This window comes from Polyergus mexicanus, unplaced genomic scaffold (assembly GCF_030449975.1).
Source record: "Polyergus mexicanus isolate NDT 795.1 unplaced genomic scaffold, iyPolMexi1.0 SCAF_27, whole genome shotgun sequence".
Taxonomy (NCBI): Eukaryota; Metazoa; Arthropoda; class Insecta; order Hymenoptera; family Formicidae; genus Polyergus; species Polyergus mexicanus.
The window spans coordinates 733,889-805,977 of NW_027223347.1; the positions used below are offsets into that span (position 1 = coordinate 733,889).

General features: G+C 32.9%; 1 protein-coding gene across 3 annotated transcripts; it reads right to left on the reverse strand.

The window, feature by feature from the left end:
- Positions 1–8,377: 8,377 nt before the first annotated feature.
- LOC138943583 (uncharacterized) lies at positions 8,378–52,912 on the reverse strand. Of its 3 annotated transcripts, XR_011448500.1 has the most exons (8): positions 52,444–52,912; positions 36,748–36,785; positions 22,831–24,497; positions 16,898–17,205; positions 11,247–11,378; positions 10,914–11,051; positions 9,902–10,219; positions 8,378–9,223 (listed from the first exon to the last, which is right to left on the reverse strand). XR_011448500.1 is itself a non-coding variant. In XM_070314540.1 (7 exons), exons 3-7 carry the CDS (start codon positions 23,120–23,122, stop codon positions 9,998–10,000), a joined length of 1,092 nt encoding a protein of 363 aa, XP_070170641.1. In that variant the 5' UTR covers positions 23,123–24,497; positions 36,748–36,785; positions 52,444–52,912; the 3' UTR covers positions 8,378–9,997. The 3 variants fall into 3 exon arrangements, 2 of the variants coding, with proteins under 2 accessions (XP_070170641.1, XP_070170642.1); XM_070314540.1 differs by having other exon boundaries at positions 8,378–10,219; XM_070314541.1 differs by lacking the exon at positions 52,444–52,912 and adding an exon at positions 50,692–50,906 and having other exon boundaries at positions 8,378–10,219.
- Between the last annotated feature and the right edge of the window lie 19,177 nt (positions 52,913–72,089).

The window sequence follows — 72,089 nt, forward strand, 5'->3', positions numbered from 1 at the left end:
ATATATTTGACGTGAGTGTCGAGAAAATTAAAGTAATCTTTTTCTGCCGGTATCGCCGGTGGTCCAAGATCGCGAACCGAAAGCAGACCTCGTTCATGGTAATCGGAGATGTTTGGATATAAATATGTGCGCATTAATAGAGAGCAGCTTCCCCATAACCACTGCTTCATAAGGAATACGTCTCAGGTCAATGTAGGAAAAAAAAGTATCAATTTGCACGAATTTATTCTGTTTCACACATCTGGTATACATAACGTGAATTAAAATTTTGTTCAAATCATATTTTGACTAAATTAATTCTATAAAAATCATTAGATTAGCATTTTACGGATTTAAATATAATCACTCAATTTTTCTTTCGATATAAATTGTATATTAATGTATATTAAAGATTTAATTTATTTATTATAAATAATGCTGTCAATCGAGTGATTAAAATAAAAACAAAATGTATAACAAATATAGTGTCTCAAGATTACTTAAATTATAATATGGCCAATTGGGCGTATCATATCCTATATATTCATGAAGGTTCTCTTTCCCTATTGTCCGGCATTATACGTTATTGTAAAAGAAATAAATACACACACACACACACACACACACACAATTCCGTATTGCAGGTATAGCTAGGTTTTGTAACGAATAGAAGAAACAAAAAAGAGAAAATAGGATAAGACCGACCTCCCGCATCGGGTCAAATCGCACTTTCCTATAATTCCGTTTTATGCTGCAGACACGAGTTTTTCTCATCTCGGTTATATAGAGGGTGTCCAGTAATAATTGCATCACCTCTCGTGTGCAGGTAGAGTGGGTTGAACCGAGTATCTCTACCATTTTGCGGTTTCCGCAATAATTAATTAAATAAAATTAAAAGAGAAATTAAATTAAAAATTAATTTCTGCACAAGAGACGATGATACTAGTAATGAGGAGAGATGATATTACCGGACACTGTATATTTTGCCATGCTACCTAGCAAAAAAAAAAAATAAGATGGCCAATATAATGCAAAAACTGAGCTTTTGACGAATATAAAGTTTTTACTATCCAACCATATATATATATATATATTTAAGGGTACGAATAATATATTCTATTTATATGTCGGCTTGTACCGGAAGGATTTTAGAATAGAGAAAAAAAGTGAAATTTTTTTTTATAAAACAGAATTTTTTATTACAGAATCTTTTGTCTACTTTCTCAATTTAAACCGAAATTTATTGTACTTTTTGTTAGTTCGACGCATATTTGAGCCTTTATAGAGCCTGTTATTATTTTACAATTTCTCTTTTTTATTATTGTTTTATTTCTTCTATATTTATGTCATAAATAAAAAATAAATGAAGGATCTGTTCACGCAGAAGAAGAAAACTGAAATCAAAATTATCAACAGCCTGGAAATGTTTAATTCACGATATAATATTAAACGCTCGATGATTTGTATATCTATGCAAAGGTGGTCTAGAGCAGTTTAGAATCTCAATCGAATTTCACAGACATGCGTGCTTGGCCGAAACAGCTTTCTCCTTTCGGCTGGATCTAATGTGACAGGCTCTCTTTGGAATTCCCGACGGTCGTTTCGCGGATGTTAACAAGGCATCAACATGAGTCTCGTGCCTGACTGCGGTCGACAAGTGAAACGATCGAGAGGGGTGCGGCAACCAGCCCGACCACGAATCAATGAAATAACACCGATACCGAAATACTGAATTCGCGGCACATGTTCATCTAGTTCTTCCTTCGTATACTTTCTGTGAAGTGTGCTTTATCTGCTACTAGTCGCTATTTTTGACACGTAACGCATTTTATGATACATCAATCGAATATCCGTATTTGTTTTTTTTTTCTGAGAAGTATCATTTGAAAATCATTTTTTTACGGGCCACCACAACAAAATATATTCGAGTTATGAGAGACATTTCTGTCGCAAACATGCCCAAAGAGATCGAGTGGATGGCCTCTTCTTTCAGAACTTAATTGGATATATAATTATATATCCATGTATATAACACGTGATAAATTATTACTGATGAAACACATACATACACAGCAGCTTATACATTGACACAGCTATTGTTTATACATAACAAGATACAATTTGCTGCTTATATTATATGAAAATAGGAAAATATGTAACATTTTCTATTGTGACAAAAAGCCGGAAACATTTTAAATAAATGAATTTTATGACTTATTGTTAAAATTGTGAAGTGTCAAACGGAAGTAAGTTGTTAATGCGTGTATCTACCTGCTTTTATTCAAAATAATTGTGCGCTTTTGTCCCGATGACCTACACACAATTGTCATTTTATTATCTTTCAGCATTATAATTTTCCCTTGAAAGTCGTATATCAAGATATAAAAATAGTGAAAATTGGAAAATGGTCCCAAATTAATTTTAACGAAAAGAAAACAAGAATTTTCTATATTTGATTTAAAATTTTGATATTTGCTACAATTTCATAGAATCGTATAGAAAGAAATTTATTTAATAATGTATCCGTTTTAATTGTGTAATATCATTTTTCTATATATTATAATAATATAATATAAAAAAAAAGAATTATTTAATTTTTTTATTAGTAATAAATACAAATAATATTATAATTGATTATATTAAACTCGAAATATTATTTTTATCGTAATAAGAGATGCTGTAAAGAAATTATTACATTATAGTGATCATATTATTTTGAAAATATAATTCTTTTATATTACGAAAAACGATACTCAGTATGAATGTGTCATCAAATAAATCTCTTTATATACAATTTTACGAAATTATGGCAAAGATCGAAATCAAGATTTTAAAATAAATTTCTGAAAATCGTTGCTTCCTTTTCTCTTTTTATTTGGCTTTTATTACGTTCGTATCATTTTTCGTGCGCTTTCTACAATATAATTTTTCTAAAGCTGCTATCGCAGAAAATCAGTCGCTCGTGTCAAGAGAAACGTTCTAATCAGCGAAGAATCGTGGTTGCACGTACGTTGCATGTACGAGAGAACATGCAGTAAGGGTGTCGCTGTTCGAAAAATGAGAATGCATTACCCCGACGCCTTCTCTCGGAGTTCTCAGCGAGATCGACGTTGGTGGTTCGGCGGATAGCACTGGCGTCTGGATCTGGACGCTATTACTAACGTAGAAGCGAGCAAGAGAGCTCCTACCGGAGGGCGACGGAGAAAGAGAGCTCCTCTCCTCGCTTCCAGCATAGGCATTCCAAAACAAAGAGCCCGCGATGCTGTTTCAGCGGTGGACAATATGTAAATCAGTGGCTGGCGGTGGTCACGATGTCGCGACCTCGTCGTTCCGCTTCGGGCTACCTTCTCAAACCTTCGCCATCCCCGCCACCGAAAGCCCGTTACTAAACCGACTACTTCCCATAGAGACTACCTCCCATATAAAAGATATGTAACTATACGTTATAGTCACCGACGCGAGAAATTTTACAGAAATAATTGAGAAAATCGAATGGAAGAAAAGAGAATGAAAAATTATTTTACTACTTTGAGAATTATTTCATCGAGTCTGCAGTTTTACTAACATCTCAATTATATACTAACTTGAACAATAATTTTATGTAACATAAATATATTTGATATATTTTGATTGTTTTTAATAAGTTTTTATATATACCAGCACTGAGTTAAAAAAAAAATCTTTATTAAAATAAAGATTTCTCAGTGCAAACTATAGTTCCGCAAACAATTTTTTTTTTTCATTGGAAATGAATGACATGCATTAAACAAAGCTATAGTTATAACGTAATGTTACACGAAAAATCACTCTTTCGTAATGTATTTTACATTGGTGACTTTCGAAAATGACCACGTTCAATCAATCTTGATACATCGACTGTAAATTCGAGACCGTCTCGTACATTCATACGGATACCAACGATGACGCATGCGTCGGTCAGGATGGCTTTGGTTCCCATGCATTTCGCGAGAACGGTTCACGATATAACAGCTCCACGGTCAACTTCTCGGCCGTCCCTATCTATGGCAATTAGCTGTTAAAAGTGTTCGTGTGTTTCACCAGTTATCGCCGACCCACCCACGTGCCCGAATCGGCCCTCCGCGCGTTATCTCGCGACAAAATGCATCTCGTTGGACTGGAACAGCTGGTCGAAAACGAGCTCGTCGACAGAATTGCTGCAGTAGAGACGTGTCCGCGTACAAGGACAACGCCAATATTGCGAAAGAATGGCGTTTCCATAATGCCGATCGTTCCCTCTTCATTCGATCCTTTTGTCTTTCTTCTTTTTTCCGACCGATATCACGCTTCTAGGAAGTGATCTCAGGGTTCCCACGAACGGCACCTCTTTTCTTTGAAGCCATCTCACCGCTAACCAGAAGAAACCGCGTCGTAATCGCTAACACGAGATGCGGCTCTAGACACACGTGTCTTAATGCGAGAGGATATTCATACGATTTATTTTTAACAAAATGTTGCTTTATTTTTTCAGTATTTCTTTTCTCGTTTTATTTAAATTTTTATAAACAAATTTATCTAGTTTTTAATATTATTTGCATATTGTTAGTGTCGTATACAGAATTTTATTGTAATTTATTTTTAATGAGGAATCTTGAAATAATTATATATGCATAAATTTTATTTATTGAATTGATTGTGCATATATGACGAAGCGCACTGTACGTTACATATATAATGCCATATGATTTCAGGTGTGTTATAATCATAATTATAGACAAAGATGCGAAATACATATATCTTGAAAATTAACGCAAGAGATTACTCTTAATATTTATTAGGTTCTGATGAAGGACATGCACGCATTTCGCATTAACGCACGAATAGAGAACCACTTATACTAGTCTGTCGGCTAACAAGGCAAAATTAAGTTGTGAAATAAATCTAGACTATTTTAGAACTGTGCGGTACCATGACAGGATGGCGAGGAATGGAATCTATTAGCACGGTACCGCCTCTCAATTAGCAGCAGTTAAAGATAACCGTGTGCCATTCTCATTTTTCTCAGATTGTTCAAATTAACGATTACTATAAGGTTTTACTCCCTAGACATTTTATCTCTCGTCGTCAAAAAAGAAAAGATCAAAATTCAATATAATTACTTTACAAAAAAGATATTTTTATGTGTCAAAAATTATTGTTAATTAAATATTTTTGTTTATAACAAAGTTTTAGAAATTTTCGTAATAAAAGAACACACATACAATATAGTTTTTGTGTAATAATTTTATAAGACGCTGCTGGAGATTTATATAACATATAATGACACGTAAATTAAATTTTTGCTCAAGCAAAACTTTATCAATATAGTGAACTAACAATATATCTTTCAAGGATACCGCGCGATGTCTTGGGAGAATTTTGCTCAATTTTGGAAGCCTTTTGTCTCGACATTATTGAAAGTTGTTTTAAGAATCACTAGGAATGTAGCGGTAGGACGCCTTCGGGTATTCGAGAATAGCGATGAGGCGAGGACGAAGAAGAATGAAAATAGTGAGTGGCGATTCCCTCTAGCAATCCATGCGGGCGCACTGTCCTAATTACAACGGGGCCTTTTATTTTGTCCGTTTTTTTTGGTTTTTTTTGGTTTTTTTGTTTTTAACTGAAAGAGACCGAAATATTTGCCTGCGGCAGTGGCGGGAGCTAAACGATATTTCGGAGCGCTGGACTTATTTAAAGCGAAGCGCAAAAGAATTGTCGTCAATGATAGAACAAACTTGAAGAGACGCCGAAGAATGGGTAGAGAGGGAAAGAACAAAAGCGTATCCCGCGGGAAAAAAAACGTCGCAGTTTTCCAAGCCATTCATAACGCCGACCGATCGTCTTAGCCTCTTCTCACGATTCATTCATGCCTCCCATGAGATTTGATCGTCGATCCTTACCTGCGCCACCGATGACTATGTGCCCTGCGCATCCTTAATACTTTAATAGAGTGTCTGAAGGTCCTCTTCATGGACAGTCCTACAATTGTCTGGCAATAAGCGTTGGACTTTCGGATTCCATCGAAGAAAATTCATCAATCATTACTTGTTAATCATTTAGTTTAGCTAATATTTTTAGAAATGTTGAAGTAAGTATTATTAAATACATTTATATCACACACACACACAGACACACACACACACACACACAACACAATTATGTTTGCAAAAAAATTACTGTATAATATAAATTTAATTTTTATTATTTCAATGATTTATACGGCATAGTACTGTGTAAAAAACAAAACGCATCCACAAACGAATTACAAGCAGTAAAGAATATTTTGATAAAACAGTTTTTTAAAAATAATCTTACAGCGAACATTTTTCTTTGATATTATGTACTATTAGACTTTAAAGGAGCTATTTTTACTTGAAGCAATTATCCCATCTTCTTATAAGAATTCGAGAATCGTATCGCTCTTGAACGGTCAAACGCAGCGTAGGAAGATGGGCTAACGATCTTAATGGCTAGGCAAAACATTGACACCTCGGCGGCGCTCAGGAGACCACCTGGAGGAGGATACCGAAGAGAAGGCGGGCAGGGTTCGTTAAACACGGGGTCAGCACGAGAGAAGTGGAAATCCTTATGAGAAAGTAAGTTGGGCGAACGATGACAACGAGCTAACAGCGTGTGCAAACACGGCGGCTTGGGACAGAGCCGTACCCGGTCCGATGATCATGTACTTACGCGTTTCTTCTCAAACACCGACTACGTCGACAGCTCCGGAGAGACACGGCATCGGACACTGATCATGGGAAAAGATAGATTCTCCGCTTGTTCAGGTTGGAATGTTCGAGCTGAATGCTCGAGCAACATGTACCGATGATCGGAGAATTCGTCTCGTTAATATCGAAAAGTAAATAGTGAAATGTGCACAATACATTTATTAATTGTATCTATGGAGCAAGTGAGATTTATTAAGTTCATGGATATATTGATCGATCGTTTTTTTTTTTTTAACACGTTCATTTAAAAAGCTAATCTATTTATGTCTATTTTTTAAACGTATACAAATATTTTAGATACATTTTTTTTTTTTTAGAGGAAATTGCATTGAGGAGAATGGAAAGAGTTTGGTATTGAAGAAACAACGATAAAATGTTGAACGGTCTTTGGTTTATGATATAATATGATACAACATAGTGGGCATTCTGAGCCTATAATCCATATTGCATATCCATAATTATAATTCGTAGTTTATTATTATTATAGAATATTATTACAACTATTTATATACAATATACATATGTATATGAAGCGACCGCGACCATTCAATTTTACAGTAAATCAAAATATTTACGATCGTATATGGTTTTTTATTTATGCGTTCTATACATTTTTTTTACAATTGTTCAACTTGTAATTAAAAAAGACAGAGAGACCGATTAAAGACGCATGAAAGACACATTTATATTAATCGACGCTAAAATTTACCGCGCTGTTGCATTATTTGAAAAAGAAAATGTGTTTAAAAAAATCTATACAACAAATTTTGTGATTTTAAATTTATCAAAAATAATATTTCTCTAAAATACAAATCGTGATCTATCGTGATATGAAAAATATCAATACTTTATAGTAGAAATATATTTAAAAAAATATTATTTTAAAATAACAATTAGCTATTTTAAATTACAAATAATAAAATCAGGTTACAAATATAGAATTAAAACTCGAGACAATATGCCATGTTTTCTCATCTGTTCTTCTTTTCTCTCTCTTTTTTTTTCATTCTTTTTTCTCTCTGTCTCTTTTTTTTTTTATTGAAACGGAAGCAAAGTGGATTCGGTGATGAAAAATTCGGTAATGAATAATTAATCGCCTGAGGGATATTCTAGGATGCATATATCACAGACGCAAATGGAAATAAAAATACACTTTATACGATGCGTGTGTGCGTATAAATAATGATTTAATGACGAACGCATTAAAATTGTGTCGATGACAAGAATGACTTTCGTACGCACATATACATGAAATTTATAATAAACTTACGAGTTTCTACTAATGCGAAAATTAAGTATGATTAAGGGCGTATGATAATATATGCGTTTTTTTTTTCGTAGGTAATCGCACAGTAACTTTTTCCATTGTGACCGCTCTTTTGCGAAACGTAGCCACGTGACTTTGAGTCGTAAGTACCAAAAAATTCTTCTGACATTAATTTTGAAGATTACTAGCATAGGACGTATCATATGATTTTTTTTTTATTTGAGATTATGTAAACGAGAATGTATTAGACAATAGAAAAATATATATTGTATGGATTTATAAATTAAAATATTGATAATTATACAGGTAAAATATACATAAAACGGCCAAATATTGATCCGTGTATAAGATCGTAAACTCATATTGACGACAAATCATACTATATTGACAACAATTTTTCCTCTGATACGTCTGTTGCTAATAATCCTCAATAATCCTAACAGCCTCACGTTTTATTAAAATAAAAACAAAACAAAAAAAAAATCGATGTCAGTATAAAAAAAAAATCGTGTAAAAGGATACTTTTTAAACAGGATAGTATAAAATAAAATGTAATACTAGAAGGATCTTATTGCGAGTGAAATAATTGCAAAATGCAATCCAGAGTGCAAAATGAACAAGCCTCGTTTCTTTGATAGAGAATCCTTAGAATCTGTGAAGATATATATCAACAAAAGGAAGCAATAGCAACAGCGCGACAAACGGTATAGAATGGTTTTCGAGTTGATTGCATTTTTCTCCTTTTGCACTATGATGGTGATATTATGATAACAAAACTCCGTACACACGAAATGTAAAATACGTGCGCACAGAATCTTAATTGTGATATATCCTTCTTTCTTTCATACACTAGGCACTTTTAAGCTCAACTAGATACTTTAAATACAATTAATCGAAGTGTGTAAAATCTTTATAAAAATAAAATAAATAATCTGAATAAATATAGATATAATACTAATATTATAGTTAGTCAATAAATTATTGTATAAGATTATGAGGCATGAATTGCTGCAAAAGAAATCTTTCTAATAATGTAAAATTATTGTCGCGTGCACAGTGTAATTTATACACGCAATTTTCTCTGTTCGTTGATGACGAGAGATCGAAAATACTGTGTTTGATTATAACCTACAGCGCCTACAGAATAAATGAATTTCTTCCTACTAAACTAATTTTCTCTGCTCATTTCACTTGTTGCTTTAAGCATTGAGCATAGATAGTGTATCCACATCTTCCAACTGACATGGATTCTCTAAACAAAACATTACACAAATAATCATATTAGACAAATCGACTTGAAATTGTTTTATAATATTTTTCGTGATAGTTTTTGATTTTTTCGAGTACTTTAATCTTGCGTATATTGTAATAGCAGATAATTTTTTCAATATTGTTCGTATAGAGAAGTATGATGAAGAGTCTCAAATCTTTAAGTATTTAAAAACTAAAGTTAAATTGTGATCGTGTTCAACATTATTAAAATATCATAAGAAGAATGTATCGAGAATAATAGAGGGATATCACGCTAGAATATTAAATAATCATGATATGTTGTTGTCTCAAGATACATTTGTGTTGAACGTTGGACGATGGAATTATTGGATTTATCATATCTATTTTCTTTTTCGCGCGCGAAATCAAATACACGAATGCATTATGGTGCATTTTCGCGCAAAACGATACATGTGTAATTTTGTGTACGTATGCATGTGACGGTGAAAACCAATTGACCAGTAATGACGCGATTTTTTGATTTTTATTTCTCTTTCTCCTTTATGCTATTCTACTTGACGCATATTGTGTCATATCATTAGAGAGAAAATGGACGGTGAACATATCGAATATGTCAATCGTATGGGATATCCTACGATTCGACAATGTCGTCCGATTCCGCCATTCACTTTCTCTCTATCTTACAATAGTAGAATACCGAGTCAGCGTTGAGTCGATTTTCCGAGATAGGAGATGGGGAATCGTCGTCTGGTAACCCTCTTCCAACTTTCGTCTCGTCATCTTCAGAGTTGCGTTACATTTGCTTAGATCGCGACTGCAGGTGATGGAACACTTGATATATATATTCGAGACCGTTCATATATTCACGATAGCATATCCAGTCCCGTACGTTACGTTGCGTCGCGTTTTTTCTCACACATTCTCCTCGAAACTCCGAAGGCATGACTGATCGCTTGATATTTTCTCGTTGCGTTAATCCGCGCTCCAATATAGCAACATGTATCTCGCAAAGAATCTGTAAAAGAAGCATCAAAATATTAGAAATACCGAGACAATATATGCAGCATAAGGAAATATATTATGAGTTTTTTTGATAAAAAAAACAAGATCTCGTATTAGCAAGAAGATTGCATTTCAAAAATATTTCTAAGAAGTTGTTAATTTTTTTAAGTTTATAAATTACTAATTTAAAATTAATCATTATACAAATATTGACGAATACATGTATGGTATATCGTAAATATAAGGATCAAGGCAAATATTGCTTATAATTTTCAATAGGTGATGATTGTTTTTTGCAACGATCTCTTAAATTTTACGTTTTTCAAAGTCGACGATGCATATCGAGAATAAATACAAAAACAAAGAAAATTTCAATATAGCATAGAAAAATGAGCCTCGAAAGTCATTCATGATAGATAAAACGGTAAATAGTTTGACTTTTCAGCGACAATTTTTAACGATTCAACTTTTACGTAAAATGCTGACAAAATTTGACAATACGTTTTTTATCACACTTGTAACAATAGGAAGCGGAATAATTCATTTCATTAATTGCATTAGTGTTATCGTGACAGTCGCGCGCGCAAAGTGATTCTCTCTTTATTATCGCCAGCTGCGAAAAGGCGGCAAATCAAGAACTTATGGTTATGGAGCTTAATTACTTATGAAAACAATAGATTTGTGTACGATTTCCAAAATAAACTCACACTTCGGCAATCGAATTCGCTTTTCCTGAATTGCTCGTAAAAGCCGAGTTTATAGTGTTCCTGGTCCCAAACCGTCTGTTCCAGAGCCATCGCATATTTTTGTATATATTCAAACGCATCAACGAGAGCCGTATCAATCTGAAAATGTACCAATTATGCTATCAATCAGCGTTTATTTATTTGTATTTGTATATCGCGCACATTACACGCTTCGTAAAAATATGCATTTTCCAGAGATTATTATTGTACATTATTATCAAATATAGTGCATTATTGTGCATTGCTAGCAACAAAAAGAAAGCGACATAAAATAATGTTAGTGATAACACATACGTCTATACTGCTCAGATACTCCTCGCTTAATTGTTCTCCCAATTTCTTAGGTATATTAGGCAGCCAAGGGTAATTCCAGTTTGCAGACGGTAAATTAGTGGAATCGTACTTTATCCTGAAAGTCTCCTCGATCTGCAAAATTAAAGAAGAAAACCGTGGGCGCGATTAGATGTATTGTTTTATACAAAAATGGAGCCGCAACATTAAAGAAAGATATGCCAAACTATCAAGTTTCCTTCATCGTTATGCTTTAAGCGCGTATATAATCCCGCGGAAATTTGAGAAAAATTATTTTGCGTAGGCGCAGCGCGCTACATCGTTCTGCATTTCTTTCATATTCATCATGCACACGGAAGTTGATTAAGATGTATATAAAGTAATATAAAATGCGCATATCGTGATAAGATGATATAGTTGTTATTTTTTTATTGTTTTTCAGAGGCCATTTGCATTTACAATATTATATGTGTATAAGAACGAGTTGTTTATTCAATTATTTAATTTTCTTACTTTTATATCGCGCTTAATTTGATGAAATCTCAATTTTATTCTCTTGATAAAAATTTGAAAAAAAAAAAAAGAAACAGAAAGACACGATTTTATAAAAACGCAAGGTCCTGGCGCTACTTTATCTCGAATATAGCGGTGTATCTCATCGCTTAATATCGTCACTTTATAAGAGGAGCATAAATTGAGTAGTGCATCGCGCTACTCTTATTGTATTTCCAGGTATCCGTCAATTATGTCAGCACTGATGCGAGCACCGGATTCGCGCGCTCCATCTAATTTCTCTGCGTTAGCTTAGCGTAATTCGACGCCACTGAATGTCAGTGCGTCGTTTAGTCACCGATTACACGTCGTGTAACACCTCTTACACGATCAGTCTCCCGATATCCCTCGTTCCTGGTACAATGAAAACAGGCAACAGACCGTGCGAAACGAACGCTTCCGAGTGAATAACACTCACAGCGGTTTGCGCCGGTTCTCGATGTGGGAGCGCGCGCGTGCCAGAAGCGGCGGCGAACTGACTATTCGGGAATACCGGGATGGGTCAGCTAACAAAAGCCAGCTTAGTCCTTTACTCTGAGAAATTACTTGGAAATCCAGGCGCCGGCCGAGACACGCTAATTATCCCATCAGGGATCGGTTACGTCGAACGAGTCATTATGAATCACACCCACTGAGCTGGGAAGTGCCGGTAGGAAAACTTGAGAGAAACATGCTACCGTTTGCGTAGTTTGCTGTAGTTTGCCAAGTCGTTTCTCGTACTCGTATTTCGATATCGCGATGTGATTTTGCGTAGAAGATCGTTTCAGTATATCTGCTTCAACTACGAAGCTTCAGAGAATTAATAAATGCTATTGCAATAATTATTATGTCAAATAAAATTTCGTATAATTATTATATGCATATAATAATTATGTAATATGTAGCGTTTCGCAATTACGTTTCGCGTTTGATGCGTTCTGTCCTGCAAGCCTTTAAATTGCGAGATGGGTCATTCGTCTCTTATTATGATAAACAGTTGCGATATGGTTTGAAGAATCAAACAACCGCCTTAAAAGAATCACGACATTATTATTCCGGCTTAACGAACGGTATTTAATGGAGTAGTGTTTATATGCGAAGAAAGATGATTTAGCATCATCATTGATCTCGTATCTTGAAATAATTATTCTCCGGGCAGATAACGCATCGCGCGTGCATATTATCTCGGACAGGAATGGAAATAATGATCGTACGATACTACTCTCATGACCCGCGATGCGATAATACCTTCGATCGCAAACAACATTCCTGAGAATCAACACTGTCAAAGAACCACGTGTTGCGTAGCCTGATAATTCATATGTCTTCAATGTCTGCGCTCCTATCTAATGCATGTATTGCCACAACGGCGAAACAGGTTTATGACCTCGCATGTAGGTTGATGAACGAAAATAGTGGAAAATAAATATATGTGACATACGGATTTTTTGAAGATATCATAGCGGCGCGCGAGGGTGGCTCATAGAAAGGCGGCATCGCGGTAGTCATTCATTAAATTCATTCCCTCGTTATAGCATATTCGATCTCGTGTACCTGCGGGCACTCGTGCGCCGATCGATGATCGGTCCTTCTCACGCCCCGGTCGTTACGAAAGCATCCAGAAGGATACAAAGATATCTTTTCAGCCCATCACTTTGTATCAAAAAAATATTAAATACGCACGGTGGTCGGCCATCGATTGCGTCATCAGCCGTTATCGCTAATAATACCAATAACCATATCTCGACCGCCAAGTTTTCTAGGCGTATAAACATATACATAGGTAATGAGGGATTTGATGGGTAATTAAATGAAATTTTACGCATAATTTTGTGCAAGCAGTCCTCTAATAAATACATTAGCGAGACCTACGCGTCTACCTACTGGAACTCTCTGCTAAGCCTGCGTCTGCCTTTCCTTCTTTCAGGTGCCGAAAAGAACTCGTTTTCATCGTCGCGTTTTATGATGTGTTGGTCACATTCACACGTGATGACTCTCATTCCGCTCGAGTATCGATACTTTGATAATTCTCATTTTGATACAACATCAAGATTGATGCGTCAAGTTGCAAAGACGAATGATCTTTGTTTCACGCTCCGAAGCGTTTGAATTTCCTTTCCTCGCACTTTTTCTGCCGCGGGACATATAAACGCGAAGAAATTGCGAGAGTAGGAACGAGCGAGGAGAGAAGTGATAAAAGCAAGACAAAAAGGAAAGGAATGAGAAAAATTGTCGCTAACAACCACTGGCGGCGAGCAAATCTGTGGCGCGGGGTCTTTTGTGCCTCGTAAAAGTCTCGTCGGCCACACTGGGGCACGAATAATCGTAAAACCGAGCTGGAAGCTGGCAGGAAGTAGGCTGGCAAGAATAGGTACGGTCTCCGCGCGCGGCTCTGCCGAGGACCCGTCAAAATCAATTAGCCTTTCAGTCTTTCTTCTAGCGCGGCTTCACCGCTGCACCGCTTATTAGAAGTTATAAAATTTCGGTGTGACGATGATTTCAAGAGCCGATCGAATGGCTCGCAAGTTCGACGCATTCTACGAGTAAGATGTAAAGAGAGAGAGAGAGAGAAACAGCTAAAAATGGAAATAGACTTTTTGCGCGATCTATATAAGATGCTCACAATTTCGAAATTTTATCGCTAATCTTCCAGTAACATCGCGTCAATTGTATAAATCGTTAGATTTTTTTTTCCGATATTTAAAAATCATATTTTATTAATCTCCGTAACATTTAATTAAATTTTTTTTTTTTTTTTTTTTTAAGATTTTGTAGAATTGAGATAAAAAATCCGCAATCGGGTGAATGTCACGTGAGTTTGAAAAATATGTTATTGCGCAAAGCAGCGACGCGAGCAGAGATCGAAACGCTGTAATATACGCCATGGTAGAAGAAATGTGTCGTATCAAGACGAGTACATGCACTGGCAGGTTGTATATCCGGTCTGGGTTTTAGTATGCAGGCGATGTGCCGATGTGGCGTGCCCGTCAGAGGAACAGGAGAGGGGCAGCTTCCGATTCTGATTTATTGGAATCCTCCGCTTCCGATATTTTATCCGATTCCTTCACGTACGAAGATGCAGACACTGTCCCCGTCGCGATCACGATGGATCGCAGACAGCCAAATTTGACTTATAAGTTGTTTACAGACTGTATGCAAGGACGTACGATGAACCGTCACGACGACGGAACAATGAAATTTTCACGATATAGCGAATAAATGTACAGAGGAAGAATAAAATATATTACCAGATCCACAACCGAATGGATTTTGTCCGTGTAGTAGATCGATTACAAATGTGATTCTAAAGATTCTCGATCATCCCGGAAGCTTTACGAAAAATTCTTTCTTCGATTGCGAGAGACCGCGACATATTTTTGCAAATTTTCTTCGCGTTCGCGCAATGAGATACATCGATCTTTTCCGTCCTTTTCTCGGTATCCTTGACTAATCTAATTCTTCCTCGGTCTATAGACTGTTTATGCTGAACCGATAACGAGTGTCGGAAGATGAAGTCATGGACCACTAGACGGTGCGTCGCCGTGAGTCGATATCAAGTGAGGAAGGCGTCCCTGAAGCTTTTCAGCCTCGACGCTGACGACACGGAGATGAACCTGACTCTCGTCTCCTCAACTATGACTTCACTCTTTTTCCACGCCATTCTTTCTATGTCGCAAGTAGCGAAGTATTTACACGTGCACAATTTATTGTCTTTCCTGCCAAGGGTAAGAGCGAGTCGCGGATCCATGCGATATCGTATTATGCGCTGACTTGGAAAACATCGGTATCCGGTATCACCGTGCGATGATGTAACGGGAACGTTTTCTAACAGCCTTCGGCCGGGCCTTTAGGGCGAGACGGACCCCATAATACGAAGAGGCATAAATATCCTTTCCCGATGCACGCGACGAATGTTAATTTACTCGGTCATATACTTGCTTAACTAAGTAAATACCGTTCGCGCGAGTGGAGGAAGATTTTTGTGCGGTCGTAATTGATGTTCAACGATCAGTCATAGATATTTATTTCTGGGTACCATTATTTGGAAAAATGTAGCCGTTTAAGAATTAATGATCGTTTACTTTTTCGCGTTTCCTTTTTCTCGTTTGAATTTTCCTATGTTTTTATACATATAACTAAAAGATGCTCAGTGAAGAAACGGTATTGCGGCACAATTAGACAGCATGTAAAGATAATTTTGAATGATCTTTCTTTAAAAAAAAAAATCGCATGCGAAACATCGTCTTTGCTTTTGCGGTTTTTAAGTCGATCTCTTTTCTTAAATCGCCTCTAGAGAGAAACCTTGAGGAACCGCTTGGGTCTGGTGCGTGATTTATTGCCCTTGGCCAGAAATAATAAGGTACGATTGGTTGGGAAGATTCTTTCGAAACTAAAATTTCTCGTGATCATATGTATCCATCTATCTGTCTCATAAAATCGATTACATATTACTTTTGAAATCTAAATCGTAGTCGCAATTTTTCCTTTGAAAATAATAACTGTAATATAGAGTTAAGTCTCGCAATTTAATAGATAGAATATAATAAATGAAGAAGCAGACTTATATTTTTTTTATATTTAATATATTTTATCTAAATATCAATTTTTATATTGTAATTTTTGAAGCGTGCTTTGTATTAAAAGAACACTATTATATATCCATGAATATGTCACACAAATTTTGCATAATCTACTATATTAATTATTTTTATATATATATATATATATTTTTTTTTTTTTATAAGAAGAAAAAGCAGGACTAAGTTAATGACGCGCTTTCGATCAATATAAAGACGTGACAAAATTCACAAGATCGAGATCTTTTTCGAAGGTCTATGTGACTCGGGGAACTACGATCAATGTCCGAACGACCGGAAGTACTACCATAACCATCTTCCGTTTGAAATTCTCTCACTCTATCTATTCTTCTCCCCTCTTTCTAGAAGGCACATTAGTGATTATCTAAGCATTGATGAATTCAATATTAAAACCTCTGATATATATTTTGCGATTCTAATCCGCATTAAAATGAATGACAATGATAATTCACAAATAGCTAAAATTCTCTAAGAGAATATGTGTGATAATGAAAAACGGCGCAAAATATAAATTCTATTACTTACATAACGCTCCCGAAACATGGTTGCATGGGTCAATGCATTGCGCGTTAGGATGATCACGTTTCCTATCATATGTGCGTCACTTACAACCTCTGTCTGGCTATCGGTATTTTGGATATCAGGACTGGCAGAGAAATCAGTATAAGTGCCACAAGGGTTCCACCATTTCATATGTTGAGTGTCCATTTTCTCTTGAATACATTCATCTATTGTTACGTTCTTCTTATCGTCACAGGAATCGTTCATTGTTGTTTTATGGTGCATCGGTGACGCTAGTACAATCGCGAATATACTTAACCACAAGAAGAACTCTGAAAACAGAAATAATCGTATTAGATTTGTTAACCGAACAATTTTTAAGCATACTGTATATTTTAAGTTACCGATCACAATATGGCTTTCAAATTATGCTATTAAATATTATGTTAATAAAAAATTAAAATACCTCTTCAATTTCTTTTAAGTAAGATTATGATTTAATATTATATAACATATAAAGAGAATACTCTCTCTTTTTTATTTGTGCATGTATGCAATAATTGCAATAAAGTGAGATCGACAAGGAATATTTCCTTCTTCGTTCTTTAAGGAAGCATACCCTTTTTTGAACTCTCAAAAAATCAATACATTTTCAAGATTTTTTTGCAGCGCGACGATTTGATAAAAACTTTTTATTTTTTTGTACAATATTAATACAATATTATTAAGTATCTAAATAAAAATCTTCAGCTTAAAAAAATTATTTTAATAATATATATTGTAAAAATCAGTTTCTTTTTAAATCATTGCGTTGGAAAAAATCTAGAAAATGTATTCATTTTTCAAAGGTTCAAACAGGTATGCCCCCTTAATCTTCATACTGTCGTCACAGCATTTTAATGTATGTCGTATGGAAGATGTACAAATGTAGAAAAGCCTGTAGAGATTACCAAAACGGTTACATTAATGCAGGCGATGGTGAATGAACTTTGCAAGATCGAAGCCATTTTGCAACGAAAACTTAACGTGCGGGCATTAACGGAATTGTCTGCGTATTGAAAAATAAAAGACGGAGATATAGTTCAATATTCGACGGTAATGAACGATTTGACGAGAGAGTCGCGAGATGCCTGCGTGAAATTATCATTGAGCTTCCGGCTCATTGGGCCCTCTACTCTCCTCTGTTTCCACCCTCGGGGATTCACTCGTCGATAGTAAGCGCCTAAATGGTAGATTTCGATCGAGACCGTCTTATGATCATCGGGCAGTTTCAGAATCACCGCTCATCGAATTATGTGCCCGTGAATTCGTCGTCGCATTATTACGCGAGTTACGACCGTTGATGAGGGGCCTGAGATCACGTGCAGCGATATGACGACAAACCATCAACAGTTGCGTACGCATTTGGACGAGAAGCTACCGCATACGTGTCTTGTCTGTATTTAATTCGTGCCTCCCTCTCGACTACCATCTCGAAGAGATGTCAAAAATCAAGCGATGCATAAGTCGATCAGATATTATTGCGGAATATAACTTTAATTTAAGATTAAATCGTTTATAAATCGATGTGACACATTTTATGTTTATCAATATTCTCTCTAAATTGTATAATATTTTATATAATTGCCGAATTTTTCACATTAAAATCTGTCTTTTAAGTCAAACATAATCTTAAAGTGTTATATACGTATACGATATCACCACATACGATCATCATAAATTTATATCATAAAAAAATATTTTCTTTTGTTAATTAATTTCACCATTATTATTTAATAAAATTTGTCAAAATATTTAACAAAATATCACATCTCGCAAAAAGTTACGATTAGTATATGAATAATGATATTCCTCAAACAAGCGAGAAACATCGTACCAAAGTAGAGATATCGAAGAGTCGAAGATTCGAGTGTCAGATTGACTTATCGCTCTCGACGAGATGAATAGTCGCGCGACCAAAAACCGGAGAGAGTGCGCCGTGCCACCCGTAGACGCTAACGAATTTAATTTTAATGTGCGTGAACGTGCGTATGATGCAGCGTGGCCAGCGGACGCGACGTACGAACAGAGGGAGACAGAAATTCAGACGGAGTGCGAGCAAGATGAGGAGAAAACGAAGAGCGGGGCGGGGCGTAGGGAGACGCCTCGGACACTTAACGCATATTAATGAGCGGCTCTTAAGTGCGTTCTACGTTGCGATGAGAGAGCAATTTGCCATAGGGAAGTTTGCCCCCTAAAGTGACAATGCAAAACCGTGTCGGCCAACGGCGGCGAATACGTTGCCATAACTTTGGAACGTAAACATGTCGCAACGAAACTTCCGATACGTTTGCGAATGCGGCTCGATGAGGCGCTATTAGTTTACAAAAATAATCGTAAGTATGTGATAAGCGTTAATTGCGCGTTAATTTAATCGTTTTATTCGTTCTGAAATTTATACGAGAAGATAGATTACGCAATCAGCTATGATATGCAAAATAAAAAATACACACAGTAGACGAAGTTACGTGATCTACATCTATATGTATGACACGAAGAATTTAAAAAAAGTGTTGTTGCGTTGCAATGTATGAATACTGTTGCTTCTACTAATTGCTAGAAACAAAAACAAATATTTATTACTTGTTTCTGTTTCTGCAGTTGTGTACAACACACGATAGTGTATCGATAAAAGTATCTATCTTTATATTTTATTTTTATCGTGAAAGGGGGAGGGAGGGGTGGAGGGGTAGGGGGGGAGGTATCTTCGAAGGGACGACAATTCTAACGGAAAGCATCCAACTAATGATGTCCGTTCAATGTTAAGAGAAATATGTACTTATGTATACAGGGGAATTTTTTAGCCCATATTTAGCCCGAAAAGGCCCGTATCTCGAGAAACGGGCATTCGCATGGCAAATATTTTTATCGCGATCCACGTAAATGATCTTAGCGTCCACGACTTTATCTCCTTAATTGTCGCTCAAAAACATCGTTTACTTTCTCTTATTTCTTTAATTACCTCTTCTTTTTTCTCTTAGACATTTAATTGCTATGCAATTAATCTTCCATGATTGGTTAAATCTATCGATCAGAGAAAGGGATACAAAGTGAAATAGATATACATTCGGATAAGTTCTCATTCTTGAGAAAAAAGAAATTCAAACGGCAGCAAGCTGCTTAGAATTTACTCTCACCTAATCCAGATAAACGTCGTAGATTTAATCATACTTCGCAAAACCATGTCGATACGCGGTATGGCAGAAAACATTTTGCTGCGTACTAATGTTGCGCTTCCTTGCATTACAATATAATACAAATGATAATTTATATCGAATATTTTTGAATGAATTTTTATGCGTAGAATTGAATATTTTTTTTTTTTTTTACATATCTGTAAGATAAAATATACAACACGCAGTTTATAAACAATTATTAAAAATTCTTTTACTCCATTTATTGTCATTCGTGTCATTCTTTCTTACGAGTTTGACGTCATTTTCGAGTAAGCCGATGAAGCAGATTAGTCATCCGTCTTGTAACGGTCCTCCTTATCGATTCTTCAGTTTACAGGTTTGCGAATCTTAAATCTACACACGCCTTATTCATCATCTTTGTCTGTTTTTTTTTTCTTTTCAAATTCTCGATTCAATTTAAGATATCTAATCGGAGCTCTAGAATTTTCTAAAATAAATTTAAATCACGTGCCACGAGTAAACAGTTCTATTTGCTTTTGTCAGTCCACCTGTTGAACTCAGTGGGATTCCTCTACAGGTGGTTTAACCCCAGCTTCCGTAAAGTATTATAGATTTATCTTTTAGCCACCTGCCAAACCATTTTTCTATTGTAAGGTAAGAGATATTCGACCTCCCGTAGCTCATTACGAGGTGCGAAAGGTAGCCAAATTTTTTGCAATAAATTTGCAATAGATATGTTAGTGAGAACTTAGCGTGCCATCATCTTATAATGATGAGAAATTGACAAAGAATAATCTATAATAAATTGGTGTGCAAAGACATACGCGCGTATCGCGACCTACCGCAACGCGCTTCGATCCTTGGATGCGAACGGAAGAAAAAGGAGTAGCGGGTCGGGTGTAATGGGGTATAATTGTCACGAGCAATATGTGTGTGTGTGCGCGAGGATAGTGCGTCATTACCGCATTTTTCACCGTCTTTCTTGCTGGCCGACAGCAGAGATGCGCTTTGCACCGGTGTTCACCGGCTTTGCGAGCCATACTTTTTTCAACGCGGCCGCGAGTTCGTAGGAATTTTCGATGGAACGCCATCGTTTAGCGTCGTCGTTGAGGTAGGCCCTTGTAATATCGGCGATGCACGGACGGTATCCGAGCATAAGTATAAAAGACGATTAATATGATATAATACACGAGTCTACCACTTGCTGAATATTTCACTCAACATTTGTTGATTGATAAGATGAACGGAAATTACGACGAGAAAAGACTTTATATTTAATACTTATTAAAAGAACGATTACAAAGATTACAAAGAACGTGTAAGTTGAGAAAATATTCCATACAAACTATTATATAAGAAGAAATTTTCTGTCATAACACACATTGGGATAATTTTGTGAAATGTAATAAACTTCGCGATGTTCCTGAATTAGATGCATGTGAGAGTAAGCAAAGATGGCTATCGTTTAAATATCTTTCTTTTCAAGAATGACAACTTGTCTGAAAAAGTATGCCTACTTTATCTTTCGAATCTCTTTCTCCGCCAAATTTAACCGATCATGGAAAACTCATTCATTTTGAAATATTATCTGCTTAAAATTCAGAAACAGCTATAAATAAAAATATTAATTTATGCAATGCATTACATATAAAATAATTTTAATTAGAAACATTCTTCACAATGTTATAAAATTAATTTTATTACTATTGACAAATGCAACAATAGATGAACGTCAAGAAATACATACAAAGAATGGCATGATATTATATAAGAAAGTTGTAAAAATTATGATTTTCATGAACTAACGTAAAAAAAAAGTATCAGATCAGCCATTGAAGAAAATGGAATCAAATATATATTTGTAGATCATAGTGAGTATATTCTTGAAGCCCGGCATATTTTCCAAGGATAGTCGTCACGGGACGTTCAATAATTAAGATTTCGAGACACACGTGGGTTTTACCCTATCGTCAAGTCATAAGTTGTTTTGGGTATAGATTTACGAGTCATTATCAAACTTTTAGCTTAGCGATATCAACCGAGTAATAAAAATTTTCAATTTTATTTTCATTTATTAATCGATAATTCTAGTCGGATTATTACTTGTGTAAAAGAATTACTGAAAAGTTTAGTTGAGTTCTACAATATATAGAATAGTATATAGTTCTATTATATATTAGAAATCTCAAAGAATATATATATATTTTTTTTTCGCATCTTTCTTTCTCTCTCTCTCTCTCTTTTTTTCGCTTGATGTTACAAAAGATTAATAGTAAGTAAGGGGTATAAATGGCTTGATGCAAATAAAGCAAATTCTGATATGATTTCTAAATCAATTCGTAGAAAGCCTTGCAACCGGAAAGAGGATGCAACTTTTATATTGACAACGACCACGCTGCGCGCGAAGATAGAATATTACATTATAACAGCCGAAATATTATTAAAATAATTATATAACGCTATCATGTTGCATTATTACTCAAATTAATGAATGCGTTGTATGAAAATATATTAAAATTATTTATTTCATTTGCCTCAATTATATCATTGCTCGAGTTATATCTTGTCTTACATTATTGTAATGTTTCGATACATGACGTTTCTATGTAAAATCATTATTTTTGAAATGTAAATCTCAAATCAATTATTGTTCATTAATTCATGTGTGGAAGAGATGAAATTTTAATTAATATCGCAGCAACGATATTTTTTTGTACAAGTATCATAAGCGTCGAACGTTTGCTTGGTGATCAATATATAGTTGATATAAGTTTGACTTACTTAGCCACGTGGGTATGAATCGGTGAATCGGTATAGGTGCGGTACGAATCAGCCGTATGCTTCGATTGTCGTAAGACGTCGTCGTCGTATGATACAAATCGCATGGCAAGCATTTTTCGGCACAATTAATCATTATTGTAATCGTTGCTTCGATGGAACGATTACTCGCAGCAACGTCGTCCTGGCATTTAGGCGGCAATGTCGATGTTGAGTTCAGTGCGTAGCTCTGCGCGGCACGGTCAAGGACCCGATGGGACGTGGTCCTCTGATCGCGGCTGAGTATGTTTTCCATTATCGTCGACCAATTGATAATCACGTTTTCCACAGTTATCGCGATCGCATAAACACTATCACTCTAGACAACCGCCTCTCTCGCGTGTATCGACGATATATGTATACGAGTAATAGATATACACGTGCGTTATATATATGTATGTATATGTACAGATGCTACGAATGGTGCGTGTGTATGCATGTGGATGGATGTGTTTGTGCTCTAATGTCCTGTCGTCACCGATTCCGATCACTTTGCCGAAGGGTTGTCACACTTGAAAAACTGTGCGCACAGAATCACAATCCGTTTGGCACTGGTCCCAGACACGCGATGCACTCATTCTTATACGACAGGGGGGAAGGGGGGTTGTGGGATCCCGAGAGAGAGAAAGAGGAGGGGGGTGGGTGCTTGACAAGGTGGCGGGGATACTCAAGAAGAAGAGGAAGAATCAAAAGGGTACACCGTTAAGGGTGGTCCGCGTGGATTCTCCTCTCTTTTTCTTTCCCGCTTTTGATTATCCTCCTATACCGTTACTTGTTCCCTCTCGGTTCCTTTTACGTTTCGTTTTGTTATCACGCCCTTGCGGCACTATTGGCTGATCGGGATAATAGTCTTGTTTCCAAAATAGGTCGAAAGATCGCTAAGTTTTCTCATCGTTATCCGAGAGAGGATAAGGCGCAATCCATCAGACGAATAAATCGACAGGATAATAGGCAAGTAGGTGTGCGAGCGAGTAGACGCAAGTTATTCATTCGTCGTTGGTGTAGTAGAAGTGAGCCTGCGGATGGAAGTGGAGGACTTCTTCCTTGGTCGTCCCGCGTTGCGCTTTTCTATTCTCTTTTCTTTTCCTCGTTTCCTCCTTTTTCTTTTTCTTTTTGTTCACGAACGCAGCTTTCTTCCACTCTTTCTATCACCTTGTGCACCAATGTACTGTTAGTGTATGGTACTGGCCACACTCAGCCGACCGGTGCCTATATACGATTGTAAAGCCGCCGAAGCACGTGGCCCGCACCCCGCTTTCGGCCAATCCCCCCCACCATTCTCGCCCTTCCTCGATCACCCGCACTTGGATACTTTTTCCCATCTTCTATTCTTCCTCCTTCTCTTCATCATCAGTCACCGCCACCGCCACCTCCTTCGCGTTCATTATCTCTTTTCCCTCCTCCTGCCTGCTGTTTCTCCAGCGCGGTTCCTTGCCCCCCACCGCTCGAATCTACGGTGGTTCAGGACTTCGCGACTCATTCATAACTCCCCGCGACCGACTCGCTATCCCCACTCAATCAGCTCCCACCACGCGTTCGTAGTAGGCACTAGTCACCCAACCAAGAGATGCTAACGTCGACTCGCAGTCGACTTGCCGCTACATTGTCGTCTCATCTCTCCAACTGGTAATCTTGGATATTATGAATAGATATCGGAGTTTTCTTCTACTTACCAATCGATATTCACTAGAGCAGCTCGTAGCCCCTCGATCTTTCAGTTTAAATATCGCCAATAATTGCGATTTTATCCTTTATAATTGTTTAACAATAAGCTAATTTCTTGTTTTATATAATATATTTCCTTGACCTTATATAATTATATTTTCTTTTATGGCATTGCATTCAAGATATGTAAAAGTAAAAATTTAACTTTTAAAAAAGAAATTTAAATCGCAATTTGAGAAACAAAATTTAAACGAAAGATCTAATCGAAGATTTTTAATTTCTCCATTTTTTATTTATTACATATTTTGATCATTTTTATGATATGCATACAGTAGATAATATATAATAATTTGTTCTCGGGAAGATAAAATCTCTCTCTCTCTCTCTCTCTCTCTCTCTCTCTCTCTCTCTCTCTCTCTACAATACCGCTAATTTAATCAATGCATTCTTCGCAACAAAAAATATCTTTAACAGCATGCTTAAATGCTAATATCGGTATCATTTTGAGTCAAATATACAGTATTCAAACTTTTTATATTGAAATCATAATTATGCAAAGTATCGTTGCTGGTATGCGAGAATTTTTTATCACAAAAATGTAGTTGGTCGATTCATATTCTTCATAAAAATCATAATATATTAATATTGTAGATAAAATTAATCTGTCGATGGAACTAATTATGGCATAAGACACTCCACTTATAAAGATGTACGTCAATAGCTCAGTCGTACGCGTGATTCCACTAATTGTTGTCGTCGACGAAAGCGTGACACCATTCGTTATCCACGGTATGTTGTCGAGAATCTCGTAGCGTCTTCGTAATATCGAGTTTCATGATCATTGCGAAGAGTTCATAGCATTAATAAACGGTGCTAACGACGATAAGCTGCGATTCTTCACGGTAACTACGTCAGAATGTGTATATATACATTTCCGTAAATATGTATAATAACGATGCTGGCATTACGATGATGATGTTGATAGTAATTATTACGTTGTTTCGTCGTTCTTACGTAATCGGTTGGTGTTAGAAAACAGAATCTATTGTTCACGTTTGCAGATGTTACTTTTTTTGAATTTATTAAGGACATATATTGTATATCTCTTTTTATTTTGCATAAAGTGATATTTTATATTGAAAATATTTATATATATATATATAATCTTTCTCGATATCTAAAATCTTTTTCGGTATATAATTGTCTCGTAAGTTACATATATTGAATTTTTTCCTCATTCATATTTGTATTGTTAATTTATCATAATTGATATTATCGAGTACATCCGATGCCGGATGGAACTTTCTTGCGGGGGGAGATTTGTGTAGTGGTCCAGGTTTCTCCTCTTGCGCTTTGAAATTTCCCACTATGGCGCCTGTACTCCCCACTTAAAACAGCGTCCATATCCTCTTTTACCTCCCACTTGAAATCAGTGATGACGTTTCCTTTCACTAGTTCCCAATTGCTTACGCACATCGCCGTATATTGAATTGAAGTTGGAAGCATCCGCATATGTGACAAATCCATTTGTACTTCAAAAAGGATTTTCTTAGAATGACCGAGCTCAAGAAAAGATAGGACTCAAACTGACAAATATTTTCGGGGAATCTACGATCCGGATGCGATCAATTGAAGTTAGACAAAAAGATTTTAGAGAGATTTTTAATTAATTATTGTAATATAATTAATTCAATTTAATGCTTATACACGATATAGAGTAAATTTTAAATATATATCAATTATTATACACACACACACACACACGCACAATTATATAATCACTTTTAATGTCAAATGACAATATAGAATATTATGTTTGTATTAATATTTCAGTAATTATTATTAATTATTATTTAAATGTAAAATGAAAATACTAAAAATGTTAAAATCAATCGGTAAATGTTTAAAAAACATATTTCGCTGACATAATAGAATTTCAAAAATTTTTTAAATATTAATTAATTATTAAATAATATTAAATAATTATTAAATATTAAATAATATATATGAATAAGTAATACAACATATATAATTTGTGGAGTTACATCAATATTCGAAAATCAGGCAGCGAGTGGATCACATACGAAGCAGCTATTTGTAGTTTTTACTGTCATTGATTGCACCAGATGATGTAATCAATGAACAGTGAAATAGAGCTTTTAGAAATCGAAACACCTAGTCTCTCTTATATTCTATTAATTTTCGATTGATTAGTTTTATTAGTCAAATTTTATCTGTGATACGTGTTTTTTCATCGTTTTATTCAAAAATCGTTAAAATGATGACGTCGTGATTTTCGCCATAGTTATGTGAATCATGACGAGAGTTACGAAGAGAGAGATTTCAAGACTATTAAGAAGTATTCAACAGGTCATGTTCAATTCTCGGGGTTAAGTGTGTCGGATATCATGTCAAGTGTATCAGGAAGTTTCACACATAAGAATCGAATATAGATTAATACAAATGAGAAGCCATTACCAATTATATTAAAGATTATATAAATCTTTTGTTTTATTCAAATTAGATATGGGATATTTCCTATATATCAGCGGAAAAGTATAAAAAAATGTACACGTATTAGATATATATAGAGGGATCATCAGTCCGCTCTGACTATGAGTAGGGACTAAAAGTATGGACTAAAGGGAGGAGGAGGAGGTATGGGATAATCTTTCTATAACGGATTACATTTATTTACTGGAAAAGAGAAGAAGCCTGAGGAGGAATCTCGAAACTTATATTTCGATAATTCTTGAATCTCGGTCTTTTTTTTAAAAAAAAGATTAGTTTCTTCGAAAATCAAATTTTAGAATAACATTTGCGTGCCTAAAAATTTTTATTATCTTGACGATTTTGAATATGTTATTCAAGAAACAAGAAAGCATTTCGATAATCTTTTGTTTATGGAAATATTGATACGCAACTGCTTATATGCTATTATCCTACAGAATGTAATTTCGCTACGTGACTATCGGTAAGAAACGATCGTGTCGATATAACTTATTTAATATTTGCGGATATAATCAGTAAAAATCACATGACGTTATTGATAAAGCACGCGGCATGGAGGCGTGCCCACCGGAAGAGTTCATCAATAAATGACCTAGGTTAACAAGACTATGGTATCATTAAATGCCAAACAATGAATGGAATTTATTGATACAAATTTGCTATGCGCGATGAATATTACTTACTATTTAAATATTTGTTTTACATAAAAAAAAAATAAGATTGTAATATTTTTTTAAAAATCTTTTACTTGCGTTTATAATATACAAACTATATCAAGACTATATAAAGTTAACAATTCTAATAATAATAAAAGTAATATATATAATGCATTTTATTACATTTTTTATCAGATATTTTATTGCGAATTTAATTAAAAATACTTATATATATATATATATATTTTTTTTTTTTAAGAAAATAAGCAAATAATGTAATATATAAATACTACCTATATTTAAAACGCGGTTATATTTACCTATAATTTTTATTAATATTTGCGTTATATATTGATATTACTGATATAGAACCGGTTTACAAATACTTCAATTGCTTTGCACATTAGGTTAATAAAGAAACATGAGCGAATGATATATTATATTAAGAGATGCATTTTAATTTGTGAAGAATGTGACCGCTTTCTCAGGATTTGTCCGTCGACTTTTGGCGTAAGATATTTTGCTCATGTAGGATTTCTTTCAGTACCTTGCTTTGCCATTTTTATTTATCACGCCTTATACGACAGCGACGCATTTTTTTCTCCGAACGTACGTGATTTTCTAATGAGAATGCAAAGATAACAGCGTATATCAAAAATATGTAGAATATTTAAGAAATTTTCAGATAAAAATATCTTTCCCAATAGATGATATCGTTTGAATTTTGATACATTATTATCCTGAGAAACATTCAAACGATAACATTTTTTTCTATATTTTTTTTCTCAGTAATTATTTTTCTCATAAATTCAATTTCTAGAAATGATGACGGCAAATATTTTCGCTATCTGCTATGGCAACATATTATACCGAGATTTATTGGAAGTAAATAATATATATAAGAATGATAAATAATTAGAGAAATTTTATTATTCATATATCTTTCTTTACAACATTCATCCCAGATTGAATTTTTAAAAGTAACACTAATCACACGTAAAATGGATGGGCCTATATTTGAAGAAATCGACTATGTAATTCATTGCATCAATACTATACTCCCTATCATTAATATGCATGCGTTTTCTTCCATTTACAGTACTCCGGACAGCGGAGTTAAGTGATGACTAGACCAAGTTTACGCAGAAAACATACACGGTCGCGTGGTCCAGAAAAAAAATTCGACCGAGAGCCAAGTGGAATGTTTTGCTTAATTAATGAGTCAATGCTATCGTCGCTTCGCTGAAAACGCACGTGTTTTCCATCGAAAATGGAGTGCGTGATGCGTACGCAGGTTGCGTTGACAAATTTATCCTTGCCAACTTCTACAAGATTGACACATAGGACTCGTTACTTATGGAAATTAGTCTAATTTCGTATCGCGGTTGACCATTATGCTCATAGTCACGCATCAACGCGTAATGCCCATCATCATAACCGATAATCACTTCGATGGAAATACAAGAGGAGAATCGCGGGAATTGCGCGCAACGTACGTGTATGCAGCGCCGTAGAAAACGAGATATTGTTTCTCAAGGCAAGAGATTCAAAATAGTATAATGCGAATATGTATTGAATATATCTATCTATCTATCCACGCTATCTATCATACACTTTGTTATATGTGTTTTCAATATTTGGAAAAAAAATTTACCATGATTAAAGCCTGCTTGATTAACCATGTGATTATTAATACTGCAATTAAATGTCATGTATATACTTATACACGACATTAGTTGATACTGCATATGCTCTTATATATGTATATGTACGTAAAATATCCATTAAACTTTACATACAAGTAAACAGATACTTAATATAATAGTATTTAATTTAATATAATGTAATAATGATTTAATAGATTTGAAAAATTTTACGATCTATTAAATTCTATTAGTTTTTTGGATATACAATATTTTATCGCTTTGATTGAAACCGCTTGTTTAGAAAGAATTCACATTTTTACCGATGTTTGTATAATCTGTGGGATTACTATAATACAGCAATATATAAATTAAATGTACGGGACTAGAATTAACTTTTCTCGCGGCGCCATACCGACCGAATATAATTCTCACAATGAGTGTTAGTCCTGCAAAAGATTAAGAAACAATATTAAGCGAAGTCTTGTTAAGAAAATGTGCTTTCAAAAATGTTACGGTAAATTTTTTTTTTTTTATTGTTGTTTTTGTTTCGTTATTATATGAAATAGACATCTCTTACTGTATCGAATTGTTTAGAAAAATTTCAGTCATATACAGCACAGCATGAGATCTTCCCATTTTCAATCTCTTGGATTATTTTTGTCACCTTTTAACGACCGGAACCGAGGAACCGAGAAAACGATGACAATGAAAGAAAAGGAATAAAAATGGGTGAAATGGGCTTTTAAATTTTGTTTCTGTCATTTGAATTTCTTGAAGATGGTTGAAAGAGAAAACCGAAACATTCGATATAATTAAAGAAGGTTTCTATATATAATAGATAATTTATTAGCTTACTTTCTCTATTTGAATTTTTTATATTTAACATATTAGAGCTTTTTAATTTCGTTAATAGATAAATTAGTAATAGATTAGATCGGTCCGGACATTCGCAATACGGAGTTTATTGTACCCAATCGAGTACGATAATCTCATTGAGAATCTCAAGTCGCAACCGGTTAGGATTTTGCGCGCGACATTATTGCGAGGAAGCGCATTCGAGGCGCGTACAAATGCGCACGCTAAAAAGCGGCGTTTAACCATCCGAAGTGGAAAAGGCGGTGGGTAATTTTTCGAAAGAGGCAATTATCGATTCGTGTGGTCTTCGCGATGGCGGCGGTTGCAAGAAGCGGATAGAGACATCGACCACATTCCACCGGTACAAAAGGCACGTCGGAACACCGATAGTAGGGACCGCGGCCTTCTGTCTTGCTCTTTTATCTTGCTCTTTCTGCTTAATATTTCGGCCGCACGAGGGGACCACCCATGGACGCTCCCCTCACGCTGAGCGCAATATTCAATGCGGTTATACCCGTAAAACAAAAATCAAAAAAATATATCGGGTCAACCTTTGAATATCGCGGCGATCTACAACTTTTCGCAAGTCCGTTCAACAATCAAATATATATATATATATATATATATGCGCGGTCCTCGGAACGCACTGTGAAACTTGATAGGCACCGAAAGAGAAAGTTATGGTGGAAGAATGTAAAGTAAAAGATTTAAGATGGCGGCACATAAAGAAAAATCCACATAAATCTAACGTTCACTTTACAAAAAAAAAACAATACGAACAGTCAAACGATATATTTATTTAAACGCGTCACTAACACACCAATACAGACGCATTTTTTTTTCTCTATAGTATTAGTAATACTACAGAGAAAGGGGGAAAGAGCATATCGTAAAAAAAACCGCGTTACTAATATTACTAGTACTACTAATTTATAATATTTATAATGTATGATGCGAGATTTTATATGCAGTCGGCAATTTTGAAATATGACGTTAGGAATAAAAAATAAGGTAATGAAAAACTATATTTATCTATGACATTTGTCACTGAATCAAAAGAAAAGCTTGCTTACCATTCTGAAGAAAGCAAGAAAATTTGAAAATTTCTCGACACGTGATATCAGCAGTCATTTACCTCGATGTTCATGGCAATGTATTCTCTCATCTCAGAAGAAGTACTAATTGATGAAAGAAGCTGTCGATGTGTCTCGATAAAATATAATAGGCTAAAAGATAAATGACACGCAACTTCATCGTGAATTTTGTGGCAATATAGCAGCGTTGTTGGAAAATCCGAAGTGTGAAGGTTGGTAAGATTCGTTCGCTTTCACGAGAGTCATCGATATTATGATATACGATGAAAAAAACAAAAGGGTCGCGCGACCATACATCGGGGAATACAAACTCTTATCGATCTTTTGTATCAATATATTGTAATTGCCGGGAAAACCGAATTTATTTTATGATTAGAGCAAGCGAATAAATTGCTCATTACCGTGCAATTATTTTCTGTAATCTTTAGAGAGATATCTGATGTGACGAAGCAAATTTGTGCATATTATACAATATTATCATAATTTGGAATATATGCATTATTCGATATAAACTAACGTAACTCATATTTTGCGATCGAGATTATTTAATAGATTTTACAAGTACGCCCAATTAGGGCGTATGATATAGCTGGTATGCGACTTCTTTTGCTATGAAATCCACGACAATGGATATAGAATCATTCATTTTAAGAATGCCAATACTTGATCGTTTGAAACTTACGATTGGTTATTGTCAATATATTATAATCACAAACATACTCAACGTATTATATCTTTTAATTATTCTCATTATTTAATATTTAATCATCTAATATATTTTTATATGATTAATGTTATTTTACTTATGCAAATATATTATTTAAAATATAAAACTTCTATGAGAAAATCAATATTAAAGGAGATATTAAGGAGAAATTACTAGTAATTATTTTTCATCAAGACCGTTTTATTTTTGCTAATAAAACAGAAAAATTATATTTGAAATGCAACAAGTAAAAATCGACAGTATAATAATTAATATTGGCTCTCTCTGTATATTGTACAGCGAAACTTTGTATGTTTGATCGGTTCTTATCTTATTTTCGTTATTGAATCTGGCATGAAATCATCTGACATTTGGATCGAACTTCGACACTCGAAACTGTACTATCGATTTGACAACAAACTGGTGCCTTATGTGCTATTTTAGTTGATTTCAAGTATACCATGGTAGGAGGAGCGCATATCTTATACTTAAAGTGCATCCGCGGCCACGATTGCCAGACATATTGAATTAAGAAGAAATGTTTGTGCCTATAGTCAAACATAATCGATAAAAAAGCTCAAAATTTAAATAAAAATATTTTAATAATTGTTTTATTATTCGATATATATTACTCGACACTTAGAAAGCTCGATACGCAAAAATTTAAGTCTACATTGCATAATTAGCATCAAACATAATCAATTCTCAAATTTAATAACATTGCATGAAAACTATAATAAATGGAATCTTATCACGATTCTCTGTATATAAAAAAAAAAAAAAAAAAAAATTGCATTAATTTATATATAGTTCAAATATATACGAATAACTTTGTAGAAATTTACTCTAGTAAATTATAAAGTGTGAATCAATCCTTAATCCATATAGCGTGAATCAACCCTTAACCCCATATTTCCTCCAATCTTTGATTAATTCTCGCCTTCGTCTTGTCTGGTTGTAACCGTCTGCTATTATTTTTAGCGCATGATCGCAACGCCGCGCAAAGGCGAGGGGAGAAAGGAAGGGAGCGTTTGTAAAACGGCTCTAATGCCGACTGAGTATATTAAGTCATCCCGCGGGCTTGGCTTGCATAATTATCGGCTCCTCTGTCACCAAAGACCGACTTGCGTATAACTTTGCTGTTGCATTGCTCTTACCGCACCCTCAGCCGCGGCGCTCATCAAGATGGTATGCGTAAAAATGTGTACAATGTATATGTATGTGTATGATTTATAAGATCGTACATAATAATTTGACAGTTTCTGTTGTGTTGAGTAATTATGTATTTTAATGAAATTTTATGTAACTACAATTATATAATAGATTATGAATTATGTGCGAATTCTCTTTTAATGAAATTTTAAAAGTTTGAATATATATAATAATACATATTAAATATTTAGAAAATAATTATTTTTTTTATGCATTGCACATATATCTTATAATATTAGATGGTAATGTGTGCTTAAATGTTATTAATTGATAAGGTTTATTGATTCAAAAGTGTACGATATGACACACGAGGAAACTCCTTAACAATCGTTGAACACTCCTCCAAGTCTTGTTAGTATGTCACGAGAAAAGATGCTTCGACATTTTATCCGAATAACTATAATGTAAGAAAGTGTTGCTAGGTTTTTCCAATCGTGTCACATGAAGCAGTGTATTTTTGTATCAATAAATGCGAAAAAGTGCGGTGCAAATAAAAAATATAATGTAAAAAATTAATTATAATTAATACGTCAGCACTTTGCGTCAGGAAAAAACAAACGATTATTAATGATAAAATTTTTGTCTACATTGCAAAACTTTCCTTCTACGCATACGGTTGGAGTGATATACGTACATATGTGTATAGTTGTGAGTTTCGATATATATGGGAAGAAATCTTTATATACAAGGTAATATTTACTGATAATATAACAATGTATTAAATCGTTTTATCATCAATCTGAGAAAATTTTGTAGATTAAATTTCTGTAGGTTAAATTAAATATATAATTTTATGTCAACGAGATCTCTCTGTAAAAGAGATGATATCACTTTGCATGTTATAAAGCAATGCATAACTACTGTGTTTACTACATCATAATATCATGAATCTAAATTATTATGTCTTTTGATGAGTGAGCCGAATTTACTTATTAAGCTTTCTGCGAAGCGTAGAAAAAGCACGGAAAACCGGCTGAGTCTTGATATATTAGAGCTTCAAAAACTTTCTATCCAATGGACAGTGAACAATGGACATAATCTTTTGTACGCCACACAGTCAAGTAAGATTTTTGATATTGTTACATCTTTTTTTAAAATAAGAATCTCTCTCTTTTTCCAAAAATTACGGTGTAAATACAGTGATATACATAACAAATTCGATTTATCTTTATAAATTATCAGTTTAAATAGTGTATTTTAATTGATATTGTACGACATGTAGTTTGCAGTGTCTTAAATTTAAGAAAAAAACAAATCTTTCTATTCAATGTATTAAATAATAACATATTATAAGTTGATAGAAACAAAGTACGCATAGTAAGAATTCTTAAAAAAAAAGAGAGGAAGAAAATTCTTGAATGTTATAATGATAATAATTTGAATTGCAAAAATGGAGCAAAAAATGTACTAAGGCAACAATGTACAATATATAATATATGCAATATCGTTTCCTCGTGGTATTCACATATAACTGATGGTATATCGAAGAGTCATCGAGTTTTTATTGAATAATAAATTATTATAAATGTAAACTAATGCTGACAGAGCGTATCGGAAAGGATGCCAGAGAGAATCAGGTACCTATCTTCTTCAGCATCCAAATTTTTTTGTTAATTAATTATCGAAATTTGAAACAAATATTACTTAGATATTACTTGGATATTTAGATATGGATAATATAATGTGCGCACGCAAATATATAATCTTTTCTATCATTATTTCCCACATGATTCCTATAAACTATATATTACATTTGTTATCTAACAGACATATTTAATCTCAAGTATAAGTAAGTATTGTATAAGTAAGTGATTGTGATGATATCAATCAATAATTTGTACTCAATTATTCGCGAAGGATGCATGATATTAACCCGTTGGTCAATGCGAACGATACTCGCGATGTCTTCGTCTAGACGATATCCTTATTTCCACTTTTTTTTCTGAGAAAGTCATCTTAGAAGTCAATTTTGTGTGACTGTCGTCTGGCCGCTTCCGGACACGTATAATATCCGTTTGTTAGCGAAATTATTCATAAAGATTCTCTGAAGAAACTAATAATGGTCAATCGAGGAACCAGATATTTCGAAAGAAATTCAGTGTTTATTACAACAAAGAAGATCGTTTATCTTCGATCTATTATATATTTATATGTAAAATCACATTTTCTTAATTATTCTTTCAAATAATTAATAAACTTTATTCTTAAGACCGAAAGTTTTTCTCGGACTAATTATATATTACAAATATTACCGAATACATTATGTCGCATAATGTATAAGTTTATAATACAATAACCTGTGTCGCGATAAATGTGTATTTTTCTATCTACGGGGGACGCTGTAAGACGATGAAAGGCCATCGATTATCGTATGTGCTAATGGATATTGCATTTGCATTTGCGATACTGTTGTTTCGCGCAATGCCTCGACGAAGAAATCATCGGCATCAAGGCAAACGACTCACGAGAAAAATTAAATCAACAATACGCGACTGCCTAATCGTCGAAGCTTGACTCCTATGTCACGGATGTCATAATAATACGTATGCGTAGCACGTTTTGTGCGCTTTGCGGATTTTTTTTTTTTTTTTTATGTTGAGTGTTTCTGTCTCTCATATCTGTCATTTGACATGCTCCTAATTAATATTACAGTACGCGTGAAATATAATTTTAAAACGTCATTCGTGTTAGGCGAGAAAATATTATTTTTCTTTGCTAAATAACGCGACTCATTAAAATATTATTAAATAATAAAGTAGATCGCGACCGATTACGTAGCGCGATGCTATCACGTAAATGACCTTTCCGCAAATGCTTGACGTCAAATGCGATACTGTTTCTGACGGATGTTGCGCGATAGATCATATTACATGGCGAAGATCCTCGCGGAGAATGTGTCGCTGTTAATTCGATCCCGATTCGATTTTACGCAATGGAATTCAGGTAAAATAATCGATTTCTCCGTAAGTGCAGATGTAGGCGCGAAGTTTCATGTTCGTGACGATTACCGCCCACGCCAATCCAACGTCACGAATGCTACGTCATAGATTTCTCGGACCTCAACAAGTATTTCGAGCACGTTGTCGTTATCGCGTAACAGTTCTCATCGCAAGAATGTCATGAGTTAATAATTCGGTAACGGATGTAAGAGCAACTTTGTCGATTCATTGTCGAAACAGGATGTATCAATGTGTCGCAGAAATTTAATATCGGAGATAAGGCACAATATTGAGAGGAGAATTATCGTACACTCGACTGGTATCGGTTACACGTAGCGTCTATCGCGAGGTAATACATCTCGCGGGGGAAGAATAAATTTAGATATCTATGCATATTCAATTTTCATAAGTACCCGTGAGAACATAAATAAGGAAAGTTAGAAACAAATATAATCGTTTTTCAAAATTATATATCATAAATTACTGTGTTTTTAGAAAAAAGCTAACAATGAAATACTTTTTGCGTACATATTATATCTCGCCCTCTAGAGAGACACGATTGTTACAGCATAATATCAAAATATTCAATTGACTCACCTTATCCCGTGAGGAAATCTGAACGTATAAAGCTCGATCTGCAACAAAGAAGATAAAAATTGATGGTTAATTTTACACAACAAGTTTTCTTGTAATTTAAATATACGTCGTCGATTTTCTCGAGTTGCATGAAATATGAAATTTTCGCGTCTTTCGTTTAATGAGGATAAACACGATGCAAAGTCCGAGATATTTTAAAGCTTTACGCGATGATTACGTTACACGTCGAGCAGGATATTCTCTTGGAATATCCCCCGTGTATTTATCCTGCGGTCACTTCGTAAGTCCGTAAGTCAGATTTACCGCTGCTGTAATAGTTGCTTGACGGAAGAAAAAAAGTAGTCATCCTTCAAGTATGCGGCTATTGTTTCTTGATAATATGCTTTGAATCATGCTCAGTTGGTAGACAGGTCTTCGAAATACATCGTAATTCGATTGTTGTGCCGTGCAATGTATTTATTGATGTAACAAAGGTCAGCTTGCTTTTATATGTTTTCATGTCTTCTTTCAAAAAAATATATTATATACCTATCTATATATATGTATATTAAATATGTATAATATAATGTACACTCTTCTATATCCACAGGCATATATATTATATATATTAGGCATATTTAAAAAAATATCTGTATATATATATATATATATATATATATATATATATATTGTAATCTTATATTAAAGAAAATATTAAATGTAATAAACTTATTTATATAAACTAAATAGGCTAAATATTTTTGTACATAGCACGAATACCGAATATTAGTGACAGAATAAAAATTGAAACATATGAAAGAAGATAAAAATTTGTTCATAATACATATTATCTTGTCTTTTATTCTAGACCGCAAGATATTAATTACATGGCTTCTTGTCATATTAATCTTTCTCACGCGGGCAAGACCAGGTGGACCGATAAGGACACTGTAGCAGACTATCGCATGCGATCAGCATCGTAGATGCGTTGCACCTGTTATAGCGACTTCTTCGTAATCATCATAGATTTCTTCAGAATAAAAGCCAGTTGTGCAGGGTTTAGGATACCAATGCAAGAGCAAGTAGTGTTAGTGTGTGTGTATCATTTGTACTTTCCTGACACTGCATACCAAGAAGTTTCTTCTTGGCGGACCATCCCGTCTTGATATTCTAACTTACAGTGTGTCTCGAATATCTCAATATTTTAATATCTATCTTAATTGCAGTTTCATATAGTAAAATAATTACCTTGTCTTGTCTACTTATCTGGTACATTTATTTCTCTCGGCGTGCACACATGTGCATGTAATTTATATATAAAATAGAAATTCAAAAAGTATATCCTCTTTTTTGCTTGACATTTTATATTTATTAATTTTTATACTATAAACTATATATAATATTTTTTTAATATATATATATATATATATAATTATATTAATATATATTAATTGATATATATATATATATATATATATATATATATATTTATATATATTAAAAATATGTGTAAGTTTTCGTTAATAATATATTTAAATCAGATTTTTTCTGTGTGTAAATTCTACAGATTAAAAGATTTTAGAAATACATAGGACACCCTGTGCATACACACGTTGCGATCGCACGATGGCACGTGGTCCGAGCAGAGCCGGTGCACGCTCAAGTATACCATACACTTGTCGCTCGCAGAGCGCTGGTATGTACAGATCATTTCTTCTGAATGAATCATCGTCATGCCGATGCCCTTCAGGGTCGAGACGATGGATCTTCACTCGGGGTCAGAAGATTGCGCGATATCGTGTTACCCTCTCAGGATGCACCTGGGCAGCTTTCGTTTCTTTCTTCAACTACAATTATATTGCGCGCTTTTGCTTAGGATGCACTGAATCGCTTCATCCTATTGCCGGGGGTCATTTCTGTTTGCTCTTTTTTTCGGATATTTGTTATTTTTCTCGATAAGATTACCAGCGAGGCCTACACGAAGCTTGTGCCGCCAATACCTTTGCCTTTGATTTCCTATGTTCGTTCATACTTTGATTTATAGTAGTCGTATCGACTAATTTAACGAACTAAACATTTGTGTCATTGTATTAATTTTCTCAATTATATATTTGCATTTACGTTTTGGATAGAATCTTATAATCTTATTTAATTATGTACAGTTTGATCTCTTAGAAATTTGTTTGAGTAAAATTTATCATTTTCGTTATACGATAAATGGTCACGTTTTGTATTACTATTTTATTAATAAAAGAACTTGTATTACAATCTTAGTGGCTAGTATTTAATCTCTAATTACGTTACCGATATATACTCTGGCCATAGTTTGTTATCGTCAAAGATCATTTTACTCGGTCGTCTGTTAGCTATCCATTTCGATACAAAGTGCAAACAGAACTAACAAGATGGTTGCATACCATCGATAGTCATACGATGTGTTTAAGCCGTTTATTCGTGTGTGCATTCATGCAACCTTTCTTACATAAGCACATACACATCTCTTCATTATCTAAATAAACATTATTTAAATATGTATTCTCAGCAAAATGGAAGTAGCCTTTTTTCATCTATGTGTTAATAACCAATTTTTGTGATAAAATAATTTACTAATTTATAGTATAGAAATAACCATAAAAAAAAACGGATCATATTTAAAAAAGCAGATTAAACTGATGTAAAATTTTAAAAATTAATTTTCTTAATTTTTTTGTGAATAGTACTACGTATATATTTTTGTCTGTTGTTGACATGCTAAAACAACATTTACGTGGAATATTTGAAAAAAATTAATTCTAACTGTTCCTAAACTCTGGGATCTATTAAGTAGACATATTTAAAGTCAATACTGTGTGTGTACATTTAGTTAGAGAGCTATGTTATTTCCGGAATGTCGGATGGGTGCAATTTTTGTGAGGCGCCAGTTGCTTTTGTTATACACGCGATCTTCGAGGGCATGCTTATAAGAGGATTGAACGCGCATAGGATCGCCGAGACCGTTTGTTGAATCATCGCGACTCGATTCCAGGAATGCTCCATTCATCTCGGAGCAATGTCTTCGTAAAGGACGCATACACCGATGGTCTTGCGAAATCAATGTCTCTACTTACGGAAGAAACATTCCGATCTCATTCTACGGGCGGTCGTGGTTTTAAGGACGCGTCTTTCCTAATAACAGTGCGATCAATTTTAAGAATATCACGCTCAAATTGCCATATCAAAGAAATATCGAGTCATCTCTTCTATAATGATCGTACGTTTTCATGTTCCAATTAATCACTAAAATTATAATTCATTTTAAATAACATAAATAATGCAAATATATTTTTTATTTGACAGAGATATAATTTAGAGAAAATAGATATAATTCAGAGAAGATTATGCTATCTTTAATAGTTATCAAAATAAAAATATATTTTTTGTGTAATTTAATTATAATATACAAACTATTTCGATTTATTTACATAATTATTAAAAAAAAATAATTAAGATTTCGATATAATTATTATTCGATGCCTGCATTACTTTTCTAATTGTATGCATGTTTATATTGCAGATTACGTAATGAAGATACGGATTTCCCCTGTTTTATATCTTCAGACACATGAACTCATTCACGCTTGTAGGTGACGTGGTATACTATTTTTGCGAGTTAGTGACTATTCATAGTATCGCACATTCTCAGTCCATTCAATGGAGTTTAAATAAACTATCGATTACACAAATTATTGTCTGCAATATTTCTGTAAATTTTCACTTATCATTGGGCCGTTTTCAGCGATTCAGGATATTACTGAAAAATATACGATCGGGACTATTTGGGTAATTTTGTAAGCCGGAGACGCGGCACGCTTTGACTGCTCTGAATCATTATGAATGAATTCCCTTGACGATGGACGGTGTGGACCATCTTCCTTCCGATCGTCTAGTCACGATAGCGTCTTTTTAGGATCTTACGCAAGGTCGAATCCCGTTACACAGCGCTTCGCTTCTTGATCTTTGCGCCGCTCTTATGCAAATCCCTTTCTCATTCATGCAACTGTACACTCCGTCATTCTATAGATATGCGGACATATCAGGATAACACAATTGCGATACAACAATTGCAAAATATCATGTAAGTTGTAATATGTATTATTACACTTTTTTATAATATATTAGCACACATACATACCATATAACGCACATTAAATTTAATAAGCAATATTTTTTAATTAAACTTTATTTATTTTTGAATTTTTATTAAATAAATTTTTAAAATAAATTTTATTTATCTAAATGTATAAAAACTCTTAATCACATTTTTTTTTTTCAAATTTTCGTCAAGTTTTTATCCGCAAACATCTCTAATAGACTTTTATTTTATTTTTATTTGCTGTTATCAAATACAATCACATGAATATCAAATTTATTCACGTGGTATTTTGATTTATATTTGGACTCGACATTAAAAAAGCTGTCAAAATACGCAATTTCTACGGTGAGTCTTCCAATATTGTTGCAAACTCGAGAGTGTATTACAAATTTTTCCCTTCTTTAAATGCAATGGTATTATAAACTCGTATCAAACGAATAAAATTATATACTTATTAATTTCTTCAATATTCAAACTGTTCAATATTTTTTAAGGATGCATTCGATAGGTATGGAAATAAAGAACAAATCAGTACTTGAAGTAAATAAGCCATACATTTTTGGTATATTATAGATATACATTAGTTTCAAGATAAATCGAGAAATATTAGAAGAAGATTACATATACATACATATTTCACTTATATAATATATATATATATATATATTAATATTAATTTTTAAATATATTTTTAATACCGTTAAAGAAATTCTGAGGAATATAATTCGCAATCACACAACTTGGCAAAATTATTTATGTGTATCGTTATAGTGCATTGCAAGGCTTCTTTTTATATCTGTTATTCACTGAGGGGAAGCACATACGTAATATATGCATAGATGCTAGGCGATTGGTCTTTGCATAAGACGTCCAGACGATACCGAGGCATAATTATCATTCACTTGATTCACCTCTCGGCATTGCGTCGCCGCAAACACGTCGTTTATTGCGTCTCAATCCGAGTACTGAGGATCAATTTCGCAGAACTTGCTTTCGACTTTTGATCGAGGCCATTAGAGATTTTATAACGAGCTCGTAATTTCTGTATTAATTATTGTTGTTTCCAAGGTGAAAGAGAAAATCTCGTAAAGACTGTTCGCGTTGCTCTTAAAAGACAAGATCTTTTTTTCTTTCCCGATCGACGTCATGGACAACCGTAGACTATCGGCGGGCAATTTTCTCATTCGACGTGTCAACGCGAATCGTCGCTTTTCTAATCTCCGGACCGACAAGTACGAGGTACGAATCGTTTCGTACAACGAACGGTCAATGACGCGTGACGATACTAATCTCGGAATACCGGCAAATTTGCATACCCGTATCGTTATTCTCACGCGATTGTAACGTTCGTCGCGAACGTGCGTAGGATCACATTTCGCTTAAGGACGCGTGGTAAGGATATTTTAGGAAAGGGTAAATTATACGATTGATGTACAGCCAAAAAAAATTGCGTCCTTTAAAAAAGATTTTGCCAAAAATTACGTTTTTTAATCAATTAGACAAAAATTCTTATTTTCGTAACATTTTTTATATCTTTATATTTTATATCTGATATTTTGAAAAAAATATTATTTAATGTAAACGAAAGAAATATTTCTGCACGAGCTATATGTGAAACCCGAATAATTTTGCTCATCGTTCTTAATATTGTGACTGGCTGAATTTATTAGACTAAATATATGATTAAATTAATTAGGATAAATAAGCTGAATTTATTATAAGCCGTAAAAAAGCACAGATTGAATTCTATATTATTAATTTAATGATATTAAAATTACTAATAATTAACATTAATTACCTTAGCTTTGTTATCATCATGATTGATTATAAAATCTCTGATTGTACGATTTACTAACTATATTTACTAGCAATGGTATAACAGGAGGATCGTAAGTAAACCCATGCGCGATTAGCTGAATCATTCCCGTACAACTCCGAGAAATGAACGAGAGAAGTTTCCCAGTAACCAGATCATCCGCCTTTTAAATCGAAAATATTAAATGCAATCAAGTGATTGTGGCTTATCGTGGTCGTCATTATGTTATCACCGTACGAAAGATCGAGCAGAAAATATAACTTGGCGGGAATAAATAGAAACATCGTTTATACGTAACATGTTAATGATGTATCGGTTTTGGTTCCTGTTAATTCAACTTAATTAATACTTAATTAGGTTTCACAAATTTCATTGTCAGTGAAACGTAAGGGACTTTCACACACACACACCATCGTTCTTCCTTTTCATTCGATATTTGAAATATTCTCTATCCGTACGATGATCATTCTTTATCAATCAAATCGCGCTTCTTTATTATCTTCATGCTTTTAAATGCCATTGTACTTATACATTATACATAATTTTGAAAATAATAGTTATTCACCGTAGATACACACTTGAACTTCCTAATTAAAATATAGATATATTATACTTTATTATTGTGATATAAGTGAGTCATAAGATTAGAATAAATTGTTTCTTTAGTTTTCACATTCAAAATTGAGACAAATATTTATGCGCAAAAATGTAAAAAGAGAGAGAGAGAGAGAGAGAGAGAGAGAGAGAGAGAGAATGTGTGCACGTGTTTATGAGTGTAATAATTAAAGAAACGTAACTCACGCACACAAAGATTGCAATTCATGAGTAAAAGCGATGGTATGCAATTACCTCTGACATTATTTCTATCTATGACCTGTGACCCTTCGCTCGCGCGAAGTACAAATCCAACAATACTCACACAATTCGATCTATCTTTAAATCTAAAGAATCGCACGTTGCTATTAATCTACGGTCTTGCGGCTTGCGCGTACACGCGTGCGATGGCGCAAAAGTTGAATAATACGTTGGCTAAATCGTTACGTTAACAGCTGTCTGTGACGTATAGCATGTTATCTCACAACACTGACCTATTTCTCGTAACGATCCATCCGAGAAGGTATTAACATTTCCTAGACTAGTCTACAGACTTATCGCTCGATTTTATGTTTCGTTCCATCACGAACACGTTGAGGGAGGTTCTCTATCGGTGCATGTGAATGCGCTTAGATGACTATGATCATTCGATGGATAAGAGATGAGAGGTGCAGCTAATATAATAGTGTTATCAGATTATGAACAATCGTGCTATTCCTACCTTTCGATCTAATCGCTATCTTCGATCTACGAAAAAAGATCATGTGAGATTTAAGCTGACAATTCAAATTATTTAGATGGATAATTAGAAATTTTCAATTTCTTTTGTTAGAGATGACTTTTAGATTAATAATTATAAAAGACATAAATAATTATAAAAAATAGAAAAAAAAGTATGTACATATGTGTATCAAAAATTATTTTTACAAGTAATATTTTGCATAAAATTTTAAATAAAAATAGACTAATTGTAAGATATAATTGAATATTTATTAATTATTTTATGAATGTAATATTACACATTGACGCTTTTGCTTTCATTTAAAATAGCATAACTATCGTTGGGGGTGGCTTAATGTGGCTAATTCAATAAGTATACTGTAGATTTATTTCACAGATCTAAGTTAAATTAATGAATAGAAACGTTTTCCTGTCCTATGGAGGTACTTCTGCGCGGTACTCGAGCGACAAGCAAAGAGAATACCAAGCGGCGCTTAAGCCCGTGAGGTGTATGAATCAGTAAGCAAGTGTAACGACCCAATGACGTCAAGGAGATTGCACAAGAAAACGCATGCCGGTAATCCCGATTCTTCGATCTCGTGCAAGAGCGATCGGGAACGTAGTACAGCGTTTAAAATTCAGAATGCATTGCCTGGATCCATCACGTCCCTTCGGGCATCTTCAAAGGCTGATGTAAAAACGCTAGATATACGTTAGTTCAATCTACAATTAATCTATCAAGATTTGTAAACGTATTTTTATTAATGTTCATTTAAAATAATATATTTAATGTTATCATATTTTAATTTTTCGTTACGTGTATATTATATAGTTGTGCTTGAAATAAAATATTAAAGGATATTATAGGCAACAAATTAAAAATATCATCTTTAATACAATACATGTTTGACAAAAGCTTTGTTTTTTTTAAATAATAAGATTTCAAAAAGAGTACATAATTGATTAAATTAAAACATTATTTTTAATAAAATAATAATGTATTGTGTTTTTAATAAAATAATAAAGAAAATTATATATATTTAGCGGTAATATATTTTAAGTGCAGATTTCTGTGAGAGTGCCAAACATGTTTCTCGGAGCGAAAATAGTTTAGAACTTGTTAGAAATAAAAATGCCTATTGGGCATAGCAAAGTGAAGTCATTGGATTATTTTAGATCTAGGTTTTGTAATTTAAAGATTGCATCGCGTAAAACCTCGTAATAGTAAGTAATAAAAGCGGTAATCGTTTTTAGGAACTGCTCTCTAATTCCAATAAATAAACGTCAAATTTTGATATCTCGACTTTTCCTGCTCGCAGAATCGAAAGATTTCTATTGGAATTATAAAATATTCACACGTCTTAGTCATAAATTGTCGCTTCGCTTTCCACGTTTCCCTAGTAAAACTCAAATGTAAAATTTCCAGCTGGAATCTTCTCTTTCCGCAAGAAATATCGTACTGAATGATAAGAAAATTTTTCTGACGTCACAAGATCCGCCTTCGTAGATGTTGATTGCATCGTTGTACTCGGTTCATTCGACGAGAAAGCGAACAGAGACGGTCACGAAACAAGTGAAAGTATATACGCAATGAAATCATTATAAATAAATTTTCCCCAAAAAACCGGATTTTACGATCGATTGGAATACTTCGGATGTCAAATCTAAGAATCTATGTTAAATTTTTATTGTTAAATTGAAATATTACAATATAATAATACATTTTTGTAATAAATTAAATTAAAATTAAAATTAAATTAGATGGTATTCACAAATTAAAAATACTTTTAAATTTTATATAATCTTTTACATGTTTCGCATATTTTGATATTAAATTTTAATAGATTTTGATGTGATTACTATGTATAGTTTACATATATTTATATTATCTAAAATATATAATTTATATACTATATAATTCGTGTGTGGACAATTTAATTTACCGCAATTTGATAAAATTTTGCTCCATATTCTTCCATAAAAACTGTACGCGAGTAAAATAATATTGTACATAGTGGATTAAATTATTAACATTCTTTGCACCAACAAGAAGCGGAAGTCTGCATGCGATCAAAGTATCAAGATTCTTATGACGCGTTAGAAAATAATAATCGAAGTTGTGTCACTTCCGCAAATGTTCGAAGAACTTTAGAAGATTTTGCGATGTGTCACACGTCAAAAAATTCCTTTAACTTGCCTGGATCTATGTGTATAGTGGTTTTACGCGATGGAATAGAACAACATTATTCATCCATTTACGTAATTAGAATTATGTATCCACACATATACCATATAACGAGGAATTAATCATTCAACAATCTTAATTGATCTTATTAATCCAGCCACTATTAAATAGCCGTAATATATTGACGTGTATATTATATAATAATTAAACCGTCTCGAGAATCGAAAAATTACAATATTTTTATTTTATCTCTTTTAATTATTAGCTTGACATATTAGCAATATAATAGCCGGATCATTGTTGCGTTGCTAACGTCACATTATTGATTAATTTACTTGTATGATTTTTTTAAAGCGTTAGAAGGTGTTTCCTCCTCCTATATTTACGTCATTGATCAGGCTATATCATATGTATGGTAGATACAAGAAAGATTTTCTTGTTAATTATGTCCGAATTATATCTGCATTAAAATATGTTCCATTATATAAAAAATCGAAATTATATGATTTCAAAAGATGACAACATTTATAAATAGAGATAATTAAACTTTATTATCTTGAATATATTAATTTTTCAGAAAGATATGAAATTCTTTTATGGCAATGTGAGAAAATCAGAAACACAAAAGATAGTAATCGAAAGTTTTTTATTAAAATTTAAGTTATTGTTTAAATTAATTCTATTGCCGAATTTTTAATTTAGATTATGAAAATAATGAAGAATAAAATATATTTTTCTTTAGAGAATAACAGTATTAATATTTTAGCGGAGAATTATTACTTACAATTGTTAATTTTATAAAAAATTATTTTATATATACAAAACTGTATAAAATTGTTTTATAAAAAAATTAAAAAAATTAATTATTAATTAGTTATTAATTATTTTCACACTTTTTCACTTCGTGTCCGCAGTCGTTGTGCTCATTTGCCTGGACTAAGCTTAACAAACTTTCGCGTGATCCTTACGCGTAAACGAATGTGCATATAGATAGTTAAAGGCTGCAGTCGAACGCGTGTGTGTCGTGCGCGTACTCGATGTCGCGCACGCTCTGCACGTGTGCGCTTTCTCGCAACACGTGCGTTGCACGCTTTTCACGGCTGTGTTACGGCTCGCGCGCGCGCACGCTTGCAGATCGCTCGCTCTTTCCTTCTGTCAGCGAAGACCGGCGACCTTGGCCTCGTGACCATGAGCACCAGTTGATTTGTTATATTAACGCGAGGGCGCTATGCTATTTCATACTTCCTACATATATTCGTATTCGTGAGACTTTCTCAATACATACGACGAAAAATGTTTGACAAGATGAGCGAGATTATCAAAGGAGTTGGATAGAAGAAGCCCTTAAAAGCCTCTGACGATTGAATTTCTCGTTCATTAGCTACTAATTAATTTATTAAGATATTCGTGAGATAGCAGAAAAATTTTAAAAATTAATAATATTTTAAATATATATAAGACAGGAACTTTATATTTTTAATATGCCGACTTTTGTCTATATGTTTTATACAAATATGTGAGATATTCATACGAGAAGAAAGAATGACAAGAAAAAATGCAGTAAATAGTTTGTCTGTAATATGTAAGTGATTTTCTTATAAAGGATAATTTATTATATGATAATAAATTATTTACAAGCCTGATTAAAATCAGCAATTAGAATTAAATCAGTTAAATGCGTACAATAGATAATTAATATGCTATAGATTTTTCAACAGAATTTCTTTTAGAATCTGTTCTAATATTGATGATAAAAATCGCCTAATTCACTAAAGAGAGTTGTCAAATATTCAAAAAAATATCATATAGAAATATTAATTATATAGTATTAATAAAGTTATACATATTAATCAATTATACATAAAATTTGCAAAATCGTATTAATTTTATTAATTGTACTAACTTCTCTGATTCTAATAATACTAAAAATAAATGTATCCAGCAGCAACAGCGGAATGTGATGATTGTGAGAAAAAAGACGATCCGTCATATATGTAGGTGGCGATTAGCATGATCGCGGGAACGTAATATCAGGCCGCACGTTAAATTAGGATGAAGCAGGTACAAACTGAGAGTAGCTGGAACTTGAACGCTACTACATGAGTCACACTCACGAGTCGTGACTCATGAGAAAATCGCCGGTGGAATCGATGAAAACGTAAAACTAATCGCGCATCCAATATTATATAAATAATATGTACAAAGTGTATAAGAAATTTTGATTGCGAACATACATCTTTTCCCTCTTTCTTTCTCTTTCTCTTTTTTTCTCTCGTAGCGATGCACATTGATAAACTGATAACGTCTATGCTGAATGAGTAAATTTATAAATAAATTGACACGGCAAATGTTTCAGATGGAAACGAGAAAATTTTTACATCACCCAAGACATTTGGATGTTCGGAACAAAATAAAAAATGTAAGAAATTGTCTGTATATAGAAAAATACTTCGCTATGATGTCACAACTAATTTCATTAAGTAATGACTATTACGTGAATTTTTCTAGTGTATGCAACTGCTATTTATATTTTATAATAATCTGCAAACGTTTTATAAGAGAAGAAAATTGTTATTGATATTTATATTTTATAATAGTTTGCAAACGTTTTATTGGAAAAAAAATGTTATCAGAGAGATTATAATAATTTGTTTCTCATCTTATATATATATAAACGGGATTATGCAAACGTAAGTTAAATAATTTTAACCGCACACACTAAGTATGTCCAGATAAGCAATTCGCAAATATTACATTTTATAGCCTGAATGACATAATCATTATTTATTAATAATCATGTTATTAAATCAACTTATTAATTATACAGATAAATTTATATATATACGCATTATCAATATGATTTATTAAAAAAGAAATCGAAATTCTCGTCTAATATTGATGTTTGATACGCATATATAAATTGCATCATGATGAAAAAATGGATGTAAATTAAGAGTACATAAAACACATTTACACATTTTTTAAAACTATATGTTGTATGTGAAATTATAATTATATGTTGCGTTAAATATTTAGATTAATCAAATTTAGCGATTGACTAGTTTTTTTTTTTTTTTTTTAATATTGTACACACAATATGTATAAAATATACACATTTAAAGAAGAAACATGAATTCAATTAGAATCTAACGTATGATAATCGAAGATTATGCATTGTCTCTTGAAAATATTAAAGTTTTAATTTCAATCAATAAAGAGATACATTTTATAGAAATTAAAACTTAATACAGAGAAAGAGAGAAAGAATAGATTGTATGATGGAAGACGAGGATCTTTGTAATCTAGAATTTTAGCGCTTGGCGTGATATCGCTCCTGTTATTTTAATATTCCATTACTTCAATATTTTATTGAATTTATGTTTTAATAATATACAAAATAAAGAAAGAGGAAGAGAAAAATGTATTTTTTCATGACTATCGCAAATACTGACGAAAAGATTCGCAGCAACTTTGCCTATAAACTTTTTATGCGTTTCCGTGAAGTAATTGAAACATAAATAAATTATTTTTTTATTTATACATAAAAAATAATAAAATAAAAAATAATAATTTGAATTCTCGATCTATGTGTGCTTTACGTTGTCAATGGAGACATCTGTAGAACGAACGATTAACCCGTTTGTACACCTACGCAGAAATAGTGAGTCAGATTCTATCAGAAGACACGCATATTAGCATAAATAAGAGACGTTTGTGTATCTCTATGTGCGTATTTGTATGGAAGTCACGTTATAGTAAACTCCTTTACCGATTGACAGATTCTCCTCTATCGACTATAGAAAAAATACGAAGGGGCATGAAATTGCGCCGTGAGAAATATGCACGTGAGAATATAAAGTGTATACATTGATGGCTATTGGTGTTAGAATCATTATCAGGTTTTACGATAACACGACAATCCGTAATAATAATTCATGCAGCGCATACTGATAAGCAATTTTAAAAACGCAACATTGACATTACACGATTGCGCAATAAAATTGTAACGCAGATTGCATCACTAAGTTACAAATACGAGTTCGCGCAAAAAATAATAATAAGCAATCAATAAAAACATGATAATATTCCGTAATTAATGTGAAAGAGCGTTAGAGTTACATATTATTTCAATCGGAAGAATGATAGATATAAAATATATTTTTACAACATAATTTATATCAATATATACTCATATAGAAGAGGCATGTGCAAAATATTGGATGTATTTCATTTAATATGCAACGATCGATAAATTAATTTAATCTCGGGCAATGACCGATTCGGGGTCGATTTATGTTAATTGTAGAGAACGATATTATGCAATTATCGAAATAGAAGATATGTGACTGAAATTCATAAGAACTTTTTTAATTAGAAAATCTTAGGGACTTTATTGATGTTGTTGCCAGCAAATGAAGATATTGACTCTTATCTCTCTTTCTAAAATGATTTATCTATTAAATGATGATTTAATTGAATTAATGCAAATAAATGCACAAAAATAGAAACATTACATACTATTCACTGAGAAGAAGAAAAGGGATGAACGCGAATAGAGACGTCCTATGCTTACGGCGCCGACACGACCGACTAACTGCATGACATTGCTTCGGGTCGGGCACGACTTATCGATTTTACTCTTATGTTAGTGTAGACCTCCGGAAAAATTTGTCCCAATTATCGTTACAGTATTATCTACAGTACTACCATATCATCGCAATTACTTGTCCAATCAAATCAAATGGCATTTGTTCTTATAAAGAATATGTTACGAAACTAAACATTATATAAGAAAATATATATGCGGATCTTTATAATTGCTAAAAGGTATTATCTAGCAATTTGTCAGAAATGCAAAATTGAAGATAACATAGAAGGAAGCATTCCGCTTTACATGATATATTTTTCTTAACTTTCCATTCTGCTATTTCTATGTATATTTTTCACATTATGTTTGTTATCGCTCTCCGCGAAAAGCTATTCTTTTTTCACCTTTTTAAGCACACGTTTTAATTGGTTGATATATATTTAATCGATGTTTTTTTTTATTCGCCTACACAGTATTGTATCAATTAGAAATATTAGAGAAGATTTCTAGAATTTATTTTCGTCGTGCACATTAAAATAAGATAATACAAAAGCAGAAATAGTTTGAGATAATAACACGCGCGCATATTTGTATCTTTATGAATTCCGATTTATATATGTCATTTCTGACACATATAACAATGTGAATGTAAAACAATGTGAATGAGCAACACCATTTCTACGTGATAATTTTAATATTTTTTGCATTTCCAACTAAAATTATATTATATTTTTTTCTAGTAGCGTTATTTCCTGTATCTGATAATCTAATACTTTTCTCGGACAATTCTTTAAATTAAACGTTTCAATTCTTTGAATTATTATCTTTTTGATATAGTCTCGATGTGTAACGTACGTAAATGTGTGTATCACAATACGACAAATTTATATCAAAATAATTACTGATAAATAATACAATACAAGAAATCTTGATTTTTAGCACATTGTATATAAAATTGTAGATATATTCCTTGACATGCCATGCAATTATCAAACGGTATTTAGGTTGGTTACACAAGGCGTATATATATTGTCACAATTGATTTTATTTAACGTCACTCTAAGATTAATGAATGGCTGCACGTGATATTATTTGTGTACCAAAGTCAAAGCTAGCCAAAAATAAACTTGCTTCTTATATAAATCGTTATTAAATATCAAATAAATAATTTTAACCTACATTTTAAATTTAAATAAAAGCCATAAAGTTCCCCAAAAAAAAAAAAAAAATAATTGTTTTTAAATCTTTTCTTGTAAAAATCTTTAGGAGTAGCTTCTATATTTTGTTTTACATATGTATTATAATATAATTAAAGAAAAATTGTATTTTTAAACCAATTAAGAAAGCCTTTATTCAACTGCATCCATTATACTATGTAAATACTTGTGGAAAATTGCGTAAAAAAATGTATAATAATTTTTTTAAATAATCTCAAACTTTAACTATATTAGTTCCAAAATTACTTACTGATTTAGTCAGCACAAAAGCTGCAGCAATGAATATGAGTATAGATTGTTTTTCTTTTTTCTTTTTTTTTTTGATAATCAAGTCAATCGAATAGTATAAATAAACATATAAATGTAAACAGATCAGCCTCGCGTGCTAAATCGAATCGATGTCGATTATACAATTGCTAGAAATATATATATTGCATATTCAATTAAAATTTCATAAAATCTTACTTTTGTCTCGTGGCCTAGCGTTCTTCGGAGAGCCAATAGGTTAGTCAAACTACCGTAGATCGGAATTTCTTGCACACAGTTTGGAATCTTCCGAGACGATATGCGCGGACAGGAAGCAACCCGACGAACGTGAACGTACTGCGACTTCGAGGCGCGACTCGCAATGTTCCTCACGCAGCTGGTATCTCCTCAAGGACGGAGTAACGGTGTCACCGGCGTGAACGGCACCGTAGTGGAATACGACGGGTCCAGGAGGTGCCTTCTTTACCTTGACCGGTGGATCGTGCGGTGATTTCTTCCCTAGGAAGCACTTGCGATGAAAAACAATACCTGCGCGAAAATGTTTCCCTTTTTTTTTCGCGAAAGCGCGAAATAGCGTTGACTAGGAAACGCGTGAATGGTGAACGGAATGATCGTGGCGTAGTATGGACTGCCGTAGCGAAAGACCGTGGAGAACAACGCGGTTGAATATATCGGTCTAGCGGTTTGTCGATATTGGTATGAGCATGTGTAGGTGCCTCCTCCGCGCTAATACGTAAATATATGCGTCTTTGATGTGTGATCGCGCGTGGTGGGGCCTTGGCGCGCGCGTTCTTCATCTCGCTCTTTCTTTTTCTCTCGCTATCACTCCGTCTTTCTTCCCCTGAACAAACTTTATATATACATGGAAAGTAGCGTGCAGGCGTATGCATGAAACCTACGCAATATACGTGCACGAGATTGTACTTCTCGGAAAACGAGGAATGGAGAAGCAGCAAAATTTGCGCGTTATGCCAAATTTCCGATAATCATGATGAAGCGATATTTAAATTAACGATTTTTATTTTCATTATATAATAGTTTTTCTATAAAATGTAGGTGTGTCTGTCTTGCCTATATAAATTATAGAAGCATGCACGGGAAAGAAAAATGCTGTTGCTTCAATTAAAGTCTACGCCACGGGCTGCCAATAAACATGCATAGGTCATTCAATGATATTTTTATTGGACCGAATGTCTGGATAGTTGTTTTAATAATTCAGATATTTGGATCAATCGAAATATCGTTGAGTGACCTATGCATATTTATTGGCAGCCCGCGGCGTAGACTTTAATTGAAGCAATAGTATTTTTTTTCCGCGTGCAAAATTACACTATAAAGCGTTTAAACATTCGAAATGCCAAATATGAAGAGATTTGTTAATTAATAACTGAATTTTTTTGTGTTTTAATCTTGTAATTATATATGTGATTAAAAATTTATATGATCTAAGTAAACCTCAAGACATTCATAAAAAGATTACCTTTTCGGAGTTCTATCTTTTCTTACCTTTCGGAGTAATTTTCCCATTGATAAAATAAGATATTCTAGAAACATTTTAAAGACATTTTATTAAATATCTTTTCGTGCATGTATAAATAATATTATATTTATATTTTATTAAATATCTTTTGCTGCATGTGTATAACAATGGTATATTTATACTTTATCTTCATATCTTAATGAGTGTAACATATAATATAAGCAGCGGCACAGAGTTGCACATAGGAGATGAAAATTATGCGAAGACTTACGTAATAATTGCTAATCAGAGGATATTTACTATCCGCTCTAAAAACATCTATTAACAAAACCGGTTTGTGTAAAGTTCCTTATATATATAGTTAGATACTGTAGGACATTGTTATATCATCTATGTAATCTATATATATAGATAACAAATCTGTATTATATTAACTTTTCAATGCTTTTTTAATATATTTAATGTAATAAAAATAGAGAGAGAGAGAGAGAGAGAGAGAGAGAGAGAGAGTAGAAAGTGATCTCTATTGTAAAAGTTTAAATGTCTTAATTGGATTAATTATTAATTAATTCAATATAAAATTGCAAACATAAAATCTTTCTTATACAGATAAGATATTTCATGACCTTTTTTCAGTTGCTATTAAATTAATAGCATATCAGTTCATTGTACAAAAACATCATAAAAGGAAAAATTCTTAGAATCAATTTAAATTTAGTAGTCTGGGAATTTATCTCAAGATAGTCACTGCTTTCATATTAGTCTATTGCGTAGGTCTAAAATTAAACGCCTAGCAGTCTTTGAGTCAAATTTACTGATCGTATACTTAGCGTATTACGAAACGTTTAGAAATTAGTTTAGAAAACGTGTCAAATTTCTAAAACAAAGCTTCTTACTCAAACCAGAAATATCCGGTATATTTTTTTATGAATATATGGTGACATAAATATTTTAATAATATATTGATTTTATATTTAACAAAATAATTATATAATGTTAATTGTATGAATAACAAGAGATTTTTTTTTATTAGAAACAATAGATAGTAAAAAATTTACATGAGAATGTACTCATATTTACAAAATATAAAATTAAGGCTGCTTAGTTATATATAGTCATCACACACACACACACACACAAAATTGTAAAAGAAATATTAGAAAAATTGTATTGATCAAAAAAATCAATATATTTCCGATAAACCTACATATTTTTTTTTCACTCGTTTGATTTTTCTAGATAATTGTGTTGGTATAGTATTAATTATATAATTAATAAAATTATATAAATTTATATAAAATTATATAAAATTATATTAATTATATAATCCATGATTTTATTTTTACATAACGTTTTTTTTATTTGGAACATAATGGAAATCCACAGAATACAAATATTGCGTAAATGTTTTTTGCTAGACAGTATTGCTCATCTATGCAAGACCGGAAATTTACCGAGCGATTGTTTCATCTAGAAAATTCCACCTAGTCCTTGATTATAAACATAGAACCTAACGATTAATTATGCATTTTTTTGTGTATTGTTTTATCGATTATCTTGCATCATTAAATCGAGCATTTATTCGATATTAGATCATATAATCTACGCAATTATTATACCTGCATTAGTAATTATCAATAATAAGACCAAACGCTGTTTAGATATGCTAGACATTTTTATTTGAAATGGAATAATGTTGCTCGAGTCCTTTATTTTCAGAATAATGCAAATCACACACTGAGCTTAATTAACGCTAAAGTTTAAATGTGATCTTCTCATCAAATTTCAATTAGCTTCTTATTATATAACGTACTGTTTAGTTATGAAATCACAGCTCAGTGACCAATGCCTAGATACTTCAATTATAAAGGTTAACGCAAATTTTTAGATAATGATAAAAAATTTTATCTTAAAAAAAAAAAATCTATACATATATACCCCAAAAATTAATATAATCCATTCAAAAATTTTTTTTTATTTAATTATCCTTAATTTCTTGCATTAGAAAATATATAAAATACACATTTTCTAACAAATTTTTATTAACAAAGTAAGAATTTAAACTGTATTAATTATGTCGTAAAAATTATAGTTACCGGATATTTTTTTTAAAAATAATTTTGATTGCAGTTACACATGCAGCATAGGTCCAAACTTATCTGTTGATCATTATCGGAAAATGCACGCGTTGCGTATGAATAATTTATTTAGAACTCTAGAACTAAAGAGAGAGAGAGAGAGAGAGAGCGAGCTCGCTCGCCTTATCCATCAGTAGGCAGTCCGGTTGGTTTCGGTTCGTTCAGCTTTGTCGCTTCGTAGAAAAGCTACGAGGTCGTCTCGTAACTCGATCCCGGGAAGCGATTCCTATGAATTTTCATGATTTGCTAGAATAGACGGTAATTTACGCGGAACCAGTCCACATTTTCCGCGAGTTTAGTCTCGCATACAGCTCGCGCGAGAAGTATCCTATAGGGAGGTACACCTTACCCCAGAAAAAGACAAATAACGGTACATTATTCTATGTACACATATTTTTCTCTCTCTCTCTCTCTCTCTCTATGGATTGCATATGTATTACGCAATGCATATGCAATATGTAATAACTGTGTTACATGTCAAAATACACTCGCACAATAAACGTATTTATAATTGTTATGTTGTCGCGTGGGATATGTATGATATTATAATATATGATAATATGGTTTCGTGTATAAAAAATATATGTATATTAAAATACAAGAACAAATATGGGAATGTATCTTCTATGATAATATATAATACATTTTGCGTGTGTGCCTAATATATATATTTTTTTATGTTGTAATTAAATAATATTGATAAATATGCATCTTTCTTAAATGCGATAAATGACATTGTATAAATTTATTTTTACATTTACACACACATATTACTTTTCAATTTTTGAAAAATTTTAAGATTAAAATATATAATTCTGCTGTATAAAATATATTTGCATTTGACTGCTATGTCAAGTTTTCAATCGATAATATGCTTGCGAAGTGTACCGTAGCGAGTATATTGGTGTTTGTGGATGGTATAAATGGTGTAACCAGCCAATGGTAGAACCAGTATTCAACAATGCCACGCCTCAACAGCCTCAGAGAGATCAGAGTACCTGGACCAAGAGGATGCTGCCAAAGCAGATAAATAATTGTCCTAGCAGCCCAGGCTGCTGTCAATATTCCTCGTGTCAATATTAAAACTTCCATACACATTTGAATGAAATTGTCAAGGAAATGAGATATTTAAATACTGTATCGGACGAACAATACAACATATAGATTTATCTTCGATAGAAATGTGTACAATGCTTATCAATCTCTAGCAAAGTTTAAAATTTAAAAAAAAGTTATAAGTAAGTTAATTTATTTAAATCAAAATATTCTGAAAGAACAGACCATACTTCTCCAACGAGAGGAGCGTGCTGCGGAAAATATGCAACGGGTAGCCATTATTATTGCAACGTCAGGGCAAAATGGTGGACTACATAGCGAAGAAAGTAAGAGTGGCGAGCGAGTAAGAAAAATTGACAAGGAAAGGATTATAAATGCAAGAGATAAAATAAAAAATTAATTAAAATATTGTTATTATAATAATCTCAGGAAATGTAAATTATAGATAATTATTTCAAGATATTAAAGATTAAATCTTGTAGCACATTTTATTAGATGCGACACATAAATTTTATTGTGCAATAATAACGCAGATCTTTTGTAACGTTGCAATCAGCATGATAAGCATTGCTTACTGTCAACAAAGCGATGCTATTCTCTCCATTGAAATCGTAATTAAGGTCTCGTGTTGCTCGATCCATAATCGCTGACTCGAAGATTTCAACGTCTCTGGACAAGAACTTTATTTCGTCGGATCAAAGTAATAAATATCATATATTAAATATTAAAATCATATTATGAATTTATTCTGAAATGAAAACTTTTTGCTCTAAATATTGTATTTCCAGTAAACAAGATAAATGTTATTTCATATATTTTATTCTATAATTATTAAATTGTAAAAATGCAAACCAAGTAGGAAGGTCATTATTTTTTTATTTACTATTGTTCGAGACAATATTTCTACTCAAATTTCTTTCGATATAATGGCTAATCATCATACGTACCTATATACATAGTTATATTTATATTCTCAAGTACATTCATGCGAGTTTTATAAAAAATTTAGTATAAAAAAAAAGAGTATCAAAATGGCAGTTAAAGGAAATCGCCGCTTCTGATTAGCACGGTGAACTAGCCTGACAGGTTTACGCGGAATTTGTGTATGATCGGTTGTCTATAGAGGTTGTCAAGTTTGGCCAAGGACTAACCGTCTTTCTGATTCGATACGGAAACATTCGATGTCTGGTGCAGCAACATCTTGAAAGACACGCACAGAGTCTGAGAAAGAAAGTATCAACTACCGGTAGGGGGTCGATGTCCGGCGAAGGCCGCTAACGACGCCTAATCTTTTCCAAGAAGCTGTCACAACTCGCCGCTCTTCTGGTATCGGGTCGTGTTCACGATTAACAGCGAATTTTTTAATATAATTATTTATGTCTAATAAAAAAAAAACGTTTAAGATATACAGAAATCAATCCTACTCATATATCGTTCAAGAGTAAATTTTTCAGTATTTTTCTTCGATAGGGGATAAAGTTTTTCTATAAAATACAATATTTAAATTTCTTGTTACATAAACAAATGTCATACTTTTTTTTTCAATCTCGAATTAATTTTTTTATACCGATTACAGGTGATACGCAGTTCACCCGACCGAATGGAGAAAATCTAGACCGTTCTGTATTTTCTATTGAATAAAAAAAAAATGGAGTTGTTGAGAAATCTCGTACATAATATGTAGATCGTCTATTCTATCTATCATATTTAAGCGGAGACATGAATGGTGCGCTATCTACGTCGCCTGATTAATTAGAAGAATTAATTAGCATTGTCAAGTAGCATAATTAATATGCACAAGCAAATATGCACGGCGTCTTCCTCCGGACGTTGATGCATGAAGATGTGGTTTTCGGCGGTGCCCTATACGCCGCACCTTCTTCGACCACCTACGGTGACAGTATCGAGAATTAACATCGAACATTGTATATCGTACAAAACACATATTAAGGATCTTCTTTGCTAATCAATCGAGATATCCATTCAACGGTCTCTCATTCAGTTTCTAAAACTGTATCGATTATTATTGTGACATAGTACAAAGGAACGTTTACGCAATGACGCGTACGTGAGAGTCTGTCTAATGCCGTTGATATGGTATTGCATTTACGATTCATGATGGTTCTCAATGATATTCCATTTACTTTATTCATTTAGTTCTATGACACTTTGCTTTATTATTTGATTTTTGCTCACCGATGCATTTTTTATTAAAGCTATATATAATAAAATATTGCACAACATTTCTTAAATTATTAAAATGTGCACTATTATTTTCGGAAATTATTTATGCGCTAAAAATGTACATGAATTTTATATTATATTGTAAAAAGAAGAGAAAAATTGTTTCAAGAAATATAAAAAAATAACGATTAGTAACGATATATTTATAATGATACATAAATATATAATTAATAAAATGTTATTTGATACGATATTTAATACATTGTATTAAAAAATGTGTCTCGTAATATATTTATGGTATGATATTTCATATTAAATCGTTTAATTAATGGCGCGTTTAAATGTAATAAATAAGAGATGTGGAGCAATCGAATATCTTTATATATTTGGGCGTGGACACACGCACGCGACGTTAAATCGCATCATCGGAATGAGCACCCATCTTGCGCGAATCCCGACGATCGTTTCCGACAGGAAGTCTGGCCAAAGAGGAAGCCCCGGACTGCGTCAGCAGACGTCGCTCTCTAGCGTACACCTTTCATGCCAGCCCGTGCCGTTTCAACTACATTCAAAACCTTTTGCATTTGCTCGCACGAGTTTGCCGACAAAGAACCGTCGGCAAGGAACCCGCGCTGCATTTTTGATCACCCGACGCTTTCGTCCGCCTTCGCTATATTGTTTACTGTTATAAAGGTCAATTGCGATTACGATTAACTCGATAGAGTAAACTTCATTTACATTAATGATCTTTTCCGCTCTTATCTCTCTCAAATATTAAAATGTGAAAAAAAGTTGCCGTTTACTCGAAAAAGCTGAATTGTTCTCTCTTTCTCTATGAAATTTGCACAAGATCACAATTTCCCGTAAAATTGGTCACGAAATATAAAGAGTCTTACAAATTATACAATATACATATGTTTTACGCTTTTAAAAAATTCCGTGCAAAAATCGGAATAGCCACGCGATTCGCGATCTCAAATGCCGCCACACCCTTACGTGCCGCTTCTGCTCTTCGTTGAGAGATGTTTGCAACAAATTGGAATCTCCCTTGCCCTTCCTTTCAGTAATTGGCAAGCGATGCACTGGGCGTTTTTCTCGGTCCGGCCCCGATCCGTAATTGCGACTGACTGACGGACAAACACGCCGTGTACACGCATAGATGGAAGACAACCATTCTCATGTTAAAACGATCAGAAACATTCTAAGCGTATTAGCTGTTTTCTATTGGCACTAGAGGGTCACAAATAATCGAAGAGCTTATTTTCGAGAAACCAGTTTTATCCATCTCTAAAATTCATTCCTACCGTGCAATAACTTAGCGGTCCATATAAAAATGTCCCAAGTATCATCCATCAATTCAACTTATAATACTATAAGAATATTTTAAAACAGCATGTATTTTTATAAATGATATGATAATAAACGTTTACAGTAGTAGAGCGTTTCACGAGGAAATGGTAGATGGTTTGTCGATGCATTTTGTTATTCCGCGGTTCATAAAAGCTGCTTCTCTCTCCTATTTTTCGCGTTTTTAATTGTTTGTTTTTTTTTTTATTCCCAGATTGCCAATCAATGACAGATGTATTGTACGATCGATTTATTCGAGCGATAATTGCGGTATGTAATTGCTTGGCTACTGAATTTTTATCGAGTGACCTTTCGCGCATAAACTTTTCTCTCATATCGACTTCTCTAACTTGGGATGTAACAATTAATTTGAAATATTATTTGAGCGGCTATACATACTGCACAAATCATACTCCACTTTACCTTCTTACAGCAAAATAGCGAAATAAATATGTGCTATATATAAACAACGAATGATTATATATATATATAGATTAACTCTCATGTTTCAAGTTTTTATTTTTCCAATAATTTAATGCTCGTAGCTCATTCAGATCGATCGACGTATGATATCGCGCCGGGGCTAGTAATCGAAATGACAAAAAGTCGATAAGGTCCAAGTAAAAAGATCACGCACGTGATCGTGTGTGCTGTGCCGTCGTATATTATTAGCAGGTAGCGCTTGTTAGGCGATTGGTTTGTGGATAATGGTAGGTATTACAACACGCGACCGTTATTAACCCTTCTATACATCTCTCTCGATCGCGTAACGTCACCGTAAGCCCGTCCTTATCTCGCCTTCTCGTTCATTCGCTCTCTAGAGGAACATCCCTATACCGGCACAGACAAGACATAAATCATTATTCATAATAAGCTCTCGCGCGACAAAAAACCCGTACCGACAGATCTTAGCTACGCTAAATAAACGCGGTCGTAGTTCTCGCTCCACCGGACATCCCTCTCCCCTCTGGTTCTTTGGAAAGTTTCGAGACGATCGTTCCGCAATTAAAGGATGCCGCTCTCGGAATTCGAATCTGTCTTCAAACTATTCTCGAATCCCCGTAAGTAATACTGCCATTTTATCGAAATATTCTGAAGCAACGGAAAATATGTGGGTGCGCGCGTATAAATGGAGAAGATATTCAACAGAGTTTCGGATGATTCGACATTTTATTCGTACATTTTTTACGCGGCGCAAGATCGGCATCTTTATCCTCATTTTTATTACGTTTAATTTCGATTGATGATTCGAGGAAATAATTAGTAAGTAAAACTTAAAATCAGATTGTTACGTTTAATGTCAAACATATGTATTGCCGATCTTATGTTAGTCGAATATAAGTTAAAATCGCTTTACTTTCTTCAATTCCGATTTGATAGAGTTACTCTCGGCGTCAATATGTCTTTGAGCGTCTTTTTGTGGCGTTCGCGTTTCTCGGTAAGCTCCGAGGGATGAGTTGGCGGCAGAAAGGATTTTTCGTCCGAGCGATTTAGCATGGTGAAGAACACATCTTTATTTTAGTGGTCAAGAAGGTGCCGGTAACATTCCAGGATGAGTCGCGACGCGGATCGCGGACCGAGGAAGCGGAGCGACTCCGTTCACGGTCACGACACGATGGAACGAGGGAGATCGACGTCCTGGAGGGCGTCGTCGTCCTCGACGTCCCCGTTCTCCATTACGTCGTGTGGGTCCGAGCGTTCCGGACATAGCACCGCGTCCCCGCGATCGTCGGCGTTTTGCTGCCTCGCGACCCGACTTTTTCGCCAGGCTCTTCTCTGGCGGTAACTCGAGAGGCCTGGCAAGCCGAGAGTGCATTACACGCAATTAGACGCCAGGGTGGCCTCAAGGTATGTCCGACAAACGGCCTTCTCTTCGCATCCCCCTACTACATTGCGTCGCATCGTCGCGTTTTCCTTCTCATTTCTCTCCCCGCGTCGCCTCCATGCCCCGCAGTTCACTCCTCTCTCGCTCATTTCCCTTTATCAAACTGTCTTCTCTCTCTCCGATTTCTTGAGGAATCGTCTCTTTATTGGACTAAAAATTGTAAAAAAGTTACTAATATTTTAAACCAGCAATAAAAAAATGTGTACGATTTTATCTTTATCATTTTATATTTTAACGATGTTACACTATTTGATAGCAGGATCACTGATTAAAATGCAAAGTTCATTGATTTCGAGATTTGAAAATAAGCTGCTGTACAAAGAGCAAACTATTCCGGCGTCCAGTAACTAAGTAATCTCTAATAGGCTAATAGATTAATAAAGGAAAAAAATGTATCTCAAAATTGTACAAAAATTATTTAATAATTTTATACTATAAACATCAAGAGCACGTTAATTTTATATTTGTCTTTATATCATTCAACGGAAAAAGCATATGTTAAAATATTTTTTCCTACGCGCGCGCAATTTTATATTGTTTAGATTGAATTGTAAATTCGGCAGCAATTTTCGCATCCGTTATTAAACTAAATAGTAGTATTCGTTATCTCTAATGCGATAGCTCTAACGACAAATATGGATGTGATATGCGTGTCGGTCGCGTCTGCGCTTACAAAGATAAAAGTCTAATTAAATCTGTCAGTGTGCGAACACGTGTTTCACGCTTTTACGGATAGTCAATGGAGGTGGTGACTATTGTTGACTATAGCATAGCACGCATCGTGCTGTCGTCGTGTAAGAATGAGATACGAGCTACGTTGAAAGGGAAGAAAAGAAAAAGAAAATGATGAACGAGACGAGGGACGCAAAGGGAGAGGCCTCGTATATAAAAAGCGGTGGCACCGCAAGTTTAGCGCAAGATACATTGATGCGCTTTAAGTGTAATTATCATTGGCGTAATTAATTTAACTAAAGAGCCGGCATTAATTTACTGTGCGGATTCACGGTCCTTCTTCCCTTTGCGACGACAACCCTCTTCTTTTCTCTCTTTGTAATTAAATTACATTTGTGCGCGCATCAAGTTTCCTTCTTCCGGCATTCGAGTGCTTCTTTTATCTCTTTTTCGTTTGCGTATTCTTTTTCAACACCACATAGTTATATTCAAAAACAACAATAGCTTTTATAAAACACAATTCGGGCAGTTAATATAATATTCTTTCATCGTCGTTAAATACTTTTATATAATTAATTAATTACTATCAGATGCATGTATTATTTTGATGTACGACTTACGGTTCTAAAGTTTGTTTATTAGTCGAATGAAAGCTATAGTCTTTACGCCTTAAGATCATAATAACTTTTCTTCCAAAATCATTTGTGCAGCACATATCGATAGGATTGTTGTCATAATAATTGTTAAGTTGCATGCCTCCCAAAACAATTCACAATTTAACCTTTTTCGCTTGAATATAGAAACGGATGTCAATACTTAGACAGATCGAGACGTAGGATACAAAATAATTGCGTAAATAATGTATTGTGAATATAAATTGCACCATTGTCGATCGATAATCTCCGTCGCAATTTGATTTCCACAATTGGCTTGATAATCGTGTCTCTATGGATTTATGTTAGTATATTATGGCGAGTCATCTCGTTCATAGTAAGCAGATACATGAAAGCTCTTTTTTTATCCGTATCTTTTATTCACCTCTACATGATAATAACTTGAAAGTCAAAAAGAATTTGCATGAAAAGTTAATGTTGTTAGATTTAATTAGCCATTTTATTTTTTTTTATATGAGTCATGCCTTGACGCAGATTAAACAATCATTATTGTACATGTGCTATACAGCTATATCGTATACTTTAATAATATATGTATATGTATCCATATGTCTTTATGCTTGAATTATGCACATAAATCTTATAAAATCTGTCTCAAACATTTTAAACCTTGTGCAGCGAACATGCCTAAAACGCCTTATTTTTGTCCTTCGTACACACACACACACACACACACACACACACACACACATGTCTATGTAATATATATTTCGAAAAAAGGTTTTCCGAAGCGAAATTTAGTCTGATTTTTCATCTTCTAAAAATAGAAAAGCTACGAAAAAGATCGTTCTAAACTTCGGATCTAAAACAAATCTTTTACAAAATAAAAGATAAAATATAACTATACCATTATTTTCTGAAAGAAATCTATAAATCAATAACATCATTTTTGCTTTTCAATCAGAACAATAAGAACATTATTTTCACTATTCAATAGAGACAATAACATTAGTTTTGCTTTTCACTTACTATTGGCTTATTGAAATCTACCTGTCAGCTACGAGTCTGCTTTTGTTCTTTTTCTTTCCGGAACTCCAAATCTTACAACTTCCTACGGCACTACAAACAATTATTACTTTTCAGTTTTATTTTGTAAAAAGGATTTGTCTTAAACTCAAAGCCTAAAACAATCCATTTTGCAGCTTTTCTATTTTTAAAAGATAAAAAAAAATCGGACTAAATTCCATTTTAAAAAATCTTTTTTTGAAATATATATTATAAATATATATTATATGTAAAAGACAAAATAAAGCGTTTGTAGGTATTGTTTGCGAAGTTTAAAAGATTTGATTTAAAAGGTCTGAGACAGATCTTATAAAATATATGTAGTTTGGTTGATGCAATACGTGCATTTTGCAAGAAGCGATATTGATTTACTCAATTAGTTTTCTAAAAAAAATAAAATAAAAACAAAATAAGAATGGAAGGAAATAGAAGAAAAACGGAGAAGAAAGAAGAATAGAAAATATTATAAACTTAAGAATAAACATAGTCTAAATTTTATTCTATTTTTTTATTTCTTTCTTCCTCTCTCTCTCTCTCTCTCTCTCTCTCTCTCTCTTTTATATTTTTTTGAGCTAAACGCTAAATAACACTTAGCATTTAGCTCCAAAAATTTGTAATGTTTTTATAGCGATGCTTGTCTCAAGGATGATCGGCAAAAAATGTGATAGAAGAGCTGATCGATTATGCTATGCATTTAAGAGACGCGATGACATCGGCTACTGATCCAATTAGTGCAGTAAATGAACGTACGCACTCGAAGTAGCTGAGCAATTATCGCGATTGAAGCGGCTGTATAAATTTCTTACAGTACAAGCCGGTACGACCATCGGTAGATTTACCGGGCTAACTGTCCACTTGTTCACAGTCCAAGCGAACTTTCTTGCGTAGTTGTACAGTGTTCAGAGGCGGCACAAAGTCGCTAAAGGATATTAAATGCTTTCCTTGTAAGCTGACTGATGATTGCACTGACGACAGTTACTATCTGGGAACTGTCGCCTCTCTCGCGTAAAACGGCAGAGGGTACGGAGTAACTACAGTTAACAAAAGCGTTGTCTAGCAAAAGGTTATCTTTGAAGCGAGATCGAATATCCGACATATTCTGTGTTCTCACGCCTTTGCTACATTATTTCAGATGATAGTACTGATAGTATTTGCAAGAGTGTCCGCTGAAGAGATTTATTATGACGGATTTATTATTATGACGGAGCACTTGTTGAATTCTCCGAGTGACATCTCTAATTCCATCTTGATCTTTTGATGTAATGTATATATCATTTTATGCGTATTTTTATTAAACATTTTATTGTGTTGTTTGGTTAGTATCGCGTTTATGTGCATTAATGTATATATGTACAATATATTGTATATATCATATGTACACAATATTATTTTCATCTGTCACATATGTAAGTCTTAAGATCGAAAACGTGATTTATGATTATGAACATCATATGTTTGTGCATCATATATAATTTAATGATATCAAATATTTTAGAGCTGTATGGTTAAGCTTATTTTTAAATAATGCAAATAACAGTAAGAGATTCACCGAGGTGAAAATTTATTTGGCAGCACGCAATGGCAATGATCACATATTTAGAAAACAATTTTGTATCGCCATCTCTGAGATATTAGATATCTCATTCGTTATTTGAATATTTCAGAAAAACGCAGAAATATATATTATTTACGTGATTTGATCCAGATTCATTGAAATCGATGACGTTAAAAGAAAGACATAAGAGAGAATAGTGCTCTAATCTCTTGCGAGCAGAAAAAACCAAATTTGCGTAGGAGGATCTGGCTTCTGGCCAAAGATCGCTCTTCTGTCGGTTACTTGGCCAGTCGTTTTAAAGTGATTCGCGAATAGCTTATCCTACAACCACCTACGGCACCGAGAGAAGTTATTGTAGTTTAACTGATGCAATATGCGCGTTTCGCGAGAGGTGATATTGATTCGCGTGTAGTGTCACGCTGCTATTCAATCGAATGATCTTCGCGATCCCATTTTTGTTACGTGAAAATGTGAAGTCTCTATGAAAAATAGAAATTTTTAATTGCTGAATCCGGATTTGTGTGTCTTAAACAATATTATTATTAGTTTAAACAATGTATATTAGTGTAGTGTGTGTTTAAATCAGAGATACTTTGTGGAGTATGTAAATGTAATATTTTCTACGATTCATGGTGCAAATGATGTATGAAAGCAATAACAACTCTTTGTTAATATAAAAATGATACATTTATACGTATACGAGATATAAGTTCGAAAGCAGCACTTAACGAGGAAAAGTATTACCAAAGAAAAATTAAATACGAGATTAGTGTTGAAGATATAGTAAAAAGGTATTTTTAATTATACAATTTTTATATATGTTTTTGAATGAATGAGAAATCTAAATAAATTAAACATTAAAGTAAAGTGCATATTTTTGTAAAGTGTTTAGAACTATTTGACATAAAACATTCCATCTAATATACATATAGCATTTATTGAAGCTAATTCTATTATCTTTGATTGTAGTTAATTAATATTTTTTTACGTGTATAGGTGTGTAATATTTCTCTAATGCATAATTATTTCACAATTTAATCTGATCGAAAAAACGTAAAATTTTTGTCTGATCAAACACAGGACATAAAACAGTAAAACGTTACACATTACACACCAATATACCATACATTATTAAATTCTTCACACACACACACACACACACACACACACACACATACATTGTCAGTAGTTTGTCAAAAATTAGATATTTAAATATATTAATTTGTAAAATACACTAAGAGACAGCTAGAAGATATTTGGAAAGATTATTTTTAACATATTTATTACTCTTATTAAGTGACAATAATATTTTATTATCTCTTTGCTATTTTTGAACATTTTTTAGTCAACACATAAATTTTTTTATATATTTTCTACTTTGATATTATCCTGTTTTTTATCGTGTATAAGAAATTATTGGAACATTGCAAAAGTATCGGTAATGTTAAACGATTCAACTCTGCTAATAATATTAACAATTTTCTATAACACATTAAATTTATCGGTTATAAAAAATATAAAAATATTTGCACTTAGAATTTGTGTAATCGCAATTATTCGATAGATAATTTACAATGAAATATATGTAATTAATAAATTAATATTATTTTTTATTTTAATAATTAATGTAATTAATATTAAATGATTGTTTATTAAAAATAATCAACAGATTAGTATATCATTAGAAGTTATAAAAGAGAAATCAGTCTTGATTTTATCAAATTTATATAACATTTTGTTGCATTTATTAATGCAACATACATATATGTATATGGACAATAAAACAAGTATTGCGACGTCCATGAGATCAATGTAAACCTTGTGCTAAAAATATTTTCTTGATTATAATGCATAGAGATTACACATAGAGTGATGAAATATAGAACGAGAAAATATACATATATACATATATAATCAATAATGCATTTTTTAAATTTTTCTAATAAACCTGTGATTTGTGTGTATGAATGTATTTAATTAATTAGTATTTTTATATTATTTTTAAAATTATTATGATTATATAGATTATAGATTATATAAATTTTTTTTTATTTGTAGCAAATATTAATATAATACGTTTATGTCACATATCAATACTCATCTATAACAATTTTGTTATCATTTTATTAATATGAAAGATATATACATTATTTTTCGTCTTTTAAAGATCTTTTATACCATGGAAGAAGATGTTAATTCAGTAAAAAAAGATAATTATCAAAGCTGTAGAAAAAAAGAAAAGCCTGTAAGGAGACTTTTTAGAAACGGTAAGGAAATAACATTTAAAATATATAATAAGAATATAAATGTGGTAAATATATAATAGGAAAAAAACAAAAAAATATTTCTATGTTAAATGTTCAATCTTTTATCATTGTAGCTTGGCGTAGAATAAAGATATTAAATGGTGGAGGCAATCGAAGAGAATCAAGTACTGATGAAATGCATCTGTATCGTATGTATATATTTTTGCTTACTTACAATGATTAATTTTTATCGATATTTTAAAAACATGTATATACATTATATAAAAAACATTTATCATATACTAATAAGAATATAATGTAATTCACAAGATAATGTAATACTTATCATCAGTTGGCATATAAATCTAAATACAATGCAAAATAATGTTAATCAACTTTTAATTCCTAACTTCATTTATTTGTAATTTTGAAATGCAAATATAAAATATTTATTAATAAGAATTATAATATCATAAAATGTTGGAATATTTTTTGAAATTTTTATTATGTTATATAAAACATATAACGAGATGTGTCTCTACGAATCTTCTCGCCGCGATATTTAATCCTTATCAACGAACGGTAATCAGAATAAAAAGTTTTATCATTTATCTGAGAATATTTAATCTGTCACACAAATAATATAAATAATAATTCTTATAAATTACATTATAAAAATCAATGATCGTGAGTATTAATTTTTCAAATTTGCGTATACAAACTTATTTAATATAGAAATGACTTTTGTGGATTAATATTACATTTAAAAATAAAAAAAAAAAAATTAGCAGTCGGGAAATTAATATAATATTTTTTTCTTACATTATATTTTATAGAATAGAACACATCTTTCTCTCTCTTTCTCTTTCTCTTTTCTTCACGTATTAAGTACATTTAAATAAAACCAACGAATTAATCAAGAAAAGATTTTTAATACTTGATGATTTAATATGAATATATTTTAGTATGTCGTTATTTATTATTATTATTATTTTTTTGCATTTAAAATATATGATTATATTAAATGTTTTCATTTTTTAATGTTAAGCACATGATGCTACTAATGCGATATTTTTGGTGACACATTGCTAATAGTAGAACTTCTACAAAACTTTTCAGCATATCGATTTATCATTTCTGTAGAAGATACATGAAATATTCAAATATTCCAAAAGTTAAACACTAGAGTCGAGAGTTTCCGTGCGTGTGGTTGAAATTTACAGTTATACTTAGAGAGAAAGAGAGAGAGAGAGAGAGAGGGAGTAAACTGTTAAATTTGTTTACGAGAATCTAATGTAAATAAATGCATAAACTGTTATAGTAATATCCAGCAATGTTCCAAACTCGCATCATATTGTTTAATTGCATAAATACTATATTTTAGAAACTAGTATATATATATATATATGACATCGCAGAATGAAACATAATAGGATGAAAATTCGTTGATATGTGTATTTTTATGCAATTTATGCAAGTAAATAAAATAATATGTAACAATATTACACATTGTAGCAATTTGTGGCAAATGCTGATTTTAACCTTTTGTAAATTTATATAATATTTTTTTTTTTTAAATAATTGTTTAAATATTCTAAAAACATACTTATCGCTACTTAAACTACTCGCGGCTTATCTCCGACAAATTCTCTTCACGAATGACTACAAGTTAAGTGCATGTCTCAACAATAAATAATATACGCAGCGAAAATATCGTATGACAATTAATTCGTTATCGTTCCAAGAAATATTTAATATTTTATTATATTTATATATTAGAAATATTTCAATATCTGCATATATTTGCAGTAAATTTTACATTAATTATTTAACAGCATTAAGTTTACTACCACCCGCGTCTTCGTTGTAGGAAAATAAAATACCGTTAGAATATTTTACGATCACAGTAAAATTTTCCCACAGTTTTTCATCATTTTTCCTGCTATTTTTTTTATTGTCTTAAGACATCTGAATCACCACCGAGCAGAGGCGTTGCCATGATACTATTTATCTCTATCCTAGCGGTCTTCTTATCTACCAGAAACAGCTTCCACATCTTGCCATTAATTCTAACCAGGAGCCACAATTAACTTCGCCTTTGGAGCGAAAATGAAAAAATTATGCCGATCCTTAACTGTTTATAGCTATGCTTTCTATTGTTTTTCTCTTATCATTTTAGCTGATGGATGATTGTAAATAAGGCAAAACGTCATCTGGGAAATTACGCTGCTGGAATTCTTTATATACCTTATATAGGTTATAAAGATTGCATTTTTTACAATTTGCATAATTAAATACAGAATCTGAATATATATAAGATCAAATTATATTGCGTAAAAAAAATTATACCTATAATTTACGTTCTTAAAGAGATATTTTATGTTTTTAATATATTTTAATAACTGATTTTTCTCGAAGCCCTAATTTAATATCATTTTTCAAGTTATATATTATTGCTTTTGATGTTTTTAGGCTTTCAGTCTTAAAATTTAAAAAAAAAATTATTATTCTTTCAAATATATACATTTTTGCATCTTTGTTGTTGTTGTTGTTAAACATATAGGCAAAAACTATGTGTATACGTACAATATAATCCATTCAACGCGTAAGTTGGAGAAGCTCAAGAAACTTAGGAATTAGCTTTAATGATAATAGCGCTAAATTTAATTAAATAGCAGCAAATTGAATCGTTTTCTGTATTTAAAGATGCTTGCGATGTCTCATATCTCATCTTTGTTTCGCTCTCTTTAACGGAGTGCTGTAAACAAGCCACAATCGTATTATATCTCTCAGGGTAAATTATCTAGCTCGAGAGTACTTTTATACAACCATGACGATTTGTCGGTTGAGATCCATGCGAATATGTCGCAATCACATGAGTCTGCAGTCGTTTACTAAGTGCATGTTGAATTATAAAGAACAGTTGCTGTTTAAAAAATTCTCGTGGGCGAAACAATTCCACGTAAAAGTACTTGAATAAAAAAATATTTCTTATATTCTTTTTAATTTTTAAATATCAGATATGTGTCTCAAGCAGAAAATACATAATCAATGTACGCGCCCTCCCCCCCCCCCTCCCTCCCTCGTTTTAACCTATAGCGTAGAAACATTAATAATGAAAATTATTCATCAATATACAAATTAGTTGCGAGCAATGAAGAAGGCGATGCTTTGTTTTTTCTCTTAAAGATAGAATACTAAATAAAATCGTAAGATAAAGAACAGATTGAGCACGCGGTCAAAAAGATTGCTATACCTTGAAATTGACAGATTGGCATTGATTAATGGAAGATGGACAAGGATATTATAAGGGGCGATTTCTCACAAAGTAAACAAATGATTTAAAACACATTTAAATAAACTGTATGCAGACAGTATGAAACAATATGAAGTGGTAGAATTTACGAGAGGTCTATATCCACAGCATGGATTGATTAATGATATCCTTTTTAGTATTTGAAATGCGCAAAGTATAGTCTTTGAAAATGAAAAAATCATGCAATATATATGGCATCATGCAATATGTTACACAAAGAGAAGCACAAGAACAAAATTTTTTGTTAGATAGATTAAATATCTTTTTGACTATGATAAAATAGGTC

What these genes read in the sequence shown, in the direction of transcription:
- LOC138943583 (XM_070314540.1), bottom strand. Translation starts at nt 23,122, where the DNA reads ATGGAAAACATACTCAGCCGCGATCAGAGGACCACGTCCCATCGGGTC. An exon ending in ATTCATACCCACGTGGCTAA is followed by an intron (nt 17,206 to 22,830) that starts GTAAGTCAAACT and finishes TTCTGTTTTCAG; the next exon opens with AGTTCTTCTTGTGGTTAAGT. An exon ending in CCATGTTTCGGGAGCGTTAT is followed by an intron (nt 11,379 to 16,897) that starts GTAAGTAATAGA and finishes TTAATTTTGCAG; the next exon opens with ATCGAGGAGACTTTCAGGAT.